The sequence below is a fragment of the Pleurodeles waltl genome, chromosome 4_2 (assembly GCF_031143425.1).
Source record: "Pleurodeles waltl isolate 20211129_DDA chromosome 4_2, aPleWal1.hap1.20221129, whole genome shotgun sequence".
Lineage (NCBI taxonomy): Eukaryota > Metazoa > Chordata > Amphibia > Caudata > Salamandridae > Pleurodeles > Pleurodeles waltl.
The window spans coordinates 149,693,188-149,765,276 of NC_090443.1; positions in this window are offsets into that span (position 1 = coordinate 149,693,188).

Consider the following 72,089-nt stretch of genomic DNA (forward strand, 5'->3'; position numbering starts at 1 on the left):
AGATTTAGAATGACTGAGTAAGAGCCATTGTAAGTGTCATTTAGTAAGAGTGGGTGTGAATGAGTGAGAGTAAGCGTGCCTGCATGAGAGTCAGAATGCATGAGTTAGTGTGAGAATGCATGTGAGTGAGTGAATGTAACTGAGAGTGATTGAAAATGCAGTGTTATGCTTGTGTGTCTGCAATTGGTCCTGGTATTCTGAAGGTATTTCTTGGATTTTAGAAGCACAGTAGACAAAATGCTAGCTAGCACTGGCACCCAGGAGACAATCATTAGCATGACAGTCACCTGTGAGAAACTACAGATGCTGGCACATTAGAGCCAATTCTTGGCATAAGAGAAGACCGCTGTGCTACATGTGAGGTGGGCAACCATGACAAAACTTACTGACAAGTGTTACTCATGATGCAAGATACCACTAATAGCAAAATTCGGACATTGGTATGTTTGCATTTTTTGGCCGAAGGGGTCACCCACGGCATATTGAGGGACCTATGACAAAAAGCTTGCTTGGCACAGAGGAGGGCATTTTTTGAACATGTGGGAGCACCCACTGCACATTTTGAAACAAACTGAAGTCAACTTCTGTTGACCATCGGGTTTCATGTGCTTGGCATGCCATCAAAGGACTTGAATATTTAATCAGTGCCCTTTCAGAGCCTAAGGCTTGTTTTGAAAATCTATGTGCAAATGCACTATTTCATCTAATTTTTTCCAGACATTTTTCAGAGGGAGAAATCTCTCCCTAGAAGAGATTGGGCTTATGTGCTTCACTCACTACAATTCAGGGCAAGTATTATGTCCCACCATTTTCAAATATTATCAAAGGGCACAATGTTTCTCACTTATATCATTCATAAGTAAATTCAAATTGTGAAGTCACTGTATGGAATCAATAATAAGAAAAATGAATGCAACATACCACCAACACGTTTGCTTAGAAAATATCTTTTATATTGCCATGTTTCATTATATGGATGCATAAAAAATGATGTGTTTAAATAAACCCTTCACATCTGTACTTCAGGAATGGTAGTGCCCTGCAGATGATTATAAGTCAAAAAGTAGTAATAGTAGGAAAAATGTAAGCCAATAACATACTTCATTTTCAGATATAGTGTATATCAATTAATAGTGGGGACATTACTACTATGTTTTAAAAAAATCTCCTTTTCCACCCTCTCCCTATGTTTTAATAGTACATTTATCTGTACTTCACACACTATGGGAACTATTAAATCATAACAGTTTCCAGTACAAGTCATTTTGATTCCTAGTGCTGATTTCTGGCACTGTATCCCCTTCCAATGTATAGATATTTTTAATGGTCTCCTGGCATATCAAGTCAACATCTTAATGTAGGTATTGTATAAAATAGACATTTGTCTGTGTAGTGTTGCTATATTACCAAACCTATGAACAATCGGCACTGTGAGAAACCAGAGACTTAGGCCTAAGGGGCGAGCCAGCCTCCAATACAATAATATCCACAAAAAGGCTACCCGAGATTAGCTAGGTTGTACAATGTTTCTGTTACTCCCTTTCTGTCTGTCTAGTCCCTCTTTAACACACAACGTTTGACTGGATGTTTTCACACACATACAAGGTGTCATGCTTCATCATTGGACAACAACAGGTTCTCAAAAACCAGGGTTTGATGGAGATGGGCCTACTCCCTAATATCAGGAAGGCACTTCACTAACCGAGCATCCATAAAACACATTGAAAACTAAAAGCGATGACCCAGGATGGCTTTTACTAAGCAGGGTACCACTTGATATTAAAAACTGGGCATGCAGTATGGGGGAACAAGTACCCCAGCGCCACTAAAGTGTCAACATGTTTCTTCCAAGACAGCAATGGTGGAAGGCCCCAGGAACCCGTGCAGTCACACTTACACCAAGGTGCGCTGCTCTCCGTCCACTTGTTGATCACAGCTCTCCCTCCCAATGATCAGGAAACTAAGGGGCATCTGAAGCATTCAGTTCAGATGACCCTTAGCTTGGGTGAACAGAGAACCTGAGAGCAATGCTAGCAAGTATTTGTTTAGCTTCATTAGTGTATGCATGTGTGGTATACTTATATACAATCCCATACATGTCCTGATGAATGCTGTGAACTCTTAGGCACCATGTTGGTAGAAACATGTCAACACTTTAGTGTGTGTGTTAGGAGGGTCTAGACGGCCAGGAAGGAAGTAATAGAAAAGTTGGTGAACCTAGCTAATCTCGGGTGATCCTGTTGTGGATAGGTGTTTCTATATTAAACAGGCAGTTAATATGAAATGTCAGCAATGTCAACTATTGTGATGTTATCAAAGTAATGTCATGTGACATCACTTCCTGGAAAGATTCAGTCTCAAGGGTCAAATTAAGTCACTTTCTGTGATCAGGGCTGGCTTTAGTGCTGTTGGTGCCCAGTGCACCAGTTCTTTTGGTGACCCCCCATGACCTCTTTCTCCAGGGATTCCCTCACTACCATTCTCCAACAGTTCCCCCTCACCTCTCCATAGTCCCACTATGACATACATTTTATTTTTTTAAAGCGCTTCTCATAGTTTACTCACTCTTAGTTTTGTGATCTTCATGGTACACATTATTTGCAGCAGGCACATCAACCGCCAACACTTCTTTATTATGAGTCAAAGCTGCCAATAGACAAATTTCCATCTCTCACCAGCGGTAACATTAATCACCAGAGTTATCTTGATATGTTCATTTTTGCCTGAAACTACTGGATGCACAAAGATGGTATAGTTTTAAACCAATATTATTTTTAAACACAGCACCCCCCAACCAAAGTCAGCACCAGATGCAACTGCACTGGCCGCAGTGCCCTAAAGTCGGCCCTGTCTGTGATCTCTGCAAGTTTAAAAGGTGTGTGATGTAATTGTGCTACCCCCAGCATTCTGGTGAATAGACACCCCTGTCTAAAACTCAGTAAATGGCAATTGCCGATATTCTCAATGGCAAAGTCACTGCTAGCTTTACCTACAGCAACACCCTTTCAGTAAACCTGATATTGGTCGAAATTAAGAACGGCACATCCAATGTTAATTCAGCCAGCAGCCCTTCTGCCTAGGAATATCATTGAAATGTTGGTTGTCAAGGCGGGAAAAATTTGAACAGCCCCATGTGCCTCAAGAAATCTCCCAGGCATCAGGAACATTTGTTATAGGGGAGGCTCCTCCGCTATGGCGGAAGAGCGTTCCCCCACCCCGCCAGCATCAGCAGCTGCAAAACCTTTACAAGAAAACCATAACAAACTGTTTATTATTGTTTTCTTGTAAAAGGTGCAGGGGCCAGGGGCTGTGACAAGCACGGTGGGGCGCATGTATGTTAGGCTAGCCGTCTTGGGCTGGCCAAACACACATGCGCACTAGGCACTGCGTTGCCGGGTTGGAGACAGCAAGCAGAGACTTTCACTCTACCTTGAGGCGCCCTGGCTGGGTGCGCCATCCAATCCTAAAGCTGCTTTCATGCTGCCAGCAGCATGAAAGCAGCTTTAGGTTTGGACGTAGGCAGGCTGGGAGCCTGTTCCTGCAGTCGAGGACGGCAATAAAAGTAAGTTAAAAAAAAAATAGTATATTTCCCCCCCGCCATGAGCCGCCCCTTTTCCCTCCTGTGAGCCGCCACTGATTTGTAATGCAGGTTCTGGATATAGACACCACTTTGAGGTCCACCACTTTGAGGTCCACCTCAAGGGTTTTTTAAGGGGATGACAGTCCTGCCACAACTTCTTTGCATAGTATGCCTGCTACCACAGATTTGTTCTTCCCTTGATCAGCTCCCACCATAAATTGGACAAGCATTCCTGCTGCAGTGGCAGCCACCGTTAAATTGGACAGGCTGGCTCATGTCAGTATGGCGGAGGGATGCCTTGGCCACTATGGGAGGCTGCCAAATGTACAATTAAGACTTTTGCATAGCACAGGTTACACACTGGTCACAATCACGTATGGTGAGGCAGCAGCACCAAACCTCTGGGTGCACAGTCCCAGACCTCAATAGCAAAATCATGCCTTTGGGTACACAATCCTACAGTTTTTGGCAACAGGTAGATAACTGTGTGCTTATACAACAGACCTGTATCTCTGGTTATACCATCCCTTAGATTTAGATGGCAGAGCTATACATTTGATATACAATCATACCGGTTTACACAGCAGAGCTATATCTCTGGTTACACCATCTCTTAGAATCTGATAGCAGAGCTGTACATTTTATACATAATCATAAAGGGTTAGACAGCAGAGCTACTTCTCAGGGTACACAATCCCATGGGCTTAGCAGCAAAACACCCCTCCCGGTACACAAGCCTATGTATAGACATCTGAGCTACATCCTAAGTCACACATTCACATATATTTAGACAGTACCGCCACATTTTCTGTACCTAAAACAGCATCTCTTCAACTATATGGTTAACATTTGATATGTTCTAATAGTTCTCCTGATTTCTTTGATTCGTACGTTTGACAGTAATGCATTCTAGTAAATATTTCTGTATCTGAACAGGCGCGCCTGATTTTTCTTAAATTAGACTACACATCCCAGGATGCAGCCTGTGCGAGACAGGAAAGCAATGACTGGCATGCCTCCGGCTTATAAATCGGAGTTTCTGAGCTAACAGCAACCTTGTCTGCACGGCATGAGGGGGCCACCTTGTGACCATAAGCAGCACTGCAGCACTGGTTAAAACAAAGTGGAAGGCAGCAGTTACCACACACCGTTCGAGTGAGGGAAGAAAGAAAAAGGAGGTCAGAGAAGCAGAGTTTGTGTTGAATGCGGATTGAGGATACAGAATTCTAAAGCAGAGCCTTCAAGCTGTGTGTGGCAATCATAGAATACAACCGATCTAACTGCATCGACGTCACTTAGGGCTTGCCCCTTGCGAGCCCAGGCACTGCCTTTCTGATCCCTGGCCTCAGAGATGGCAAAATCAATGCCTGGAACACAGGGGCAGCTCCTCCTAATAGACATAGGGTTCGGCTCCTCTTCCCTGGTTTTCTGCCAGTTTTGTCTTATAGAAGTAGTGAATAATATTATTCACTATTAGTGTAATAAAAAGGAGCGCAGTTAGCTGGAATATAACACTATATGGCAGCCAAGGTAAGTAAGAAAGCTTCAAATGTATGTTGTATGTGTGCTTGCAAATGAGTGTTTATGTGAAAAAGAGAGTGTGAATATGTGTGTATGTGTGTGGGGAGGTGTGTGTGTGTGAGAGAGAGAGAGCCAAAGTAAAAGTCAAATGCCATGTGATGTCACTTATGTTACCCCTGGCATTTTGGTGAATTGATGCTTTTGAAAGCGAAAGAGCTTTATTTAACCAAAACTATCACAGAAGCAGCAAATAGATCAAAAAAATATTTAGTATGGTGGAAGATTTAGCAAATCTGGATTGTCTAAAACAAGCTGTGAAACCTTCACAAGAGCTATCTGATAATATCTCAGACTTTTTAAATAATAAAATTGAGCTTAATATAAAGGATATGAAGACTGATTCTATGAGTAGGCATCCCTAGGCGGATAAGATGGGGGTCAAGGAAACTCCATAAGCACAGACGATTAGTACTGGACTAGAAAATCTCAAATTGATGGAAGAAGATGAGTTTAGAACGTTGGCTCCAACAATCTCACCCTCATTTGATCCAATTCCACCCAGGTTATGGAACGAAAGAGTGGATTAATTATATCCAGGGTTATCAAAAATTTGGAGTCAATCATTGTCTACAGGTAAAATCCCACATGCTTGTAAAAAAAGCCTTACTTACCCCCGTTGAAAAAAACACAGATATAAATGACCCCCAGTAAATACCGCTCTGTTTCATAACTTTCTTTTCCAGTGAAAATTGTGGAAAAGTATGTCAGTAGAACGTGACATTTGGAAACCTGTGGTATCTTGGAGAACAAGCAAATGGGCTTTAGACCAGCCCAAGATACAAAAACAGCACTTATTCTGGCCATGGATGAATTGAGGATGCAATGCTGGTATTGTCAGATCTATCACCAGCATTTGACACTGTCAACAATCAAATATTAATCCCTAGATTTCAAGAGATGGGAATAGAAGAGACTATTTTAGAGTGGATCAATCTAATCTAGTAGACAGATACCAAGAAATCTCACTTCCACCTTTCTTTCAAAGTTTAAGGCAGTCAAACATGGAATACCCCAGGGATCAGTGCTGAGTCCCATTTTTTAATGCATACTTATGTCCACTACTGACCTTGATCAAATCACATGGAATATCATTCATTAACTAAGCAGACGGTACGCCCCAGTTAATCCTGTCTTTGCATTACAACAACCAGAGTCAGATAGGACTGCATGTATGCTGAAAAGAGATGGCCAGCTGGTTTAGGAGAAAAATGTTGAAGTTTAATGAAAGTAAAACTGTACCCAGTACACTCAAAGCAGCACTGCTGTCACAATATGTCATGTACCCAGCACACACAAAGCAGCGTTGTTGTAATAATGTCATATACCCAGTACATGCAAAGGAGCATGCTGTCACAATATATCAGTACACTCAAAACACACTACTGTAACCATATACACAGTCCACTGAAAACAGCACTGCTGTAACAATATGCCATACTCCCAGTATACTCAAAGATGCACCACTGTACAATATGTTGTATACCCAGTACACCAGAGGCGGCTCCTTCACTGTGGCACAGGGGCATCGCCCGACTGCCTGTGCCAGAAGCAGAAAAATAAAACGATAATTTGCTATTGTTTTGTGTTTCTGCTTCTGGCTCAGCCATCAGTGCAGAGAGGGGAGGCTGGACCACTGGAAGTGGGGGGTGAGGGGTGCACCTTAGTGTGCATGTGTGTGTTTGTCCAGCTGTCTGAGGCCGGCCAAACACACATGCGCACTTAGGTTTCTCCAGTCCAGCTGTGTGCAACAGCAGGGCTGGAGAAACTGCACAGACTCCAGGGCAGTGTCTGAGTGGCAGTCACTGCTGCTCAGACCAATCCTGGTGCTGCTTTCATTCAAGGTTTTTCATGAAATCAGTGCCAGGGTTGCTGAGGAGCCTGTGCAGGTGTCCCAGCAGTAAATGCTGGGACACCGGAAGAAGAGGAGTGAGAGGCAGCAGGAGGCGGCAGGGGTGGAAGCAAGGTAAGTGTGATTTTTAAAAATATTTTTACCTCGTCTCCATCCACTCACTCCGCCCCCCCCCCCCCCCACCCCCCAGAGTTATGCGGTGTCTGCCACTGCAGTACATTTAAAGAACCACACGTCACAATAAGTCCATACAAACAGTACACTGAAAACAACAGTGCTGTAACAATATGCCATATGCCCAGTACACTCAAAGATGCACTGCTTTGTAATGTCATATTACCAGTACACTCAAAGCAGCACCGTTTTAACCATATGCTCATATACACAGTACTGGCAAAACAGCACTGCTGTGATAATATGTCATATATATTTGTTACACTCAAAACAGCACTGAAATGTCATACACCCAGGACACTCAAAGGAACTCTGCAGTCACAATATGCCATGTACCCAAGATACTCAAAAAAGCAGTTTTACCGAATGCAAGCCTCATAACAGCATTCCTAGACCAGAAAACACTGGATTGCTGCACATGAATGTCCTGAAAGGAGTATTTTACACGCACACAGAGCACTGTTGCACGATATGTCACATACACAGACTGTGAAGACCCACAAGTTACACTTATATTGTTAGATATGATTCTTCTGGTACACTGGGTGGTTAGAACAGCATTGCTACACACGATATACCATATGAATGATTAGAAGTGGGTGAGCCACTGAAAGCTTGAGCCAGGCGTGAGTCTGACGCCTGACTCTGGCCCAGCTCGTGGTCCCATTGGAACTTCAAGCCCATAATGAGCCGAGCTTTCACATGGCCTTTGTCTGCCTTTCTCGCTCTACCTTTGTGCACACAGTGGTGAAAAAAAACCAGGTGTTAAAGTTTGAGGTAGAAAGGAGAGACAAATAGATAACCATTTAGTGGATAATTTGTACAAAGTGAAACCAGATAACCGGGATTAATTGTGGCTTCCTCCCTAACGAAATTGTGTGATTTTAGGCAAATATTTTATTTTACTGATCCCCCTTTTTTCACTACACAGGTGAAGACACCTTCAAATATGTGAGTTTAGCTGAACAAAAACCTGTTGTGTTTGATTTAATAGACTATTATGTTGTCCTATCCATAACAATCTGTCTCACATACAGGGTTCACATGAGAAGTGTGGCATCTCTGGTATCTCTTAGTTCACTAGTGACACTTTCGACAAAGTGAGCGTGTGGGGGGGGGGTGTTTGGGGTTGCAGGAATGGTTCTAATTTCATGTTTAAAAACATTTTAAAAATCACTTTTAATCAGTACTTCTCGGTGCAGTTCTATAATATGACCTACTAACGTCAATTTGCCACGTGTTTAAGAAATACAAATTCATTTTGAGCTGTAGACAGACTGTATCTTAGTTTACGTGATGTTTGTTGTTTGATTGTGATAGGAAACACTTTCAGGGCTCGATTTTTACACTGGCTCTAAGAGCTCAGACGGACAATTGCCGCCTCTGGCTCGGCTCGCCGTGTTGATTCGTTCTGGGCTCTATGCTCCTACCACAGTACACTGAAAGCAGCATTGGTACTCTCTCTTCCAAATTATAGAAGTGCAAGTACTCAGTACCTGCCCATTTAAAGCACTGTCCCTACCTGTATCCTCAAAGGAGTACGTTACCGACCAGCATTATTACCTATGCATGTTCCGTACACAGAAAGGTGACAACAGAAATTCTACCCCGACAGCTTCAAACCCAGCCACCAGAGGGCAAGTGCTTAAATGCTAAAAAGAGGCCTTGCCTTGTTTTGGGCACTGAATCTTCTAGGTTATTCAGAATTTCAACAATTCACTTTTACAAGGTAAGTTTGCATACAGTAAATTTGAAGGCGGTTCAATTGCAGGTCGATTTGGTATGGAGGCCGGAAGTGGCGCGGCCCTACAGGTCACATTATTATTCAACGCAGATGGCCTAACCTCGGCTCGCTGTCGTGTTACTCAGTAAAAGGCGGAGAACATTCGCGCGATTTTGCAGTGTCTGCGGGATGCTTGTGCTTACTATTGTGCACATTCATAGCAGCGTCTGCAAAAGTTTCACTCCTTGTAGAGAGCCACGGCTTCTCCTTTAGAATAATATAGATTCCTGGTAAAATGCGGGGTCAATGTGTACTAAAAACACCGTGAACGTAAGCGTAATGATTGAACAGAAGCCTTTGTAAACAGTTTGCAATAAGTGAGTCCCGAATTTTATAAAGATTGCAAACATTTCTGTAAAATACGGGAAATTTCTGTCAAAAATCGCGCAAAGTGTCATTAGAATTTTTCCAAAAAAGTATGTAGTATTTAACAAAAACATAAAAAACTTTAGAAAAAAGGTATAAAGCTTAAAATGGCAGTGCACTCATGTTTAAGAGAGGTCAACAAGTCTGAAAAAATGCGCACACAATTACGAAAAATATGTTTATAACTCAGTAAAATATTTTCAAACGCATTCGCTAAAAATAACATAAAGCTTTAAAGATATGTACACATTAAAACAAGCAAGGATAAAAGGACGCAGTTATTTCATTTTCCAGGACTGGGCAAAAAATGCATCCACTTGCGATAAATATTACTCCTCAAAAATGTAACTGAGTCCTGATAAAAGATGTACGTGTGCAATCAGTGCAGGTTGCAGAGTTCGGTGAAAAAGATGCTTGTTGAATTCTGTAATTAAGAGCCGAGTACTTACTAAAAAGCTTCACAAAAAAGGCTTGCACAATTCTATAAAAGGCACATAATTCTTGGTTGCGGAAGGCTATAGTAAAAAGTGTGCATTTATGCATAAGCTGCCGAAGAAAAGACGTGTGAACGAAGGCATGCAATAGGAGATTGCCGCTCTCATGTTAGTGGAGGCCATTAAACACCCGAAGGCTCCTGGCACGTTTCCATCTGGAAAGAGCAGCTGTGCACGCGCGAGACAGGCAGGCAATGCACACATCGTAAACACCTAGAGGTAGAACTAGGACAGACGATTAGTACAGATGTGTTGCGTGTTTGAAACTAGGTAAAAGAGATTTAAAGGACGCGAGCCTCAAAGAACGGAGGGGTTCCTTTATTGACACCCAACAGCGGATGAGGCTAAATAATGACGCTCCTAGAAGTGAGCCGAGCCCATTGGCTGAGGGGCAGGCGTTCGCATCTCCTGCTGCGTGGTTGGTTAACGAGCGTCTCCCACAAACAGTCCAGAAATCACTAAGTAGAGAATTGGGGGTGGTGAGGTAACTAAAGTCTTCACGTGAAAAATAATAAAAACGGGTATGTTTTAGCTAATTTGCGAAGCAGCTGTCGCTGTGCAGTAGCTGGTTTGTGATTAGCTGTTTTAACTATAAACAACAGCCACTTCCTGAGGCTTGAACAAGGCAGCACCTGCAGGCTTCTGGCGCTACCAACCCATTTTGATTGTTTTTTGTTTTTCATTAGTCCATATTTTGTGTCCTAATTTGGAGGAGATGGGTCAGCTGCATTGTTCACGCAAAGTGCGTATTTAACAATATTGGTGGCGTTCTCGTAAATTGCATGTCTCGGTTTAATGCAAGGTCAAGCCTGACGTATGACGTACGGAAGCCCGGTTCACTTATGCGCTTCAGAGACATATACCTCAGTTGTGACGTCCTTTCATCCGCCTTTTGTATGCCTCCATCTTTGCTATGCCTTTTAGAGGCAGCATGAGACATATGAGTGATTGTCATGTGCTATCAGGCCTTTGAGAGGCACCTCTGTGACATTCAACTGACTCCACCCTCCTCTGTCATGCCTTTATTTTCTTACTCCACCAACTTTAGCAGGCCTTTCAGGACATCTGCCTGACACGTACCTAACTCCACCCTAGTTCTACCGGGAGTTTCAGCGAAATCAGTCTGAAACGTGACTTGCTGTACCTGGCTCTTCCAAGCCTTTCCAGAACACTAGCTCGGAATGTAATTTACTCCACCGCCGGCCAAGGTCACGGCTCGGACACGGATTTACTACTGCAGAAGAACCAGGCTTTTCAGTGACAGTCCTGACAGGCTGCCACTACCAGGGCTCTCTGAGGGATTGGTCAGGGACGTGACTGAAGGCGCTCTGACTTCACCACGCCTTTGAGAGATACTCCTGACATGTAAATGACTGCTATAGGCGGCCCTATCAGGCAGGCCAGAGCCGAACCTGTCACGTGACTGACTCCACACCAGCCCTACCAGACCACTCAGAGGCAACCATCCGCCATGTGACTCTCTCTAGGCACTTCCAGGGGCGAAGACTGACAGGCACTACATTCATGTCAAAGACTCCAGGCTGACAAGTGACTGACTATGCCCCAGTCACGGCAAGCCATTGAAAAGCAAGCGGCTGGCAGGAGACTGACACTTTCCCAAACTTACTAGCCTTTCACAGACCTTAGAAACTCCTGATATCTTATGACGCCAGTTTACCTTTGCCTATTGGGCTTCAGAATGCAAAAAAGAACAAGTGCAATTTCAATGTTTTGCCTTCCTCTCAGTTCTGTTCCTTTGTATTCAATAAATGTGTTTTATGAGGTGATGGTTCGTTCATTGATTAATGCAGAGTGCAGAGGATTCGATGCAAAGACAGCAGGCTGCAGGGTAGAGAGTCTTGCTTTAGAGATGCTGCTGAGGCTTCTCTGTACAAGCCTGTTGGTTGGCACAGAGCTTTGGGTGACGTCAGAGGGAGATGCAACAGGTGGCAGCCTTCACCACCCTGCCCAAAGCTGACTCCAGTTTCCCCAGAAACCCCTGCGGCCCCTGACCTGTTTGACATGGAGTGTCCCGTTACCACATGAAGAGGTGAGGTATGGCGCTGGGTGTGTGGTGATGAGGGCGAGTGAGCTTTAAGTGTGGGGAGAGGATTTCATCCAGCTGCCTTCCTGGATTAAACATTACCAAAGCAAGTCTTGTGTTACCACAACGCTCTAGCAGACCCCAAGAGTGGTGTGTTCCGGGAAAGCGGTGGATATATGATCCGGGAGACTGCCAGGTGGAATCAGAGCTGGGGTGCCGGCTATCAGGGATTAGGGAACTGTGTAAATCGAAGCCAAAACCACTGTCGCCGCAGCTGCAACCTTCATCCCCCTTTTTCTCCCCTGGCCTATGTGAGAGGTGGAGTCTAGGGTAGGTCTTGGATATCCCTGTCCACTAGTGAACCGACCAAAATGGGGGGTTCAACGTGAGCCACCAGATCATCCAGAGAGAACAGTTGTCCACAGAAGCCTTGCTTTGCCTGTTGTCAAATTTAGCACCACCAGCCCTAAAAAAATATCTGTTCGTGCAAGAGAGGTACGATACTCCACCACCCACAGACACAATAAAAAAAAAACAAGCAGCTGGGGTGTGGTATATTTATATCACTTTTGGTGGTACCTGTATTTGTCCATATGTGGCACATGCCAGCTGAGGTGGGACCTGCTAATCCTTTATCCATGTTCCAACATTTTCAGGCACATGGCCATCCTCAGGTACATGCTTGACTTACAATTCATGCCAATTTTGTGCCACAGCTAATTCGAAACGTTTTTGAAAAAAAAATTCTAAACTCTCTTTCAAATATTTTTGCAAACGTTTATAAGCCCATTAATTTGCTTTTGTCCATTTTTGTCTTTTTTTTCCAACATAATTTTACCCTATCATTTCTGATGTGTCAAGGCCAGACGACATATGATTCACAGATAACGGAACACTTCCAGTACCTCAATGCAACGATCCACACATAACATAACACTTCCACCACCACACTGCAATGATTCACACACCATCACTTCCACCACCACACTGCAAAGATTCACACAACATAACACTTCCACCACCACACTGCAATGATTCACACACCATCACATCCACCACCACACTGCAATGATTCACACAACATAACACTTCCACCACCACACTGCAATGATTCACACACCATCACTTCCACCACCACACTGCAAAGATTCACACAACATAACACTTCCACCACCACACTGCAATGATTCACACACCATCACTTCCACCACCACACTGCAATGATTCACACAACAAAACACTTCCAGCACCTCACTGCAAAGATTCACACATAACATAACACTTCCAGCACCTCACTGCAATGATTCACACACCATCACTTCCACCACCACACTGCAATGATTCACACAACATAACACTTCCAGCACCTCACTGCAAAGATTCACACATAACATAACACTTCCAGCACCTCACTGCAATGAAACAGACATAACACTTACATAGTCTTTCTGCAATGATTCACAGATAACACTTCCAGTACCTCAATGCAACGATCCACACATAACACTTTCACCACCGCACTGCAATGATTCGCGCATAACACTTCCAGCACCTCCCTGCAATGTGTCACACACAGTATAATACTTCCAGAGCCTCACTGCAATGATTTACATGTAACACTCAGTGACTCAATGTAATGGTGCACACATAACATAACACTTCCAGCACCACACTGCAATGATTTGCACATAACACTCCCAGGACCCATCTGCAGTGACTCACACAATACACTTCAAGCACCTCACTGTAATGATGCACACATAACATAACACTTCCAGCACGTCACTTTAATGACACACACATAACATAACACTATTAGCACCCCACTGCAATGATTCACACATAACTAACACTTCTAGTGCATCGCTGGAATGATTCACACATAACATAAAACTAGCCAGAGTAACTGTAGTATCCCACAAGGGAGCAGATGATGATGGGTCCTAGAGCCCCTTCCGTGGACCACTGAGAACACCCAACTGTTTCCCGAAAGGCAATCGAAGGCAGTTTTTCTGAATTCTCAGAGCTTTCGCTCCTTTGAGTGGAAAAGAGGCTTGGAGCTGTTTGGCTTGTGGAGGTTTGCTGTACTGCAAGCGAGTAAATTCTTTCTTTCCTAACCTGCCTTCTTTAGTCCATTCAAAGTGATTTAACATATAACTCGCAGAACAGAACTTTATTGAGGGACACCTCTTCTTATCCAATCACAGATTTTTCTGCAATATCCACTGTTTCGTTTTCTCTAACTTTTCATTCAAGCTTCAATCTCAGTAGACTTGGAATGGAAGGGTGAACATCTGGCAGTCTCTGGGCTGAGGCCTGCTAAAATATCCACCTGTTCAGCATAGCACGGAGTAGTGCAAGCTTCCCTAACACAAACGATGCAAATGAAGGTTAACAGCAGTGCCACCAACATAGGTGGGACTAGTGCACGCAATGCCTTATTAGAGCTGGTGTTTGAAGGTGGACTCACCGGCACTCATTTTTGGGGACAGGCAGTTATTTTTCCTCACCAGAGTTTGATCCAGAGCAAGATAGAAAAAAACATAAAGGCGGAAAGAAGGAAGAGAAAAATGAAAAATATGACAAAAGGAAATGCAGGCATGAAAAGAACCTGAAATAGGGCCATAAAGAGGCAGGGAGTGCCTGGTCGTTGGTTAAAGAGGCATGAGTTGGAATCAAGGCTATTAAAACTTGGTATTCGGTAACCCATCCTTTCATAGCTCCTTCATCAGGCTTCTGAGCATCACTTTTGGCCCCAGGTGCATATTCAAAGGAAGCAGCAGAGCCATGCACTACTGGTGCAAGCTATATATATATAAATATATATATATATATATATATATATATATATATATATATATACATATACATATATACATAGTAGGTATAGTTAGGACCATGTTTCCATAGAAAAAGCATTTTTTGACTTGCCTACATCTTTGGCACCATTTGATGAAACTTCACAAAACTTTTTTTAAAAAAAGTGTACCAGTGATTCTTGTTGCGCCCACAAAGTTTAGGGGACATCCGTTAAGCAGGGAAGAAGAAAAAGGGGAAGTCAAAAAAGTTGTGTTTCCCATGTTAATTTCCATAGGACCTTTGAAAATAACTATAACCCGAACAGCTGGACAGAATTACACCAAATTTAGCAGAAAGGTAGCTTTCGGTACGCAGATTAAGTTTTTGCTTATTTGGTGTAAATCCGTTCAGTAGTTTTAAAGAAATTTAAGGAAATCCAAATTTGTATATCTCTGGCCGTGACGACTCCGTGAATAATGACGCGCTCAAGTACAGGGAAATGCACAGTTCTGATTGGCTGCTAACACTTCAACCAAAAAGTGTTGGCAGCCATCTTAGGAGTGGGCTTCAGCCAAGTCCCTCATAAAAAATGTGAAGAAAAGAAAAGTGGCTAGGGTAGAGACACCCTGACCCCTTATCTTTGCTGCCGGCATCCCAGGAGGACCCCGCCAGGGCCAAAAAAGCATTTAAAACATTTTTTTTGCTGTGAATTCATGAAATTTGCAAATTCATAGCAAACAATAAAAAAGAAAAAAGCAAGCACAGGCTCCTGCGCTTGTTTTTTTTAAAGCCCCCAGGTGGGCCTGGTCCCAGGGCCAAAGTAAAAAATAAGTAGGAGCGTACAGGGACCTCTTCTGGGCTTTTCAGTGCCCCGGGGACCGCCACATCCCCTGAGCTAATTTTTCATGTAATGTGGGGGACTGCACCACCCCGCCTAAGCTCTGGGGACCACCACCTCCCCGGGGCTTGATTGTAGTTGAATGCAGTGGGCAGCCTGAGGACTGCCACATCCCTGGGGATTCCTTCTATTTTAATGCAGGGGGGCCATGCAGCCACCCGCAGCCCTGGGGATCACCACCTCTCCGGGGCTTGATTGTATTTGAATGCAGGGGGGTGTGCACCCCCCGCAGCCCCTGAGACCGCCACCTCCCTGGGGCTTCCTTCCATTTCAATGCGGGATGCTGCACGGCCCCCTCCCAGTCCCGGGGACCACCACCAGCCCGGGGCAAACATGAAAAAAAAGAAAGGGGGTCTGTTTTGGACCCTGCAGCCCTAGGAACCACCACCTCCCCAGGACTAAATTCACAGTTGGAGGGGGGCCACATGGCCCCCCTTGAGCAGCCACAGATGACCTTGGGTACCACCACCCCTCAGGGCCGGCTCCTGCTATGTCCTGGGATGTCCACCCCTGGGATATAGCTGAATGCTTTTGCTTGGTTGGAGCTGACATCTCCGACCAAGCAAAAGCAAACAAAGTCCGCTTCCTGCACGTGAGAGCTGTCAAACAGCTCTCACTTGCAGAAAGTGGAGTTTTCATCGGTCTTCCCTGCATGCAAATATGCATGTGGGGAAGACAGATAAAAACCTTGCTCCCACAAGCAGGGAGTTGCTATTAAAAGCAGCTTCCTGCTTAGGGGAGCAATGCCGGCTCCCACAAGATGTGGGGAACTGGCTAGGACTGTGCAGGCCTTGAGGTTCCCCCAATGGTGCTGCCACAATCTCTCTCTCTCTTAAATCCCATAGTGGGATGGAAGAGAGAGAGAGATTATCATTGCAATGATCTCTCTATGCAATGACTTGAAAGCATCAAACTAGTAAGATGATTGGGACGAATGTTATAGTTACGTTTGGATTCAGAGCAGGAGGAGTCACTTCTGGCCTAATGGTCAAGGGCATTGCACTCTCACTCAGTAGGCTGAAGGTTCAAATCATAGTTGCGCTTGGCAGTGTGTTAATTTATTTAGTAGTGTTTGAAATAACGTATAATTATTAAAGTTACTTTATGTTAAAAATACATGAAAATTCACTGAAAAACCAAAATTTACAGAGACGTTATAGTTAGGCTCACATTTTAAACACACAAAACCATAGAAATTCACCTGTTCTAGTTAGAGTTCCGGCAAATAACTATAACTCGTGTCCTAACGTAACTATACCTTGCGTCCTTGCCATGCACTGCTAATTACCTCACAAATTACAGCACACGTGACATCTTTGATTACATCATTGATAATATCAATGTAATATTTGCACTAACATTTTTCACGAAAAACTGTGCATGGCAGGGGCACGAGTTATAGTTACCTTAGGGCATGAGTTATACTTACTTGAAATAAATGGATGTGAAGATCGGGTCGAGTGTTTCTTGCTTTGTGTGTGGGGTCGGTGACCAGTTGGGTCAGGCTGTTTTGTTCGTTTTCTCCAGGAGGGTGGCGATGTTGGAGTTGTTGGGGTCGTTGAGGTGGAAATTGAGGTCGTCGAGTAGGATGTAGAGTTTGGAGTCGATGGCTAGGGGGCAATGAAGTTGGAGTAGGTCTTGGGAACGGAGGGCCACAGGAGGCAGTTGACGGGGCCAGTGAGAACTGGCAGGAAGAAGGTGGGGCAGGAGAAGCAGCGGTACAGGTAGCACAGATAAACAAACACTCAAGCAGTAAACAAGCAGCAAACAGCAGACAGTAGATGCAGTGAATGATAGAGGAGCAGAGGCACAGAAACAGAATGACAGAGCACAGCACAGAGAACACAAAACTGAATAACAGTGCTCAACACAACGGGCACAAAACTGAATGACAGAGCACAGCAAAGAGGATGGCAAAACAGAATGGCAAAGGGGATGCAAGTCGAGGAGCACTTGGGGCGGGAGCGGTGCATCAGGGTGGCCCACGAGTCAGGAAAGGAAGTGTGCTAGCCACTGGGCCAGAGACAGAGTGAGTGAGAGCTGGCACAAGGACCACCTCCTTGAGCCTTGGCCTTTTGTTTTTTTACCCCCCCCCATACAATCTTGTGAGACTCTCGCAGGATCGTAAAACATCTTGTGGCAGGCCCAGTAATTTTCCATGCGAGTCTAGCGAGAGGCTTCCAGGACTGTAAAACACCTTGTGGCAAACTCAGTAATTTCCCCTCAGGACTTTCAAGCTTCTAACAATAATGCACCTTTCCATGCAGCAAGCTTCACTTCCTGAAGCTTGTGAGCTACTCTTGTGAGCTAGCATTGCAGAATCACAACAAAATTGAAGGGAAATAGTAATATGTGGATGGACTATCCTCTCCACTAGGACCTATCTCTTAGATGACAGGTGTGTGTAGTAGGGAGTGGGAAGAGAATGGCCCCTCCACACAGACCTCCATCTCAGATGACAGGTGTGTGTAGTAGTGTGTTTGGAGGGACTGGCCTCTCCAGTGAGACCCCTGTCTTGGATGATGGGTGTGCCTAGTAGGGTTTGAAGAGAGACTGAGCTCTTCCGTCAGACCTCCCTCTTACATAAAGGTATGCATAGTAGGGTGTCTGCATAGACAGCACTCTCCTTCCACACCTCTTTCTCAGATAATAGGAGTGCGTAGTAAGGTGTGTACACAGACTGCCTTCTCCTTCCAGGCCTCTCTCATGAATGACGGGTTTGCTTAGCAGGGTGAAAGGATAGACCACCTCTCCACTAAGTCCTCTCTCTCAGCTGATGGGTGTATGTATTAGGGTGTGTACATCGACTGGCTTCTTCTGTCAGGCCTCTGTTTCAGATGATGGCTGTGCATAGTAGGGTGTGTACATGCATTATCCTCTCCTTCCAGACCTCTCTCAGATGGCAGGTGTGCACCGTAGGGTGTGTAGAGAAAGCCTGGCCACTCCAGTGAGACCTCTATCTCAGCTGACAGGTAGGCATATTAGGGTGTATACATGGACTAGCCTCTGCTGTCAGACCTCTGTCTCAGATGAAGGCTGTACATAGTAGGGCATGTACATGGACTAGCCTCTCCTGTCAGACCTGCCTCTCATGTGAGGTATTTCACATGCCTCTCAGGTATGTGTATTAGGCTGTGTACATGAACTGGCCTCTTCTGTCACAACTCTGTCTCAGAAGATGGCTATGCATAGTAGGGTGTGTGGCGAGAGAATGGCCTCTCTGCTGAGACCTTTCTCTTGGAAGACAGGTGTGCATAGTATGCTTTGTTCAGGGTCTGTCCTCCCTGCTAAGACTCCTCCCTCTGATAATGGATGCGCATAATAGCTGGTGGGAAGAGACTATACACAGCTCACAGTAGATTCAAAGATCACCTACTCCTTTATGCTATTCATGATTCTGCGAGAGTCTCGCAAGATTGTAACTTTTTTGGAAAATAGGAATTACCTATCTACCCTTCACAATACAATCTCTTACACACTTCCTCTCAAACACAATGACCACACTATGCATTTCTACTGAGTGAATTCAGAATGCATCTACTCTATTTTACTATGCACAATCCCTCGAGAGTCCTGCAAGATCATAAAAATTAGTTAAAAACAACATACATTTGTTTTTATCCCATTAGCCATCCCTTAGACACCTCCTTTCTAAATCTAGAGGAACAGGATGCCTTTCCGCTGCCCCCTTATATAGGTTTTTTACTTCATTTCCATAACACCTTGGATTTTTCACAGTAAACGATAATGGCCACCATTTAATTTCTAGCGTACCAACAGCCAGCCAGTCAGAGTGCTAGCTCCTGCAAGACCTGCGGAAGCCTCTTGCTCCCACGAGAATGTTAAGGCTCACAGAACCAATCACAGAGGTCCATTTTAAATTCACATTTGAGATGTCATCAGTGATGTCATCAGTAATGTTACTGACCATGTCATGAGTTATGTAATCTGTGCGGTCATAAGCAGTGCATTAAGGGGCGCAAGTTTTAGTTAGCTAAGGTGACCATAACTGTTGAATTTCTATGGTTTTGTATGCTTGAAATGTGACCCTAACTATAACGTCCCTCTAACCTTTATTTTGTTTAGTGAATTTCTATGTTTTTTTAAGTCTATTTCCTAGCTATGACGTCCCTATAACCTTTGGTTATTTTTCAGTGAATTTCTATTTAAAAAAAAAAATCTATTTCCTAACTATAACGTCCCTGTAACCTTTGTTTTTTTCAGTGAGTTTCTATGTTTTTTTTTAATGTATAGTAATTGTCATTATTATACTTTAATCCAAGCACTGCCGGCACTGGATGGTTGGGGTCACTTGGATCCAGCTCCTGTGTTCCAGGGACCACGCTCGTCACAATGAGAGGGGACCCAGAGGACCGGTGAAGCAGAAGTTCGCTGCCTGTGTTAGCAGGGGGAAGATTCCGTCAACCCACAGGAGATTTCTTTTTGGCTTCCAGTGCAGGGTGAAGGCAGACAGCCCCCAGAGCATGCAACACCAGGAAACAGTCGAGAAAGCCGACAGGATTGGGCGCTACAATGTCACTGGTAGTCTTCTTGCTACTTTGTTGCAGTTTTGCAGGTGTCCTGGAGCAGTCAGCGTCGATCCTTGGCAGAAGTCGAAGAGGGAGATGCAAAGGAACTCTGGCGAGCGCTTGCATTCGTTATCTGAAGAGAAGCCCACAGGAGAGACCCTAAATAGCCCTCAGAGGAGGATTGGCCACCTAGTCAGGTAAGCACCTATCAGGAGGGCATGGGACAAGAAGGCCACAGCACACAGAATGTAATGTCCAACAGTAAAGCAAGAATAGATATTCCTGATGTCGTTCTGTAGGTTGGAAGAAGTATGAAGTTGAAACGAGTCTCAGATCCTGTTTGCAGATGGTGTCTTTATTTATAGTTGTTAGAAATCATTGAGTCATCATGGAGATACAGCCAACACGTGTTTCGTCACACAGGTGACTTCATCAAGGCTGGGGCAGCTGGCCGATGTGGGTAAGTGGTGATGCTAAGTAGCAAAGTAGCTCAGTGATCAGTTGAGTGGGCTTAGTATAATGGTAAACCTGTAAGTAGTATTGCTGCGCCAAGCAGCTGCAGGTGCGTAAGGTAGAGAGCTTGTGTGATAATGCAGATATAAGAGGCCCTGATACGCCTGTGATCATAACCAGGAAAAAGAGTAGCGGTGAGCTTCCCGTAGTCGCGAGATAGTGTAATGACAGAAGTCGAAGAGGGAGATGCGGAGGAACTCTGGTGAGCTCTTGCATTCATTATCTGAAGAGAAGCCCACAGGAGAGAACCTAAATAACCCTCAGAGGTGGATTGGCCACTTAGTCGGGTAAACACCTATCAGGAGGGGTCTCTGATGTCACCTGCTGGCACTGGCCACTCAGAGGCCTCCATTGTGCCCTCACACCTCTGCATTCAATATGGCAGAGGTCTGGGACACACTGGATGAGCTCTGGGCACCACTCTCCTGGGGTGGTGATGGACAGGGGAGTGGTCACTCCCCTTTCCTTTGTCCAGTTTCGCACCAGAGCAGGGGCTGGGGAATCCCTGAACCGGTATAGACTGGTTTGTGCAAGGAGGGCACCATCTGTGCCCTTCAAAGCATTCCCAGAGGCCAGGAGAGGCTACTCCTCTCAGGCCCTTAGCACCTATTTCCAAAGGGAGAAGGGTGTAACACCCTCTCTCAGAGGAAATCCTTTGTTCTGCCTTCCTGGGACTGGGGTGACCAGACCCCAGGAGGGCAGAAGCCTGTCTGTGGCTTGGCAGCAGCGGTAGTTGCAGTGAAAACCCCAGAGAGCTAGTTTGGCAGGACCCAGGGTCCATGCTGGAGTCCCGGGGATGCATGGGATTGGTACCCCAATACCAGATTTGGCATGGGGGGACAATTCCATGATCTTAGACATGTTACATGGCCATATTTGGAGTTACCATTGTGAAGCTACATATAGGTATTGACCTATATGAGTGCACGCGTTTAATGGTGTCCCCGCACTCACAAAGTCCGGGGAAATTGCCCTGAACTATGTGAGGGCACCTTGGCTAGTGCCAGGGTGCCCTCACACTTAGTAACTTTGCACCTAACCTTCACTAAGTGAGGGTTAGACATACAGTATAGGTGACTTATAAGTTACTTAAGTGCAGTGTAAATTGGCTACGAAATAACTTGGATGTTATTTCATTCAGGCTGCAGTGGTAGTCCTGTGTAAGAATTGTCCGAGCTCTCTACGGGTGGCAAAATAAATGCTGCAGCCCATAGGGATCTCCTGGAACCCCAATACCCTGGGTATCTAGGTACCATATACTAGGGAATTACAAGGGTGTTACAGTGTGCCAATTAGAATTGGTAAAAATGGTCACTAGCCTGCAGTGACAATTTTAAAGGCAGAGAGAGCATAAGCACTGAGGTTCTGATTAGCAGAGCCTCAGTGACACAGTTAGGTACTACACAGGGAACACGCATTCAGGCCACAAACTATGAGCACTAGGGTCCTGGCTAGCAGGGTCCCAGTGAGACATATAAAACACACTGACAAATACTCACAAACAGGCCAAAAGTGGGGGTAACAATTCTAGAAAGAGGCTACCTTCGTACAGGGTGTATCTAGGGTGAGAGTGGCTGTCAGAATGTCTGTCTGGGTGAGAGAGTGCGTACATCAGTGTTTTAGTGGGTTTGTCAGTGTGTGCGCGTGCCTGTGAGTGAGTGCATGAGTGTCTGAGTGGGTCTGTGAGTGGATGTGTGAGTGAGTGGGTTTGTGTCTGACTGGGTCTGTGAGTGGGTGCAAGAGAGTCTCAGTTGGTCTGTGAGTGGGTGCGTGAGTGTCCAAGTGGGTGTGTGAGTGGGTGCGTAAGTGTCTCAGTGGATGTATGAGTGACAGAAAGAGAATGAAAGAGAGAGTTTCAAATTTCCTTTAACAGCATTTTCCACATTTGTGACTTTGAAGTTGTATAACTTGGTCAAACAAATGTTTCTTTTTTCTTTTTTTGGGATTTTACAAAAAACATATTCAATAAACCGAAGAACGGAATCATCAGAGTTGTATTCACATTTTGGTGCATTTTTTAGCCATAATTGATAATGAGTCTGAGGTGCACCTCTCGCTTGGTACAGAAGAAATCAACCAAACCTCCTTTTTATTTGAAACAAACTTAAGCATAGTTTGGAATTTGTGATTAAAAAAATGTACGTACATTTGCTGGATCTAAAAAACATAATTCCACTGGTGTTTCCACAAACACATCTGGCAAATTATTGTTAGCCTCTATTGGGAAAGTGTATAAATTATCCTATACATATTCAGAACAGCTTCAAGTGAGAAACCAAGTAGGTGGTTCCAAATTCCTCAACATACATTTCAGTTGTCAATGTCTTATGAACCAGTATTCATTTGTGCCTCTTTGACATGCCATAATATTATTAAAGTTACATTCTAGGTTTGCTTTCAACTTTATTTACATCAAATGGACAACACCATAGGAAGTAACAGATAATTCACTTTCATATAGTAAAGTGAAATTACAAGGTATGTTTTTCACAAAACGTGGGTCTTCAGAATTTTGGCCCTCATTCTGACCTTGGCGGTCTTTTCGCAAGACCGCCGAGTTACCGCCGCGGTGAAGACCGCCGACCGCGGCGGTATGCCGCTGTGCGCATTCTGACCGCTGGGAGCGTTCCGCCGGAAAACCGCCAGCAGCCACACTGGCGGTCGGCGGGAAAGTGGAGACTGGTCAACCTCCACCGCCACGCCAGCAGAACACCGCCCACAGAATTACGACCCACATTTCTGTGTGGCGGTCTTCTGTTGGCGGTCTTCTGTTGGCGGTCACCTCCCCATGGCTCCCGTCGCCTCCCGGAGGACCAACGCACAAGGTAAGCTGACCGTCCGTGAGGGGAGGGGGTGGGGGGGTGTTGTGTGATGTGGGCGTGCATGGGGGTGTGCGTGTGAGTGTGTAGAGGGGGTGTGTGAGTGCGTGTATGCGGGCGGGGGGTGCTGCTGTGTCTATGGGTAATGTGTGCTGTTCGGCAGGTGCGCATGTCTGCATGTATGTGTGCGGGTATGTGTCCCCGTTGTGTATGTGTGTGTAGGGGGTGTGTATATGTGCATGTTGGGGGTGTGTGCATGTCGGGGTGCATGTATGTGCATGTCGGGGTGGGGGTGGGGGTGGGGAGGGGGTTCGTACCACCTCTGGGGGGTGGCAGGGGGGTGGAGGGTGTGGGGGGAGGACTCGGGTGGGTAGTGGGGGGTGGGGGAGACCCCTATCAGTGCCAGGGAAGGAATTCCCTGGCCCCGATAGTGCTTACCGCCATGGTTCGCACGGCGGTTCCCGCCCGCAAGAAACCGCGGCGGTAGGCAGGGTTATAATACCCTTGGCGGTCTTGGGACGACCGCCGGGCCGGAGTGCGCAAACTCCAGCCCCGCGTTCATGACCGCCGTGGCGGTCGGAGTGGAGAAGTGGCGGTCGGTCGCGGCGGGGACCGCCGCGGTCAGAATGCCATTTTTAATACCGCCGGTCTGTTCGCGGTCCGACCGCCGTCTCTCCGCCGACCGCCAGGGTCAGAATGAGGGCCATAGTCTTGTAAATTTGGATAGAACGATCATTAGATTGCCCTCCTTTCCCTGTTGGAAATAAAACTGGATAACATTGAGCCTCTAGAGTTTTTTCTCAAACACTAACAGGATTTCCTGTAGCCTCTCTCATTTGATAGAGCTCCAAGGCATCACCCATTAAATCTTTAAAATGCAATGGGTGTATACCTTAGTGCTCATATATTTCTTCTGACTGTTCTTTATCAATTTTTTAAAACTGCCCCCAACATGTTTCCTCTGGAAATAGTAGGTCATCATTGTCCATGAAGTCTTGACTTGAAACTTTTCGTAGTGTATGGTATTTTGTGACAAGTCTGAATTAGCATCCTTCATTTTTGTAAATGCTTATCAAATCTTGCCAAATGTCTTTATCTTTTGTAGGAACTCCATTAACTAACATAACTAAAGAGTCTTCTAATCTTCTCTGTGCTCCCACAATATCAATATTTTTCTTAAAATCTTATGGTAGGAAAAAATCCTTTCCTTTAAGTGCATGAATTAACTCTTGGGCTTGAAATTTTGCCATTTTTTGTTGCATTCTAATAATGATTTGAAAATGATGTAAGGTTTGAATTAAGATACTTTTGAATAAATTCAAATGTTTTAATTCAGGAGGTATAAGGTAATGGTCACATTTCCAAAAGCAATTATAACATACCATTTGATCAAAACAGACATTATGGCGCTCATTATGAATTTGGCGGGTGCCGTATTATGAGTACAAAAAGCCAAACAGCCAAATATTTGCCATACCTCACACACTGCCAGGGCTAACAATGGCAGAAAGTTGGGACTCAGCAACCTGTCACTGCCACGCCAACAACAATCTGCCCACCAAATTATGATCCACAAATCAGCCCCACAGTCATTCAATGGCGGTACACCATTGGCGGTACAGACTGCCGTGAATGGTGATGGCATCCACCAACAACAACCTCATGCATTGGGTCATTCAAAAGCCACTTACCTGAGACACATATACACACACCACACCCACCCACGCACAGCACTATAAAACACACACACAAACATCCCATAATCCTTTGCAATGCCAATTGCACCATAGCTATTGCCACAATACCACGCACACACTCTACAAACCTATTACACAAGTCACACACACACCAGACAACACAAACTACACAACCACCACATACCTCCAACCAGGACCCACACTTTCACACACATTCTACACCACCCTCACCGACTCACCCTCACAACACCACGCACATCACACACCAGGGCACCTCCTAAGTGCCCCTGCTTCACTGATAGGGAGCTAAGGACCATGGTGGACGAAATACTCAGGGGCGAGTAGCAGCTGTTTGGGTCACGGGTACAGCAGACGTCCATCACCAGGAAGGTGGAGCTATGGCAGAGGATTGTCAACAAGGTCAACGCAGTGGGAAACCATCCACGCACAAGGGACAACATCAGGAAGAGGTGGAACGACCTGCGGGGGAAGGTACCTCCCCTGGCATCACAACATCAAATTGCAGTACAGAAGAGTGGTGGTGTCCCCCTCCACCTCCCAAATACACTGACTGGGAGGAGAAGGTCTTGGTTATCATGCACCCGGAGGGTCTCACTGGACTCACTGGAGGACCGGACTCGGGTAAGTCAGATAATCTACCCTACCATGTATCCCACCTGTAAGGCATGTCTCCCCCTATCCCTCTCACTACCAAAAAGCACCCTATCCCAGGCACATCCAAAATCCCACATTCAACAGTACCCAGAATCCCTGCATGCCCACAACACCCCATCCAACTCACAACACCTCCCTGTGAGCACAATCACCAACCCCTGCATGTAATGTATGCTGCACTACATCACCCACAATGCACCACCTATGCCATAACTAAAAATGCATCACACCTATCCCGGAGTTCCCCTGGATGCAAGTGACTCGCAACTGAAGCACAACAAACAGGTGGCCAGTGCTGCAAGGAAAATGGCAATGACTGCATAGGGGGAAGAAAACAGAAGAGAAATACAACAATGGTAAAAACTACAAAAAAGAAACAAATAGAAAACAACAAAAATACTCAGGGAAACTACTGTCAATGCCAAATCCCTTCCAGCACTGCCACTGCACCATCACCCACTAGCCACAATTCATAACACACAGGTACCACAGCCAATGCCATCCAGCCTGAGATGGCAAGAAGTGCAAGTCCCCAACCAGAAGAAGAAGGCCCCAGTGAGGAGAGTGCAACTGCATGCCTGGACCAAGAGGAATTCCCTGGCCCATCCCACAGCCCTGGGCAGTCATCCTCCAGAAGACCCATCCACGACTCCACTGACAACCCTACCACCATCACCAGTGGCCCAATGTCCTCACACCAGTGTCTCCAGGCAACGGATTGTCTGCCCACCTGTACAGGGATTGGAGTCACCAACCACCACCAGGCAGGACGATGAAGGCCCCAGTGCAAGTGGGACTTTCCCACCTGTTGCGGTGACACAGGGACAGGGGGCTAGGCCTAGTTGGAGGGTGTCAGTGGCCCAGAGGGGTGGGTCAAGGAGGGATGCGGCTGCCGTTGAGGCCATATCAGAGGTCCTGGGGAATACCACCATTCCCAGGACAGGATGGGCCAGATCCTGGCCACGTTGCAGGACAACCAGAGGCTGCATGTGTCACACCATCAGGAGGCCATGAAGCAATGGAAACAACTAAATACTGCCATGGCCTCCATTGCAGGGGTGCTGTAGAGGTTGCCTTACATTTTGCAGGAGTGCACCACCCACCAGCAGGTTCCTTCTACTACCCAGTACACAGCCCAGCCATCAACATCTGCAGCAGCCAGTGGACTTCAACATCCATAATGCAGCCAAATGTCAGGGGTAGGACACCATAGCAGCAACTGTCAGCAAGAGAAATGTAACACAATTTTAACTGCACTGTACCTATACAACTGTATCCACATTTGCTGCCAGTCATACACCCCCCCATTACAGCACAGGGAACTTGGTTAAAGGTCGCACATATAACTAATGTGGGCCATGCACTACTCATACATGTATGAAAACACATTTTTAGATGGATATTTATGTAGAGTGGCGGATGAAAACAGAACAATCCATCACCCACCATAGTGTCTAGGAATGCCAACCTGCCAGGGCAACTGTCAGCCCTTCCACCAACACAAGTGTCACATCCATGAAAAATATCCAGATGACCTCCAGACAAAAGCCCTTTTAGAGGTATGTGGAGAAAAAAGCCACCACAGTATAATGCAGGTAATGATGAAATGTAAAACTACTTTGACCACTCTGTTCAACACCCTGCAGATGGCTAAAAGTGGACCCCCAAACATCCACAGATACACCTACTCCTATCCACGTAGCACTGTGGAGGCACAGTCACCATCTGTTGCTGACATCCAGCCCAGTCTAGCTAACATCACAGTGCAACATGTACCTGAGAGTCATTGGAAGTAGAGCTGTATTAGCTGGGTCCTGGAGTCAACTTTATCCCCCTCATCTTCTCCATCAGTCATCCATCCCCTGAGATCCCACGGGTGGCAGTGCAGCATCCCCCTCTTCCAGTAGTGGAACATGTTTCCTCAGAGTCAAAGTATGGAGCATGCAGAAGGCCACTACAATCTGACACACCTTGTCAGGGGCATAGCACAGTGATCCACCGGACACGTGCAGGCAGCGGAATCTAGCCTTCAGGAGCCCAATGGTCCGCTCAATCACCCTTCTTGTGCGACCATGGGTATCATTGTACCTGTTTTCTGCATCTGTCTGGGATTTCTCACAGGTGTCAGAAGCCACTGCATGTTTGGATATCCTGAATCACCTGGGAAAGAGGGTTAAAAGTTACTTCAAAACACACTTTGCTGCAATGCAAACAAGCTGACAGTCATGTATGACTGCAGATCTATGTTATACACACCCACCTATTTGCCAGGCTCTCGCCCCCTGTAGTAGTGTCATCATGTAGGGCACACTGCTGTTCCTCAGTACGTAGGCATCATGGACAGATCCAGGGAATCGTGCAGCCACCTGTGAGATATACTGGTCTGCAAGACAGACCAAATGCACAGTGAGTGGTAGTTTTTGCGATTCCTGTACACCTGTTCATAGGGTTGGGGGGGAATTAGGGGTATGTGGGTGCCATCTATGGCACCAATCACATGTGGTATGTTGGCAATGGCATGATTTGACAGTAGTGAGATCAGGGTTTTGGGGAAACTGGATGTAGCTCTGCATGTGTCGTATTAAGCTATGCAGGAATTCAGTAAGAATGTTGCTAAACATTCGCTGTGACACACCGGATGCCATGCCCACTGTCATCTGAAATTACCCAGTTGCTAAGAAATGTAGGAAAGATAGTACCTGCAATGTTGGAGGGATGGCAAGTGGGTTTCGTTTTGCAGGCATGAGTTCATGCTCCAATTGGGCACACAGCTCACGGATTGTGTTACGGCTCAGGCGATAAGTGATGATGATGTGGCGCTCCTCCATGGTAGCCAGATCAACCAGGGGTCTATAGACAGATGGATCCCTCCCTCTCAACATGGGTCGGAAGCAATAGGGAAAAAAAGGTAAATAGATGTTGTGTAGGATTAATTACTCGCCATTCACCTCTCACATCCATTGCATGTGTATTCCACACACACTACACAGTAACTGTTCCTAAGTAGGGTCTAACCCTGAATGGGCAATGTGTCGTGATTGCTGAGGAAGGGACATTCAACAGTGTAGGCATACTTGCAACCATTATATGGGGATAGGCATTTGTCATGTCACCGCTCCCTGATGGTAGATGAAATGTAGCCGTATACACTGCCCCTGTCAAGTTTGGTACACGTTTTGATCATAAAATGGCAGCCTCCAGTCATACAGGTTGTGGACAGTAGCAGTGACGGCCGGTAATTTTAGGAGGGATGGGGGCGGGAAGCGCACTCACACTCTTTCATTCACAACACTCATCAAATATTCAAACATACACACACGCACCAAACATTCATAAGAAAAAAACACACACACTTACCTTCAGCTCTGCCTCGGAGGTCCCAGGAGGGTTGGGACTGATGCCTTCCCTCACTGGCTGACCTGGTTAGCCAATGAGGGAAAGCAGCAGTCCCAACTTCGTCACAGAGTGGGATGGGGTCAGTGAGACTGCTGACCATCCCCCCTCCCCCCACTCTGTGACGAGGTGTCACTGCTTGACACTCAGCCTGGACACTTCAGGGCTTAAACCTGAAGCACCCAGGTCGGAGTCAATGGGTGACACTTCTCCTCATCACCAAGGGGAAGGGCCTCGAGGCACTTTTGCTGAGCTGAGGAGGTCACGCCTAAAGGAGCTGTGACCTATTCAGCCCAGCAAAGTTCAGCTCAGGCAGCCAGGAGTCTGCGCAAATCGTGCATGCCTCGCTCCTGGCTGCCTGATTAGAAAACAAACAGTGTCTGTCAGGATGACTTTTGCTCTGCCTGATAGGCACTCTTCATCAGGGGCAAAAGGTGGGGGGGCGTGGCCCTTTCGCCCTAAAGGACGGGCCGCGGCTGGAGAGTAGGAAGTGACATCATACCGCTAGAGTATGTCATCATAGCGGTAGGTGTGTTCACCGCCGTGCAAATGCTAATTGGTTAACATTGTTGTCTATGGGAAACAGGGGCCAATCAAGATCACTGTCGACGGTGATGGTGCACACCACAGCGGTCTAAACTGCCATTTTGTTTTGTCAATGCCACTTGACTCCTGCACCTCAAGACGGCCACTACTCCACTGTGTCTTGACTGGTCCTGGCAATGCGCGGGCTACTGGGGAACGGACCCCGGCCTTCACATCGTTGGAGTTGGAGAAGTTGGTGGACGGGGTCCTACCCCTGTACGCAAAGCTGTATGGGTGACCAGAGGACCAGGTGAGTGGTATTCGTGCATTCTAGGAATGTGTGCCAATGCATTGGAGGGTTGTGTGCGTGACTGGAGAATGTGGGCAGGAATAGGTGCAGTGTGCCAGGGTGTATGTGTGTTGGCTCATGGATGACAGTAAGTATGAATGCTAAATTTGCTTGTGTTGTTGTATCCCATGTGTTAATGGTGCACCTTTACTCACAGCTACATTTCCCTCTGTGTGTTACATGCAGGTTAGCGCCCATCAGAAAACAGGATACTGGTAAGCCATTCATTGCCAAAGAAATGCGGACCCTGGGGGTATACAGCCAGTGGAGCATCCACTGCAGGAAGCGGTGGAAGGACCTGAGACACTGGGCACGGAAGACCGCAGAGGCCCAGCTCGGAACGGCCTCCCAATGAGGAAGGGGTGCCTGTCAGACCATTACCCCCCTAATGGCCCGCATTCTGGCGGTGGCTAATCCTCTGTTGGATCGGCGCTTGAAGGCAACACAGCAGCCACAAGGGGGTGAGTACCACCACTGTTCACATTGCTTATTGTGAAGTATAGTTGGGTGCAAACGGGTGGTTGGCAAGTAGTGGCTGGGTGGTACGCAGCTGTGTCCATGCAGGCGTCTCCCTTTCCTTCAGTGGGATTGTGATTTATGCTTAGAAGGGGTGGGTATTTTGCCATGTAACAGGTCCCATGGGTGGCTAGTGGGTCTGATGTATACCCTCTGAGACTGGACACATTGTGGTCGGACAGCATCCATCTCCCTTGTTCAAACTCAAAATATTTGGGATGGATGGTGATGTCGTTGGCCAGTGAAGTGTAGGTAGGTCTGTGTATTGTGGGAGCAAGAGCACCAATCAGAGGTACCTACCTTGATGTAGTGGGTGATGTTGAGGGATAGTGTCTGGGATGGGTGGGAGTGCATTTGTGTCGACATGCCATTCAATTACGTATTGACAGCCTACATCCTTCTTTTTTCCAACCCCCGCTCTGTGTTCTTGTGTTCATGTGTGCATTAGCATCATCTGGCAAAGGAGCAGAGGCACTGGCGAGTAGGGATGCTGCTGCCCACGGGACCCAGGAGGCTGAGACTACCAACGCAGAGGGGACCAGTGTGATGGAGGGTGAGGGGAGCACCATGGGGGAGACAACTACCACTGCAGGTAGTGACTCTGACAGCTCCTCTGATGGCAACTCCCTGGTGGTGGCAGACACTTCTGGGACCACTGGATCTACAACATCTTCCACCACCCCTGTACCAGCACCGCTTTCCCAGTAGCTACCACCCGAGTAGCGCATGCCTGCTCACGCAGGAGGGTGGGCATCTCCTTTGCCGCAGGCACCTCTTCCCCTGCCCCAGTCTGTCCTGCTGCCCTCAATGAGGAGGCTATTGAACCTCCTGAGAACCATCTCTGTAGGGCAGACAGCCACTGTGAATGCCATCCAGGAGCTGGCATCCAAGATGCAGCAATCCAGTGACTACCTGGAAGGCATTCACAGTGCCATGTCTGGCCTACAGAGATATTTTCAGGCTCTGGCCTCCTCTTTGACTGCAGCCAGTGTCCCTGGTTCTTCCGTCCCCCCACCCACCTCCCATGCCCCTTCCAGCACCCCTCTCCCTTCACCCATCCCAAACACACATACAGACAAGCATGCACCAAAGACAATACACAAGAAACTCAAAGAGGAACACAGGCACTACATGTCCCACTACAAGCAGACACTCACCCAACATCCAAGTGCACACACCACAACAGCCATTTCCCCCACTGTTTCGCCCACCCCCTCCTCCCTGTCTGTCACCTCACAATGCACACCCACATTCTCTGCACCCTCAGTCACGGTTCCTGCCACCATTCTCACAGTCACTACAACTGCTGACATCTACTCATGCACCCCAGACACCACACCCGCACTCACCACAACACCTTTCAAAGACACTTAGGGGGTCATTCCTAGATTGGTGGGCGGCGGTCGCCGCCCGCCAAGCGGGAACCGCCAGAAGACCGTACCGCGGTCAAAAGACCGCGGCGGTCATTCTGAGTTTCCCGCCCGCCCGCCCAGCGGGAAACCCCCTTCCACGAGGATGCCGGCTCTGAATGGAGCCGGCGGAGTGGAAGGGGTGCGATGGGTGCAGTTGCACCCGTCGCGATTTTCAGTGTCTGCCACGCAGACACTGAAAATCTATGTGGGGCCCTGTTAGGGGGCCCCTGCAGTGCCCATGCCAGTGGCATGGGCACTGCAGGGGCCCCCAGGGGCCCCACAACACCCGTTCCCGCCAGCCAGGTTCTGGCAGTGAAAACCACCAGAACCAGGCTGGCGGGAAGGGGGTCGGAATCCCCATGGCGGCGCTGCTTGCAGCGCCGTCGTGGAGGATTCCCTGGGGCAGCGGGAAGCCGGCGGGAAACCGCCGGCTTCCCTTTTCTGACCGCGGCTTTACCGCCTCGGTCAGAATGCCCCCGGAAGCACCGCCAGCCTGTTGGCGGTGCTTCCTCCGTCACCTACCCTGGCGGCGAATGACCCCCTTAATGCACACTCACCAGCCCTGCAGATACCCACACAACATCCATCTACACTAGCTGCCTGTCTACTACCACTATTTCCGCCCCTTCTCCCAGTACACGCAAACATACCCACATATCCACGCAACAGCCATCCACCAAACATGAGCAACGCATCTGCATCCACTGACAGCACGCCTACACCACGTACTTACACCCCCTCAACTTCCACTCCCAAAGCTGTCTCCAAAACCCCTCCATCTGCATTTAAGAAGCTTTTCCTTTCCCGTGTTGACCTTTTTGAACCCATTGGTCCACCCTGTCCTGTCCTTAAACGCTCCCTTGGCCTCACCAAATCCACTCCTTCCATGTCAGAATTCTCCCCAGTCCTCCCTTCACAGTCCTGTGCCCCTTCCCAGGGAGGAAAAGAACATTATGAGGCCTGATTCCACTCCCAGCCCCCTGGTCCAAGCCCACTCCCACTCCTTCCCAGGACAAGCCCAAAAACCCACCCACCCCGCAACCCTCTACCCCTGCTCCCTGGGGTGTCTCCCTGACCCATTGATGTCCCATCCCTGTGGAGGCCATGGTCATGGTAGGAGTCAAGTGGGGGCCTTGTGGGCCCAACTGGACTATTTGAGTGGACTGACCGATGGCCTTGTCTGTACTTATTTTTCTGCCTCCAGTATCTGGATCAATATATCTGGCCAACAGACATGTTGGTGCAATGTTCTTCCGTAGTCTTGCGTTTTAATGTGGGAGGGTTGTGTGCACAGGTATGTGCTCTGTATTTTCTTTCTGTGCATGTGTCAGGTAAGTGTCTACCTGTACAAATTGTGGCCCTCATTATGACCCTGGTGGATGGCGTAATTTTGGAGAAAGGTACTGCCAACAGGCTGGCAGTACTTTCCCCAAAATGACATTGACGCTTTGGCTCAAGCCAAACCGCCAATGTACCACTCCGTCCGCCAGGGTGGTAACAGCCGCAGGGCTGGAGCCTTCGGTCTCCAGCCAGGCGGCCGTCATAGTCCCACCCTTGGGATTATGATCCCGCCTACCGCCATGATTTTCGTAGCAATCTTACCACAGCGAAAACCATGGCAGTAGGCACTATCAGTGCCAGGGAATTCCGTCCCTGACACTTATAGGGGTCTCCCCCACCCCGTCCCCAGAATCCCTCCCCACCCTCCCCCTCCCGTCCCTCCCAACATACACACACTTACACGCACAGACATACACACGTATACACACATGCATACCCACATTCACCCATGGATGCATACATTCATACACACACACATCAACACACACTGACATACATCCTAGCACATAGGCATTCACACAACACAACATACATGCAGACTCACACACATTCATGCACACACGCTTTACACATGCTTCACACCCGCATGCACGCACACAAAAACAGACACACACACACCCCCACACACACAACACCCCCCACCCCTCTCCCCTGTTGGAGCACCCGAATTACCTGCTTGCAGGGGATCCTCCGGCAGGAGCTGGGAAGCGGCGCTGCTGCCAGCAGCAGCATCCGCCAGCCGAACACCGCCAGGCCGTATCATGTGTCATGATATGGTCGGCGCTGTTCTACTGGTATGGTGCTGCTCCTGGCAGCAGCGCCACCTTACCGCCGTCCGCCGCCATGACCGTAGCCGGAATTCCGCCAGCCTTTTGGTGGAATTACAGTCCTAATATGGCAGATGGTAGATAGCCACGGCGATGGTCTTTTGGAGGCCGTCGCTGTGGCGGTAGGTGGCATTTACCGCCTAGGTCATAATGAGGGCCTGTGTACCTAGTTTGGGTGTGTGTGTGCGTTGGGGTGTTGGTGGTGAGGGTGTGTGTGTGTGTGTAAGGGTGTTGGTGTGCATGTGTGTGGGTGTGGTGGTGTGTGTGTGGGATTCATGTGGTGTGTGGGTGTTTAATGTCCCCTTCCCTCCCTTGTGAGGTAGGTGGCTGTACTAACTGTTGTCATGTTCGTCGGCGGTCACAGTCCTGGAGAAATGTCGCAAAGATCAGCATTGGGAAGATTTCCACTTCACGCTCCTTGTCGGCCTCAGCGTCGTCTGTGTCCCTACCGTGAGTGTTTCCTTTTGTATGGCTCACTTCTGCCAGGCTTTGTGTGGTGGTGGTTCCTTCCCAGAAATCTTGGCGGTGTGGTGTTTTTTAATACAGTGGGCGGGAAAGGCCTTTCCGCCGGCCTGAAGATGGCCCCCGCCGTCGGCAGCAGCTCTCCCACTCTGGCGGTAGCAGCAGTGAAGTGGCTGGTCTGCTCACATTTTTCCATCTGACTCATAATACGGTGGTCTAGACCACCACCCTGTCGGCTGTCGCACCTCCACCGCCTGCGAGGCTGTCTAACACCGCCAAACTCATAATGGCCACCTTTATCATAGATAGTGTTCTCCAGGCTACTATATCTTCTTTTTCCGTTTTCTCTAGTAAATCAATATATGTTATTTGTTTTCCATAATCTGTGTGCATACAGCAAATGCAGACTTTATTTGGAATTTCTGTTATAGTTTAATGAAATAGCAAAATATCCAATATAAATTGTTTAAGTCCAAAATTGTATTATCCAGTGTAGTTTCTGTGTGTAACATATCTGTGGAGACGTCATCCTGACACTCATCACCAAACTATTTTGATTCTATATAGTTTGTAATTATTAGGGCCTTCTCTGGCTTAGAGTCTAATAGCCAATCATTAATTACCTCCAATTGTATTGCAGGGCCTTTCACAAAACATAAAGGGGGTTATTACAACTTTGGAGGAGGTGTTAATCCGTCCCAAATGTGACGGATATACCACCAGCCGTATTACGAGTTCCATAGGTTATAATGGACTCGTAATTCGGCTGGTGGTATATCCATCACTTTACCGTCACTTTTGGGATGGATTAACACCTCCTCCAAAGTTGTAATAACCCCCAAAGTTTGTACAAGTTTTCAGATAGTGGATTGATGTATTGAAAGCATTTTAATGTAAATAAAAGTGGAATTACATAATACAATTTTTAAGGCATCCTAAACTATGCACTTGCAGCTGTGTAAGACTGCGAAATGGGCAGTAGTCCAATGCTTGCAAAATTTAAATTTGCCTTGGAAATTTATTTCTTAAAAGTTGTAATAAAGCTTAGTAGTATTTCCATACAATTTGTTGTAATGCTGCAAATAGAGGTGCAATTTCGTCGGTAAACAGGATGCTTACTTCTCTTTTTCTGAACATCCTGTTCTGAATGATCCATACATTGGACCCTTTTTTCTCTAAGCCAACAACAGATCCATTACAGCTAGAAGCCAATTATTTATGTGTGGTAATCTTCTTCATGACAGTATGGATCAGTACTGAACTTGTGTCTTCACTAGCCTCAAATATGTTTGAAAAATTAAAGGGATTCACATTTTTTTACGAACTAGGAATTTTTAAGACTTAAATTTAACTGTGTTAGTGTTTGATGTGATTCATTGCTAAAATAAATTATTTTATTTTCTCTGAAAAGGCTTTCTCTACAATTAACTGAACATATAGGGAGTCATTCTGACCCCTGGCGGGAGCACCGCCAACAGGCTGGCGGTGCTCCCACGAGCATTCTGACCGCGGCGGTTCAGCCGCGGTCAGAAGCGGAAAGTCGGCGGTCTCCCGCCGACTTTCCGCTGCTCGGGGGAATCCTCCATGGCTGCGGGGATTCTGACACCCCCTACCGCCATCCTGTTCCTGGTGGGTCTTCCGCCAGGAACAGGATGGCGGTAGGGGGTGCCGCGGGGCCCCTGGGGGCCCCTGCAGTGCCCATGGCATGGGCACTGCAGGGGCCCCCGTAAGAGGGCCCGCAAAGTATTTCAGTGTCTGCCATGCAGACACTGAAATACGCGACGGGTGCAACTGCACCCGTCGCACCCCTGCAACTACGCCGGCTCAATTCTGAGCCGGCGTCCTCGTTGCAGGGGCATTTCCTCTGGGCCGGCAGGCGCTCTTTTGGAGAGCGCCCGCCGGCCCAGAGGAAATGTTAGAATGGCCGCCGCGGTCTTGTGACCGCGGTGCGGTCATTTGGCGGCGGAACCTTGGCGGACGGCCTCCACCGTCCGCCAAGGTTAGAATCAGGCCAATAGTTTATGTTTCACCTTCACAGTATGGTTTTTGAAAGAAGGAGTACTTCATAGCGAATTTCCAAGTACTCTTTCTTTAAACTATTTAAGATAATATTTCCATGTCTCCCTCCTTGTATGACTATACAATAAAGAAGAACTGAGCTGTTTCTTTATGGGTGTATGTTTTTTATACATAGTAGCACATTTGGGATCATTCTGTACATCCACAAGCATATTCTGAGAGGAAACTCATGTTTTACTTTGCAAACAAATAATATTACTCTTGCCATTCTCCTTTTTACATAGTCCAGTTTCTCTTTTTGACGGTGTGGCTGGCTACCTTTTCGCTCATATCATTGAAGTACATTTAAATTTCAAATTTTTTCAGGTAATGTTTTGAAGCCATCATGGTAACTTTGGGTGTAATAAAGGAATAAAAGAAGCAGTACTATTACTAATAATTACAATAAAGAAAAACATAAAGATTAAGATTAAGGCCCTCATTCCTACTTTGGCGGGCGGCGGTCAACGCCCACCAAGCGGGAACCGCCAGAAGACTGTACCGCAGTCAAAAGACCGCAGCGGTCATTCTGACTTTCCCGCTGGGCTGGCGGGCGACCGGCAAAAGGCCACCTGCCTGCCCGCCCAACGGGAAAGCACCAGCAATGAGGAAGCCGGCTCCGAAAGGAGCCGGCGGAGTTGCTGGTGTGCGACGGGTGCAGTTGCACCCGTCGCGATTTTCATTGTCTGCCAAGCAGACACTGAAAATCAATGTGGGGCCCTATTAGGGGGCCCCTGCAGTGCCCATGCCAGTGGCATGGGCACTGCAGGGGCCCCCAGGGGCCCCCTGCAGTGCCCATGCCAGTGGCATGGGCACTGCAGGGGCCCCCAGGGGCCCTACGACACCCGTTCCCACCAGCCTGGTTCTGGCGGTGAAAACCGCCAGAACCAGGCTGGCGGGAAGGGGGTCGGAATCCCCATGGCGGCGCTGCTTGCAGCGCCGCCGTGGAGGATTCACAGGGGCAGCAGGAAACCGGCGGGAAACCGCCGGCTTTCCTTTTCTGACCGCAGCTTTACCGCCGCGGTCAGAATAGCCCCAGAAGAACCGCCAGCCAGTTGGCGGTGCTTCCTCCGTCCCCTACCCTGGCGGTCTCAGACCACCAGGGTAGGAATGACCCCCCAAGTGTACATGCAACATTGTATAAGGTCAGTTTCTTCTAATGTACCTTAGATTCAAATATACAGTGATGTTATTCCCCTAACAAAGGAACACATAGAAACAAATAAGTGTATATCTAAGCTTCTGTTCAAGTATAGTTGTAATACTGCAAAACAGCACCCAGTTCTATTGGACTGTGTTCATAGTCTACTGGTAAATATAATACAATAGGTACTAGTGTTATATCCAAACCTTATATATAAGAAACCATATAATTGGATACTTTCCTCATGTGACTAAAGTTTGTTAGAGCTGTAGGCTAATCTTAAACAAAACCACCAAACACATATCAAAACATTAGAGTGGTACATTTCTAATACTATATTCTATTGGTTAATATTGTCATATGAATTTCAATTCTTCTAAAATAGTGATTATTCCCCTCTAGTATGTTAAAAGTTAACAGTCTAACCTTTTAGGAAAGAATAGGATTCTGTTGTACTGTTTGGGCTATTTTAGCACCCTAATCTCATACTGAACCAATTTGCTTGCCTCTTTCAGAAATATAATATGTGGCAAACAATATCATAAGGCTTTGTTGTAAGCTACTACATAGAACTTTCACTTTCCAACATTAACTAACTGCTTAGTGAAGATATTTGGTTTTGCTAAAAGAAAATGGTCTGTGTGTGGATAAATGGACACAATTATATTTTTGGTGCTAGAGAGTATGCAAAATGAAGAGGAATAGAGCATAATTTAGGTAGAGCAAATGTTAAAATCACATGGATGGTTAAAAAAATTCAAAATAATCAGTTACAATAAAAGGCTCTTTTACGAGCCAACCTAACAGGAGCATCTCTCACTCTCTCTCTCCATAAATATATATATATATATATATATATATATATATATATATATAGACACACACTCATTAATTACCGAGTGGCATATATATATGTTACTTACCTTAAACATACTTATAATGTCTGGTAATGACATCAACATTGTTAAGGCATGTGTAGTCATTTTGGTTATCTCATACATGCACCACTGGAGCCCATCTGCACTCTGTTGCAGCATTTATGCAGAACCACTTGTAGGCCTTAATTCTTTACTGGGTAAAGAAGTCCTTCTCTGTGCCATACTGTAATATTCTAATTTGTATCATGTCATCACTGTTTTGTTCGTAGATGTGAAAAGAAAAAGGCAGAACTTTTAAGCTAGAAACATTTTTCAGACTTTTTAAGGATTCAACAAGTGTCAGGAGCGCTTCTGCAAGTCTACAACATTGGTGCATTTTTAGTGAGTATTCCAATGTACACAAATGATACTTTCCCAATTTATACCAGGTGGAAAACTCAATAAATATTCTTTTACACACATACATTTCTTCTCCATTAAGAAAACTGTGGAAAATCCTCTTCCCCTATCACCGTAAAGGAAAAAGATGGTTCTCCTACAGTGTACCACCTTGAAAACATTTTTGAGAGCAGCAAATTTGCATGCCTGTCCAGGATGGGAAACGTTAGAAATGGGGTTTCTAGTTGGCAGTCGGGCTGCAGTGCGAAGCGGGACGATGTGACATGTGGTGCCCACAGGTCATGGTGCAGACAGCAGCTCAGTGACGGCGTCCGTGGCATCAGTGAGACCAGGGCTACGGGGTGAAGCGGGGTGGTGCAACGTGCGGTGTCATCAGGTCACGGTGCAGGCAGCTGTGTTGTGGTTGCTGAAGCGCTGTTGTCGGTAGGCCCAAGCTGGGGGTGCGGGCGGAACAGGACAGTGCTTCATGACCCTCAGGAGCGGTGTCCACAGGTCACAGTGTAGGCAGGGATGTCTGGTGATGATACTGGAGTCAATGATTCTAGCATCGGGCGACCGGGGCTGCAGTGCGGGACGGGATGGTGCTTCGTGTATCTCATGAGTGGTGTCCACAGGCCACGGTGCAGGCAGCGGCGCCGGTGTCAGCAGGAGCGTCATCATCAGGGATGCCCAGGCTGCGGTGTGAGCAAGGCGATGCCGGAGTGCAGGGCCCACAGGTCGTGGTGCGAGAAGCGGCTCGCTGAAGTCGTCCGATGACGGCCTCAGTGAGACCAGGGTCGCGGTGTGAAGCGGAGCAGTGTGGTTCCGTGCTGTGTGGGTAGGTCATGGTGCAGGCCAGCGGCATCATTGGTGGCATCGCAGTGATATCTCTTCTTAAACAGCACAAAACACACAGTTCCCAGTGCTGCAGGACACACGGCAAAGTTCACCCTTTGCACTCTTGTCAGGCAGAAGCAGCAACTGCAGGCCAGTCCAGCAAAGCAACACAACAAAGGGACAGTACTCCTCCTCCATCTCTGCAGCTCTTCTCCTGGGCAGAGGTTCTTCTTGATTCCAGAAAGATTCTAAAACTCTGGGGTTTTGGGTCCAATACTTATACAACTTTCTGCCTTCCAAGTTGGCAAACTTCAAAGCAAAGTCTTAAGTGTTTGCAAGATCCTTCCTTGTCCAGGCCAGGCACCAGACACACACCAGGTGGTTGGAGACCGCATTGTGTGAGGGCAGGCACAGTCATTTCAGGTGTAAGTGACCACTCCTACCTCCACTCTAGCTCAGGTGGCTCATCAGGATATACAGGCTACACCCCAGCTCCCTTTGTGACACTGTTTAGAGGAGAAGTATGAACAGCCCAACTGTCAAACTGACCCGTACGGGGAATCCAAAAATAGGCAGAGTCACAGAATGGTTTAAGCAAAGAAAATGCCTAATTTCTAAAAGTGGCATTTTCAAATACACAATTTAAAAACAACCCTTACCAAAAGATGTAATTTTAAATTGAGTTCAGAGAGCCTAAACTCCCTATTTCCATCTGCTCTCAAAGGGAATCTGCACTTTAATAATATTTAAAGACAGCCCCCATGTTAACCTGTGAGAGAGATAGGCCTTGCACAGTGAAACCTGAATTTGGCAGTATTTCACTGTTAGGATATGTAAAACACACCAGTACATGTCCTACCTTTTAAAGACACTGCACCCTGCCCATGGGCCTACCTAGGCCTACCTTAGCGGTGCCTTACATGTACTAAAAGGGAAGGTTTGGGCCTGGCAAGTGGGTATATTTGCCAAGTCGAATTGGCAGTTTTACAACTGCACACACAGACACTGCAGTGGCAGGTCTGAGCCATGTTTACAGGGCTACCAATGTGGGTGGCACAACCAGTGCTGCAGGCCCACTTGTATTGTATTGTATTGTAATCGTATTTATATAGCGCTTACTACCCCTGACGAGGCGTCGAAGCGCTTTTCGATGAGTAGCACGCTACTCCGGAACCCAACAAGAATTAGTGATGGATTAGTATCATTTAATAATGAGTACAGTTTTAGTATTATTATGAGTTAATTTGAGCTGCGGATATGAGAGTTTGTTAGTTAGATTGACTGGAGTAATGGAGGGGTGGAGGAGGAAAGAAATCTAAAAGTGTTAATTGGGAGTATATCCTTCATTTACTCAATCCAAAGGCTTGGGATGAATAAAGGGGGGCGGAGGGGGGAAGAGTATGTGGAAGGGTTAGGGAGAGCATAGTAGCAGGGTGAGATGAATGCAGGAGAATTTAGTAGGGTTGTGTGGGTCACAGAGGTAGAGTGAGGTTTGGTGAGTTAGATGTGGAGGTGGAGGGAAGAGCTTAGGCAGAGATATTTAGGAGATGAAAGTGGTCGAAGGGATTTGGGATGAGTCAGAGTGAGAATGGAGGATAGTTTGATAGAGACATGACATAAGAGTGATGAAAAATGAGAGCAGAAATTCATAGATATCTAGTATAACAACCCAAAAAACCCAGGAGCCATGCAATGATCCACAACATGCCAAGCACAGAAACAACATATACACACATACACATATATATATATATATTTATACACACACACACGAATACACACATATGCACATACAATACATAATTAGAATCATGGGTAAAAAATACTTAGTCAGACAGGTTTAAAAGAGTGTGTGTGTATTTTATTGTTATGACAGTAGCAATACATATTTTCCAAAGAAACTATAAATAAATAGAAATATGCATATAATCTGAAAAAATATTTATCCACATAGGCATAGGCAGTTCATAGTTGTTTGAAAAAGGTGGTTATGAAGGAAAGAGCCAACTCTTGAGTAATTTTCTGAAAACAAGAAAGTTATCTGTGGCTCTTATAGTTGGGGGTAATGAATTCCATAGTTTGGCTGCTTGGACGGAGAAGGATGTACCACCTACAGTCTTTTTCTTGTATGGTGGTGTTCTAAGGCGGGGTGCCAGTCTTGAGCGGAGGGTTCTTTGTTGGATGTATTTGGTAATTTTCTTTCTGATAAAAAGCGGTCCTGTTCCATGTATAGCTTTGTGGGTGATACAAAGCAGTTTGAAAGTGCATCTTCTGGCAACGGGTAACCAGTGTAGTGCTCTCAAGGCAGGGGAGATGTGGTCTTGCGGCTTTATATGTAGTAGTAGCCTGGCTGCGGAATTCTGGATACGTTGTAGTTTTTTCATAACAGATAGAGATGATCCATGGTAGAGGCTATTGGCATAATCCAGTTTGGAAAATACAAGTGAGATAGTAGCTTGCACCTTGTGTGGAAATCCGAGGTGGGGGAAGATGCATCGTAAAGTCTTTAAGGTGATGAAGCTTGTGCGTGCTAACTTGTCTACTTGGGTATTCATAGTTAGCTTGGAATCCATGGTGATTCCTAGGTTTTTCACTTCCTTGGATAATTGAGGAGGTGGTCCGAGATCTTCAGGCCAGACGCACAGAGGGTCATAATTTTTCCAGTCACCACATATGAGTATTTCTGTTTTGGAGGTATTTAGTTTGAGATGGCTCCAGGTCATCCACTGATCAACGGCTCTGAGGCAACTGAAGATTTGTGACTTTTCAATGTTTTTGGGGTCTTCTAATTGAAGTAGTATTTGTGTGTCATCTGCATAGTTGTAGCATGTGAGATGGAACTCATTGATCAGTTCTGGTAAAGATATCATGTAGATGTTAAAAAGCAAAGGTGAGATGATTGACCCTTGGGGGACCCCTGTTTTTGTGAGGTAGGGTTCGGACGAGAAGGGGGGCGAGTGGATGATATTCGCTCTTTTTTGGAGATAGGATGTAATCCAGTCGAGAGCAATCCCTTGTATGCCGGCTTCATGGAGTCTTTGAGTTAGGGTGTCATGGTCAACCGTATCAAAGGCAGCTGAGAGGTCCAAGAGAAGTAGTGCAGCAACTCCATTTCGGTCGACAGTGTTTTTAAGATCGTCCCAGATTGCCATGAGTGCCGATTCAGTGCTTCTTCCTGGGCGGAATCCAGTTTGGAAGTCTGAAAGTATAGAATTGTCTTCAATGAATTGATACATCTGGGCGAATGCTGCTCTTTCTATCAATTTGCCCAGGAAAGGTCCATTTGTGATAGGTCTGTAGTTGTTGGGGTCTTGCGGGTCTAGGTTTGTTTTCTTTAATAATGGTCGTATGTATGCCTTTTTCAGGTCTGTAGGAAAAGTTCCTGAAGTTAAAGAGTTGTTGATGATTCTTCTTACAGGTGTGGCAGCAGAAGTAGATAGCAGGATGTTCTTGAAGATTTGTGGTGGGCAAGGGTCAGAAGGGCAACCAGAAGGTCTGCTTGCTTTGACCAAATCCATAAATTCATCCTGGGATATTTGTTTGAAGGACTGTAGAGGTTGGGATGGTTTATTCTTAAAGGGTATTTTAGTAAAGGGGTTGGTGCTGATGCTTTTCTTCTGTTTTAAATAGGAGTCCAATGTGTCTGCCTTGGTTGTGTAGTGAGTTGCCAATTTGTTTGTGAAATCTTGAGTGGTGGGATGACTTCCTTCCATGCATGTGGGTTTTCGAAATTCATTGAGAATTTTATAAAATTCCTTGGTTGTAGATTGAGCATTTTGAATTCGGTCTGAGTAGTATCTTTTTTAGCTTTTTTGATTGATGATTTGTATATCCTGTTAAGTTTGTGTAGCTGCAGTTTGTCTTGACTGTTGTTTGTTTTGAGCCAGGTCTGCTGCAACTTTCTGATTTGTTGCTTTATCTTTTTAAGTTCTGTGTTTCTCCAAGGTGTTGGTTTTCTTTTGTCATGTTTAGTTTTTCTGAGTGGTATTAGGACATCAAAAGCTTCCTGTAGCCACTCATAAAGTTTTGGTACAGAATTGATTGTATCTAGATCTGTGTTTGCTGTTAGTTGTGTTTCTAAGTGATCCAAATTGAGTTTGCTCCATGGTCGGTAGGTGTATGTATGTAAGTGGTTGTGGGGTGTGTTGATTTGTGGAGTTGTCTGTCGGAAAGTTATCAGATGGTGGTCTGACCAGGTGGTTGGTGTGATGCTATGAATAGTAACGAGTTCAGGCTTAGCAAAAATGACATCTAGGATGTGACCAGCGATGTGTGTGGGATTGTGTACAATCTGATGTAGGTTCAATGCGAGTAGGCCAGTGGTGATAGCTTTTGGATGGGGCATATTGGGTTTGTCAAACCAAATGTTTAGATCCCCAAGAATGCATAGATTGGAGTATAGTGTAATAAGGTTTGAGACTGTGTCAAGAAAAGCATCAGGGAAAGTGGAGTTGTTAGGTGGAGGTCTGTAAAGGAGGAGAAAGTTACAGGATGAAGTTGGAGTAGGGTGGCATCTGGTAAGGAGGGCTTCACAACCTTGTATGGAGATGTTGTCTGTTTTACTGAGGTTTATTGCCTGTTTGAATATAATAGCTAGTCCACCTCCTCTCTTGACTATACGGTTTTGTGTGATGGTTTGATAGCCCGGAGGAAGGGCTTCGTGCAATACTGGTGCCATGTCATCTCCCAACCAGGATTCCGTAATGAATAGTAAGTCAGGTTGTGTGTCTGTGAGCAGGTCGTAGATGTGGTGCTTGTTTTTTGAGAGTGATCGAGCATTTATGAGCTGGCAGTTTAGAGAGGGTGTGTTAGTGGTAGTGTTGTTTTGTTTAGTAGAAGGGTAAGTAGTATAATGTGAGCTTGAAGCAGGAGTGTTGCTAGTTGTGATAACTGTTTGAGGCTCACAATAGTCTTGCTTTTCAAGATAGTGTTCCTCTTCCAGCAGGTTAAGGAAGCATTTTGTTGGGTCTGTGTGTGTGGGTGGTGAACTTGGTGGCTGAGAGAGCCATGAGGAGTGTAGTGTTTTTTGTAGGGTAGTTTTATTATGTAACAAACAAGGGGATGCGAGGTTGCTATGAGTGGCATGTTTTTTATTTTGTTTGCGTTTGTTTAGTGTGGATGGAGTATGGGTTAGGGGTGGTGGAGGAGCATGTGGATCATGATGTAAGGCCCTAAATTGTGCAATGGAGGAGAGGCGAGTGAATGAAGGTTGCTGGGATGGGGTGCTTGTGGTAGGTGTTTGTGAAGAGTGGGGGGGTAGGGGTGGAGATAGGATGGAATTTGTATCCTTTGTGTAGTCCTGGGGGTGGGAGTGGGTATGATGATGAGTGTAATGTAAGTTTGTGTTGCTTTGATGTGCTGATGTTTGTGGTCGGTATTGTTTTTGTGGAAGAATGAGAGGGGCTATTGGTGTAGTTGTTTTTGGTGAGGGATTTGTATGTGAGTTAGTGCTGCTAAGTGGAATTTGAGTGTTAGATGGGGTGTTGATGTGTTTTGGAGATGAATGTGTGAGGTGTGTAAGAGGTGATGGGTGTGTGTCAGGGAAAGAAGTATTAGTTGAGATGACCGGAAGGGGTAATATGTGTGGTGGAGTGAAATGTGGGGATTGTATGGTTGTGTGTAATTGGTGAGGAGAGGGGAAGAGTGTTTGTAGATGATGTGTTTGAAGGCAGGGTTTGGGCATTGTTATGAAGACAGTCGGTCTGTGTGGAGCGAACAGCGGATTGTGTTTTTGGTTAGTATGAGCAGAGAGTGTGTATCTGGGAGACTGAAACTGAGAGAACTGTATGTTGTAGTTTTGTATTGTGTGGGTGGTGGCAGGTAGTGTTAGTGGGAGGGGACAGAGTAGTGTTTGCTGTGATAATGAAGGTGTTTGACTGTAGTAGTATGTGTATATGTGTTGTATGTAGGGTATTGTGTTGGGTGGTGGGGCAATGCAATCTGTCTGTGGTCAGTTTGTGATGCATGATTTGGATATCTTTGCAGATAATGTGTTTGCATGTTGAGGGATGTTTTGGGGTGGAAACCATTCCTGGGGAAATATGAATTGGGCAGCATTTCTGGCCCTAGTCCCTAGTCCCTACCTGTCCCAAACAGGCAGCTGCCCTTGTCCTCTCCGCCCTTTGCCTCGACGCTCGGGCTGAGACGCCCTGAATCCTGGCCTTTTATAGCCCTACCGGCCTATAAGTAGCTCGTCCTAACCCTAGCCAATCCTGTTTTAAACCCTGATTTAGCCAACTAATGGAAGACCCAGCCCTATTTCCTGACCCCCAACCACAGCCCCAGCCCTAAAACCTACAGCCAATCAGAATCCTAGCCCTATCCACCAGTCACAGCCCTAGAACCAACAGCCAATCAGAATCCCAGCCCTATCCACCAATCACAGCCCTAGAACCCACAGCCAATCAAAATCCCAGCCCTATCCACCAATCACAGCCCTAGAACCAACAGCCAATCAGAATCCCAGCCCTATCCACCAATCACAGCCCTAGAACCAACAGCCAATCAGAATCCCAGCCCTATCCACCAATCACAGCCCTAGAACCAACAGCCAATCAAAATCCCAGCCCTATCCACCAATCACAGCCCTAGAACCCACAGCCAATCAAAATCCCAGCCCTATCCACCAATCACAGCCCTAGAACCCACAGCCAATCAAAATCCCAGCCCTATCCACCAATCACAGCCCTAGAACCCACAGCCAATCAGAATCCCAGCCCTATCCACCAATCACAGCCCTAGAACCAACAGTCAATCAGAATCCCAGCCCTATCCACCAATCATAACTGCATCCCTGGAGCTAGCAACCAATGAAACACCATCTCCCAAAAACCATTCACAACAGCATATGCAACAACCACGAGGAACCTATATAAGGAGCAAGTTAACTAAACTCCAGTCCCTGTGGCCTGGGGGGAGGCTACTGCTGCTCTATTCAGTATCTCCTTGGATACAGACAGGCTGAATGCACACTTCCAAGCTAGCAGAGTCTACTTTCCAGGTAATGGGGGAGATTGTTTAAGAGACAAACACTGCAATAGTTCTGGGCGCACACTCTAAAATCGGGCTTTTTTAAGGCAAAAATACAGGGGGGCAGATAGCTTTTAAGCACAATTTAAATCACACAAACAGATTAAAAACAGTCTCCTAAAGCCACACTCTGAAAGATGTATGTAGTCTTTTTTACTAAGAATAGGGGTGAAAAAAAGGGGGGCAGAGGGGGGGAAAAGGGGGGGAGCCACAAACTAGCAAGGGAATTCACACAGTCACGGCAAAAACGATTTTTAAACAAACACCACTTTAAAAGAGGCCAGGCTGCCTGAAAACACAGAGAGTCCACAGTAAAACAAACACTTTTTGAACAATTAATACCATTTAACTGGAAAATATCTTTGGGCTCCTTACCTAGGTCTTTTTGCAATCCTTGAACACTGGGCTGTATCAGGACACAGGGGAGATGCACACAGGAACACAAAATGGAGGTGCCTGTCTTTGGCCTTCCCTTTACAAACTTAAGGAGCCAGAGCAGGTGGGGGGGGGGGGGGGGGTCTCAGGTGCAGCAGAGACTCAGGGAGCCAATCAGCTAAGTCCAGTCCCTGTGGCCTGGGGGAAGGCTACTGCTGCTCTATTCAGTATCTCCTTGGATACAGACAGGCTGAATCCACACTTCCAAGCTAGCAGAGTCTACTTTCCAGGTAAGGGGGGAGATTGTTTAAGAGACAAACACTGCAATAGTTCTGGGCGCACACTCTAAAATCGGGCTTTTTTAAGGCAAAAATACAGGGGGGCAGATAGCTTTTGAGCACAATTTAAATCACACAAACAGATTAAAAACAGTCTCCTAAAACCACACTCTGAAAGATGTATGTAGTCTTTTTTACTAAGAATAGGGGTGAAAAAAAGGGGGGCAGAGGGGGGGAGCCACAAACTAGCAAGGCAATTCACACAGTCACGGCAAAAACGATTTTTAAACAAACACCACTTTAAAAGAGGCCAGGCTGCCTGAAAACACAGAGAGTCCACAGTAAAACAAACACTTTTTGAACAATTAATACTATTTAACTGGAAAATATCTTTGGGCTCCTTACCTAGGTCTTTTTGCAATCCTTGAACACTGGGCTGTATCAGGACACAGGGGAGATGCACACAGGAACACAAAATGGAGGTGCCTGTCTTTGGCCTTCCCTCCACAAACTTAAGGAGCCAGAGCAGGTGGGGGCGGGTCTCAGGTGCAGCAGAGACTCAGGGAGCCAATCTGCTAAGTCCAGTCCCTGTGGCCTGGGGGGAGGCTACTGCTGCTCTATTCAGTATCTCCTTGGATACAGACAGGCTGAATCCACACTTCCAAGCTAGCAGAGTCTACTTTCCAGGTAAGGGGGGAGATTGTTTAAGAGACAAACACTGCAATAGTTCTGGGCGCACACTCTAAAATCGGGCTTTTTTAAGGCAAAAATACAGGGGGGCAGACAGCTTTTAAGCACAATTTAAATCACACAAACAGATTAAAATCAGTCTCCTAAAACCACACTCTGAAAGATGTATGTAGTCTTTTTACTAAGAATAGGGGTGAAAAAAAGGGGGGCAGAGGGGGGAAAAGGGGGGGGGGGAGCCACAAACTAGCAAGGGAATTCACACAGTCACGGCAAAAACGATTTTTAAACAAACACCACTTTAAAAGAGGCCAGGCTGCCTGAAAACACAGAGAGTCCACAGTAAAACAAACACTTTTTGAACAATTAATACTATTTAACTGGAAAATATCTTTGGGCTCCTTACCTAGGTCTTTCTGCAATCCTTGAACACTGGGCTGTATCAGGACACAGGGGAGATGCACACAGGAACACAAAATGGAGGTGCCTGTCTTTGGCCTTCCCTCCACAAACTTAAGGAGCCAGAGCAGGTGGGGGGGGGGGGGGGGCGGGTCTCAGGTGCAGCAGAGACTCAGGGAGCCAATCAGCTAAGTCCAGTCCCTGTGGCCTGGGGGGAGGCTACTGCTGCTCTATTCAGTATCTCCTTGGATACAGAGAGGCTGAATCCACACTTCCAAGCTAGCAGAGTCTACTTTCCAGGTAAGGGGGGCCCACTTGTAGCATTTGATTTATAGGCCCTGGGCACCTCTAGTGAACTTTACGAGGGACTTACCAGTAAATCAAATATGCCAATCATGGATAAACCAATCAACAGTGCAATTGACATAGGGAGCACTTGCACTTTAGCACTGATCAGCAGGGGGAAAGTGTGCAGAGGCAATAAACCAGCAAAAACAGATTCCAATAAATCATAAAAACAGGAGGTCAGAAGGCAAAAAAACAAACAAAGGAGATACGCCAAAAAGCTGCCAGGTCTGACACATGTCCCCTCCAGTTGAGAGTAGGGGAACTACCCAACCCCTGGGGAGTCCTCCTCACTAAGGCGTAAGAACCTGGACGGACTATCAGTGTTGGCGTGTTCTGTGCCAGGACAGTGTTCCACTGTAAAGTCCAACCCCTGTAGGGAAATGGCCCACCACAACAGTTTTGGCTTCCCATTCCTCATCTGCATTAACCATCTGAGGGGCCTGTGGCCGTCTGAACCCGGAAGTGAGGCCCAAACAAGTAGGGTCTTAGCTACTTCAGCACCCAGACCACAGCAAAAGCTTCCCTTTCAACTGCACTCCACCTCTGTTCCCTGGGGAGTAGTCTCCTGCTAAAGAAGAGTACAGGCTGGTCTAGACCCTCTTCGATCAGCTGTGAAAGTATTGCTCCCATTCCATGCTCTGAAGCATCTGTCTGCAGCACAAACTCCTTGGAGAGGTCAGGAGCCAGTAGCACAGGCACCATGCACAGGGTGTCAAACGCAGTCTGGCATGCCTCAGTCCAGATTACCTGTCTAGGCTTCTTCTTAGAAGTCAGCTCTGTCAAGGGGGCAACAATGGTGCCATACCCCTTAAAAAATCTCCTGTAGTACCCGGAGAGGCCTAATAAGGCTCTCACCTCTGTCTGGGTCTTGGGGGTGCCCAAGCCCAAATGGCATCAATTTTGGGTTGTAGGGGCACCACTGGGCCACTGCCTACCTGTCCCAAGTACACCATTGACCCCTGCCGTTTCTGGCACTTACTGGCCTTGACAGTGAGGCCTGCGGCTTGCAGTGCCTTCAACACTTCCCAGAGGTGATGCAAGTGGTCTTTCCAACTGGAGATGAATACAGCAATGTCGTCAAGGTAGGCGGCACTGAAGTTTTCCAGCCCAGCCAGGACCTGATTGATCAACCTCTGAAAGGCGGAAGGGGCATTCTTCAACCTAAAGGGCATGACCTGGAACTGGAAGTGCCCCTCTGGTGTTGAGAACGCTGACCTCTCCTTGGCCTCCTTGGTCAAGGCAATCTGCCAGTACCCAGACGTTAAATAAATGTGCTGAGGAACTTGGCTGCCCCCAAACGATCTATGAGCTCATCAGCTCTGGGGATGGGGTGGGCATCCGTTTTGGTGACGGAATTGAGCCCCCGGTACTCCACACAAAACGAAGCTCTGGTGTGGCACCAGGTGCAGCAGCCTTGGGGTCCAAAACCGCTGGGCTGAACCAAGGGCTGCTGGAGCGCTCAATCACCCTAAAGCCAACATCTTGGAGACCTCTTTCTTGATGCTGGCCTTCACTCTGTCAGCCAACCTTTAAACCTTGTTTTTCACAGGCAGGCTGTTCCCAGTGTCCATATCATGCATGCATAGATAGGTGACACCTGGAGTAAGTGAGAACAGAGTGGCAAAGTGTCCCAGTAACTGGTGACACTCACTCTGCTGTTCTAGAGTCAGAGAAGGGGAGAGGACCACACCTTCTACTGAGCCATCCTGCTTCTTGGCAAACAGGAAGTCAGGGAGAGGTTCACTTTCCTCTTCTGCCCCATCATCTGTAGCTAGAAGCATGGTCAACTCAGGTCTCTCAAACTGGGGTTTGAGTCGGTCACATGTAGGTGACCAAGTAGGTGACGTCACTCTTGCACTCCTTTACCTCAAATGGCCCTGACCACTTGTCCTGCAGAGCACAAGGCTCTACGGGGGCAATGACCCACACTTTCTGACCAGGCTGAAAGTCAACCAGAGTGGTATTCTGGTTGTACCGGCATTTCAAGTCCTCCTGGCTTGCCTCTAGGTTCTCTTGTGCAAGCTTCCTGAAGTTTGGGGTCTGGTCTCTGAAGGCCAGCATGTAGCTAAATACATCCTGGGTTGGCCCCCTAGGAGCTTGCTCCCAGCCCTCTTTCACCAGACTCAGAGGTCCTCTGACCTGGTGCCCATACAACAGCTCAAAGGGGCTAAAGCCAACCCCCGACTGTGGTACTTCCCAGTAGGAAAAGAGAAGGCATGGTAAGAGGACCTCCCACTTACGCCTCATGGAGTCTAACAGACTCCCAATCATGCATCTCAGGGTTCGGTTGAATCTCTCAACAACCCATTACTTTGGGGGTGGTAAGGAGTGGTGAATTTGTACTTCACTTCACATTCCTTCCACATGGCCATTATGTACATAGACATAAAGTTTGTACCCCGGTCAGATACCACCTCCTTGGGAAACCCCACTCGCGTAAAGATCCCAATCAGTGCCCGGGCCACAACGGGCGCCGTCACTGTCCTCAGAGGGATAGCTTCCAGGTACCAGGTGGCATGGTCCACCAAGACAAGGATGAACCTGTTGCCTAGGACTTTCTTGGGGTCCAGAGGCCCCACTATGCCCGCTCACTCAAAAGGGGTGCTCACGACAGGAAAGGGTTGGAGGGGGGCCTTACATTATCCTACACTTTTGCCACTTGCTTGGCAAGTCTGACAGGATCTACAGAATGCATCAGAATGTTTTCTCATTTGGGGCCAATAGAAGTGGGTGACAAGCCTGTCAAAGGTCTTGCCCTGCCCCAAATGCCCTGCCAGAGCCACATCATGAGCCAAACCCAGTAGGAAGGCTCTGAAGTGCTGGGGTAACTCCAGAACATGGGCTGCCCCAGTCTCAGCAGCCTTAGGCTTGCTATACAGGAGATCATTCTCCCAGTAAATCAGGTGATCCTTGGGCTCAACGCCAGCTGCCTGGTCCTCGGCCTGCTGCCTAAGACCTACAAGAGTAGGGCACACCTTCTGCTCTGTGCAAAGCTCCTCCCTGTTAAGACCCACTTCTTGCTGCCAATGGGTCAGCTCAGGTAGGTCTCCCAGTTCGGCCACTTGTTCCCCGGTAGGTGCCGGGGTGTCCCCCTCGAGGTCAGCCTCCTCCCGAACCATTGGAACTTCTGGGGCAGGTTTCCCGCGCCCCTTGTCCTTTCTCCTGGCAGTCACCTGGGCCACTGTTTCAGGCTCCAGATCTGTCTGATCACCCTGTCTGACTGCCATGGACCCCACTCTGGCAACCCCAACATCCGCAAGTGCGACCTGAGCTCCACCTCCTTCCAGATCGTTGCCCAGCAGACAGCCAACTGGCATGGTGGGACTCACAGCTACCCTCAAGGAACCTGAGACCCCTCCGCACTCAAAGGGAACCTGAACCACCTTACACTGGCGCTCCGAGTTGTCCACTACAAATACTTGGTGGAATAGACCAGGTACTATTTGCTCTTCAGACACCAGTGGACACTGGACCATGGTCACACTGGCTCCAGTATCTCTGACAGCCTCTACTCTCTGCCCATTGATGGTCACCCACTGCTTGTATTTCTTAGTGTTATCAGGCATTAGTTTCTCTGGACCATCTCACAGTCCCTTAGTGAGACAAGGATCATCTCTGTGGGATACCCACACCTACCTGGGACCACCTGCTCCCCAAGCACTACACCTGCCAGCCCCTTGGTTTGCCCACCTCTGGCTGGCGGTGACCACTTGGGATCTCCCTTCATGTGTTCCTCCTGGTCACATGCAAAGCACTTACGGTGCCCTGCCTCTGCAGGCTTTCCTGAAGAGGCCCATGGTTTCTCTTCTCCTGGGGCAGGGACTTCTTACCCAGGTTACTAGACTGGGCCCTTTGGAATACTCCCCATACACCTTTTTTTGTGGACTTTGTGTAGGAGGCTGGCCTGGCTTGTAGTGGGTACCAGAGGTACTTACACCTTGTGCAGGTCTAGTTATCCCTTATTAGTGTAGAAGAGGTGTTTCTAGCAGCTTAGGCTGATAGAAGGTTGTTATAGCAGAGCAGCTTAGGCTGAACTAGGAGACATGCAAAGCTCCTACTATACCACTGGTGTCATATGCACAATTTCATAAGAAAACACAATACACATATATACTAAAAATAAAGGTACTTTATTTTTATGACAATATGCCAAAAGTATCTCAGTGAGTACCCTCAGTATGAGGATGCCAAATATACCCAAGATATATGTACACAATACGAAAAATATGCAGTAATAGCAAAAGGAAGTAATGCAAGCAGTGTAAAGTTACAATAGATTGCAATAGGAGCACATAGGTATAGGGGCAACACAAACCATATACTCCAAAAGTGGAATGCGAACCACGAATGGACCCCAAACCTATGTGAGCTTGTAGGGGGTCGCTGGGGCTGTAAGAAAACAGTGAGGGTTAGAAAAATAGCCCACCCCAAGACCCTGTAAGGTAGGTGTAAAGTGCACCTACAACCCCCAGAGAGCACAGAAGTCGTGATAGGGGGATTCTGCAAGGAAAAACAACACCAGCAAAGCAACAACAGTGGATTTCCATACCTGAGTACCTGTAAGACAAGGGGACCAAGTCCAAGAGTCGCGACAGTGTCGAGAGTGGGCAGATGCCCAGGAAATGCCAGCTGAGGGCGCAAAGGAGCTGCCACCAGATGGAAGAAGCTTGGTGTTTTGCAAGAACGAAGGTGACTAGGAACTTCCCCTTAGGAGGATGGATGTCCCACGTCGTGAAGAAGCTTGCAGAGGTGTTCCCACACAGAAAGACTGCAAACAAGCCTTGCTAGCTGCAAGGGTCGCGGTTAGGGTTTTTGGATGCTGCTGTGGCCCAGGAGGGACCAGGATGTCGCCACTTGGATGAGGTACAGAGGGGGCGCCCAGCAAGTCAGGGAGCCCTCACAGAAGCAGGCAGCACCCACAGAAGTACCAGAACAGGCACTTAGAAGAGGAGTGAACTGGAGTCCACCCGAAGTCAGAAAAGGGAGTCCCACGACGCCGGAGGACAACTCAGAAGGTTGTGCACTGCAGGTTAGAGTGTCGGGGACCCAGGCTTGGCTGTGCATGAAGGAAATCCTGGAAGAGTGCACAGGAGCCGGAGCAGCTGCAAATCACGTGGTACCCAGCAATGCAGTCTAGCGTGGGGAGGCAAGGACTTACCTCCACCAAACTTGGACTGAAGAGTCACTGGACTGTGGGAGTCACTTGGACAGAGTTGCTGAGTTCCAGGGACCACGCTCGTCATGCTGAGAGGGGACCCAGAGGACCGGTGATGCAGTCTTTTGTTGCCTGCGGTTGCAGGGGAAAGATTCCGTCGACCCACGGGAGATTTCTTCAGAGCTCCTGGTGCAAGAAGGAGGCAGGCTACCCCCAGAGCATGCACAATCAGGAAACAGGCGAGAAAGCCAGCAGGATGAAGCGATACAAGGTTGCAGTAGTCGTCTTTGCTACTTTGTTGCGTTTTTGCAGGTGTCCTGAGCAGTCAGCGGTCTATGCTTTGGCAGAAGGTGAAGAGGGAGATGCAGAGGAACTCTGGTGAGCTCTTGCATTCGGTATCTGAAGAATTCCCCAAAGCAGAGACCCTAAATAGCCAGAAAAGGAGGTTTGGCTACCTAGGAAGGAGGATAGGCTAGTAAGAAAGGTAAGAGCCTATCAGAAGGAGTCTCTGACGGCACCTGCTGGCCCTGGCCACTCAGAGCAGTCCAGTGTGCCAGCACACCTCTGAATCCAAGATGGCAGAGGTCTGGGGCACGCTGAGGGAGCTCTGGGCACCTCCCCTGGGAGGTGCAGGTCAGGGGAGTGGTCACTCCCCTTTCCTTTGTCCAGTTTCACTCCAGAGCAGGGCTGGGGGATCCCTGAACCGGTGTAGAGTGGCTTATGAAGAGATGGGCACCATCTGTGCCCATCAAAGCATTTCCAGAGGCTGGGGGAGGCTACTCCTCCCCAGCCCTGACACCTATTTCCAAAGGGAGAGGGTGTAACACCCTCTCTCCGAGGAAGTCCTTTGTTCTGCCTTCCTGGGCCAGGCCTGGCTGGACCCCAGGAGGGCAGAAACCTGTCTGAGGGGTTGGCAGCAGCAGCAGCTGCAGTGTAACCCCGGGAAAGGCAGTTTGGCAGTGCCCGGGTCTGTGCTAGAGACTCGGGGGATCATGAATTCCATGATCTCAGACATGTTACATGGCCATGTTCGGAGTTACCATTGTGACGCTATACATAGGTAGTGACCTATGTATAGTGCACGCGTGAATTGGTGTCCCCGCACTCACAAAGTCCGGGAAATTTGCCCTGAACAATGTGGGGGCACCTTGTCTAGTGCCAGTGTGTCCACACACTAAGTAACTTTGCACTCAACCTTCACCAGGTGAAGGTTAGACATATAGGTGACTTATAAGTTACTTAAGTGCAGTGGTAAATGGCTGTGAAATTACGTGGACGTTATTTCACTCAGGCTGCACTGGCAGGCCTGTGTAAGAATTGTCAGATCTCCCTATGGGTGGCAAAAGAAATGCTGCAGCCCATAGGGATCTCCTGGAACCCCAATACCCTGGGTACCTCAGTACCATATACTAGGAAATTATATGGGTGTACCAGTATGCCAATGTGAATTGGTGAAATTGGTCACTAGCCTGTTAGTGACAATTTGGAAAGCAGAGAGAGCATAACCACTGAGGTTCTGGTTAGCAGAGCCTCAGTGAAACAGTTAGGCATCACACAGGGAACACATACATATAGGCCACAAACTTATGAGCACTGGGGCCCTGGCCAGCAGGGTCCCAGTGACACATAACAAACATACTGACAACATAGGGTTTTCACTATGAGCACTGGGCCCTGGCTAGCAGGATCCCAGTGAGACAGTGAAAACACCCCTGACATATACTCACAAACAGGCCAAAAGTGGGGGTAACAAGGCTAGAAAGAGGCTACTTTTCTCACCCCCCCCCCCAAACGAAGGACAATAAGGCTAACCTTGGCCAGTTGAGACTTTATTGTCTAAGTGGTGATAAGTGGAGAGTAGCTCTGCAATAGACTGGTTACTCCCTTTATCATCCACTATATGGTTACTTCCCTGTTTGAAGTTTTTTAGCTAACCAACAATGTGAAGATATATTTTCAGAGTTTCTATCAGTAAGTTTTAGTTTAGAACAGTGGGAATTGTCCACTGGACCTATTTCTAGTGATGAGAATGCCAGGCAGGGATGCTGTCTCAGTAAAGCCATAGCTGGGCAAACACATTGTCCATATGGCTGTAAGAGAGAACAGGGATGCTGTTTCTCTTGAGTTGGAGCAGGGCAGGGATGCTGTCCTATGAGCTCCACACTAGGGCAGGGCTGCTGTCCTAAGTGTTGTGAGGCAGTGCAGGGTTTCTGCACTAAAGTTTCTCTGGGAGGGTTGGAGGGATGCTCCATGTTAACTAAACTAGTGCTCTTTTTCTCACCAATAGTAGTTATCCCAGAGAGAGGTACTTCTACCTCAGGGAGTACAGCTGTGTTAGCTGATGATTCCCTTGGCACAGGTGCCACCTCATGAGAGGTTTCTCCTACCACAGGAATGGTATCCTGAATGGTAGGGTGGGTAGGGGATACTGTGATACCCTTTTTACCTGTTGTTGGAGAGGGAACCTGCGTTTTCAGGCCTTTTTCTCTCCTTTGCTTTTTCATTTCAGTAGAAATGAGAGGGAACAATTCCTCAGGGATACCCAGCATGGCTGCATGGGTATAAAACTCTACCTCAGCCCAACCTGAGATCTCTAGGTCATTACCTAAGAAACAGTATACAGGTAAGCTAGGTGATACTATCACCCGCTTAGTGCCAGTAACTCCACCCCAACTAAGCTGAAATATAGCTAAGGGAAGAGACTTGGTGGAGTTATGGACATCAATAATCTTGTACTGTTGTCCAATGATGTGTTGTTCAGGAGCCACTAGGTTTTCAGTCACCAAAGTGATACTGGCACCTGTGTCCCTGTAGGCCTGGGCCTCAACACGATTTATTGAAAATGTCTGCCTGCACTTATCCATTGTAAGGGGACAAGCAGCCAATGTGGTAAGGCCAATGCCACTAGGCGTGACAGAAACTGTCTTGGGACTGACTACCCCAGTTTCTATGATGGACCCATAAGTGAACCCAACTACACCCTTAGTTTGACTGTTGCCAGCAGTCCCACCACTATTACCACTACTGCTAGGGGCACTAGAGTTTGATGTATTAGTGGTGGTAGGCTCAGGGGGTTTACCTGGACAGGACTTATCCCCTGGCCTATGGCCTTTATTTTTACACACAAAGCACCAAGGCTTTTTAATGTGTGTATGTTGTGAAGAAGAGGAAGAATTTGATTTATCCCCACCCCCTGAAGAGTGTTTAGGATTTGAAGAAGGATCTTTGGTTTTACCCTTATCCCCATGCTTATTCTGGGATTTCTCACCATCTTTCTTCTTGCCATCCTTGTCACCCCCTGTATGAACTTTTCTGTTCACTCTTGTTCTGACCCATTTGTCTGCCTTCTTTCCCAATTCTTGGGGAGAGGTCAGATCTGAGTCCACTAGATATTGGTGTAACAAATCAGACACAGAGTTATTCAGAATATGCTCTCTCAGGATTAGATGGTACAGGCTTTCATAGTCAGAAACTTTACTGCCATGTAACCACCCCTCCAAGGCCTTCACTGAATAGTCAACAAAATCTACCCAGTCTTGTGAGGACTCTTTTCTGGTTTCTCTGAACTTAATCCTGTATTGTTCAGTGGTTAAGCCAAATCCATCTAAGAGTGCATCCGTCAAAACTGCAAAATTATTGGCATCACTTTCTCTAACAGTAAGGAGCCTATCCCTACCCTTTCCATTGAAAGATAGCCATAGGATAGCAGCCCCCTGCCTTTGAGGGACCCCATGTACCATATAGGCCCTCTCAAGTGCAGCAAACCAATTGTTAATGTCATCCCCCTCCTTGTAAGGGGGAACTATCTTGTGCAGATTCCTGGAATCATGCTCTCTCACAGGATTGCTATCAGGAATACTGCTGCTGCGTCCATGGGGTCCAAACCCCAACCTCTGTCTCTCCTGCTCCAGATCTAGGGATTCCCTGTCTAGAGCCAGCTGTTGCTGTTTAAGCTTCAGTCTGGTCTCTTCCACTCTCAACTTATTGAGTTCCCTTTCTAACAATTTGTCTTGAAGGTCTGTGGGTTGGGAATGCTTGGACACAGAAGAAATATTGGATTCAACAGAGGGAGACCTGCCTCTAACAGATTGCACTCTAACAACCTGGCCTTCAGGAACAAAACCATCCCTACTATGATGGGAGCATCTATTACTACCAGTATTGCTAGGTGGTCTGCTAAGGGGCAGATTAGGAAGACAACCCTGTACACCTCCCTCAAGGGGCTCACCTGAGTCAGAGTGTGAGCTATCTCCTAACATCTCAATTGAAGTGCCACCCTGGGACTTATCATTCTCAATGAGCATGTTAGACAGAAATTCTCTAGAAGGGTTCTTTCCTACCACTAAACCTCTATCAATGCAGAGACTCCTTAGGCTCTTAAAGTTAAGATTGTCATATGTTGTATTGACCATTTTAAGAGAAGTTCCTACATCAGACATGATAGAAGAAGGTTTAGAGACAGTGATAAGGGAGAAAAAGTTTCAGGACTTTTTAAAGAACAGAAAAAAAACTTTTTCAAACTTTTGAAACTTTTTGAAAGTTTAAGAGTACTTTTCAGCACTTAGCAGATAGTGTAAGAGAAGAAAAGAAAAACTTTTTGGTTAGGTGTACATACACTGAACTTGTTTTGTATATTATTCTCTTATGAAAAGTACACAATGACAAAGTGGTAAGTAGTTGCAAGTACTTATCCCACCGCTGCACAACCAATGTAGGAGGCTGGCCTGGCTTGTAGTGGGTACCAGAGGTACTTACACCTTGTGCCAGGTCCAGTTATCCCTTATTAGTGTAGAAGAGGTGTTTCTATCAGCTTAGGCTGGTAGAAGGTAGCTATAGCAGAGCAGCTTAGGCTGAACTAGGAGACATGCAAAGCTCCTACTATACCACTGGTGTCATATGCACAATATCATAAGAAAACACAATACACAGATATACTAAAAATAAAGGTACTTTATTTTTATGACACTATGCCAAAAGTATCTCAGTGAGTACCCTCAGTATGAGGATGCCAAATATACCCAAGATATATTTACACAATACCAAAAATATGCAGTAATAGCGAAAGGAAGTAATGCAAGCAGTGTAAAGTTACAATAGATTGCAATAGGAGCACATAGGTATAGGGGCAACACTAACCATATACTCCAAAAGTGGAATGCGAACCACAAATGGACCCTAAACCTATGTGAGCTTGTAGGGGGTCGCTGGGGCTGTAAGAAAACAGTGAGGGTTAGAAAAATAGCCCACCCCAAGACCCTGTAAGGTAGGTGTAAAGTGCACCTACAACCCCCAGAGAGCACAGAAGTCGTGATAGGGGGATTCTGCAAGGAAAACCAACACCAGCAAAGCAACAACAGTGGATTTCCGGACCTGAGTACCTGTAAGACAAGGGTACCAAGTCCAAGAGTCACGACAGTGTCGAGAGTGGGCAGATGCCCAGGAAATGCCAGCTGAGGGTGCAAAGGAGCTGCCACCGGATGGAAGAAGCTTGGTGTTTTGCAAGAACCAAGAGGACTAGGAACTTCCCCTTTGGAGGATGGATGTCCCATGTCGTGAAGAAGCTTGCAGAGGCATTCCCACGCAGAAAGACCGCAGCAAGCCATGCTAGCTGCAAAGGTCGCGGTTAGGGTTTTTGGATGCTGCTGTGGCCCAGGAGGGACCAGGATGTCGCCACTTGGATGAGGAGACAGAGGGGGCGCCCAGCAAGTCAGGGAGCCCTCACAGAAGCAGGCAGCACCCGCAGAAGTACCGGAACAGGCACTAAGAAGAGGAGTGAACCGGAGTCCACCCAAAGTCAGAAAAGGGAGTCCCATGACGCCAGAGGACAACTCAGAAGGTTGTGCACTGCAGGTTAGAGTGTCGGGACCCATGCTTGGCTGTGCACGAAGGAAATCCTGGAAGAGTGCACAGGAGCCGGAGCAGCTGGAAATCACGCGGTAAACCCAGTAATGCAGTCTAGCGTGGGGAGGCAAGGACTTACCTCCACCAAACTTGGACTGAAGAGTCACTGGACTGTGGGAGTCACTTGGACAGAGTTGCTGAGTTCCAGGGACCACGCTCGTCTTGCTGATAGGGGACCCAGAGAACCGGTGATGCAGTCTTTTGTTGCCTGCGGTTGCAGAGGGAAGATTCCGTCGACCCACAGGAGATTTCTTCAGAGCTCCTGGTGCAAGAAGGAGGCAGGCTACCACTAGAGCATGTACCACCAGGAAACAGGCGAGAAAGCCGGCAGGATGAAGCGATACAAGGTTGCAGTAGTCATCTTTGCTACTTTGTTGCGGTTTTGCAGGCGTCCTGAGCAGTCAGCGGTCGATCCTTTGGCAGAAGGTGAAGAGGGAGATGCAGAGGAACTCTGGTGAGCTCTTGCATTCGGTATCTGAAGAATTCCCCAATGCAGAGACCCTAAATAGCCAGAAAAGGAGGTTTGGCTACCTAGGAAGGAGGATAGGCTAGTAAGAAAGGTAAGAGCCTATCAGAAGGAGTCTCTGATGTCACCTGCTGGCCCTGGCCACTCAGAGCAGTCCAGTGTGCCAGCAAACCTCTGAATCCAAGATGGCAGAGGTCTGGGGCACGCTGGAGGAGCTTTGGGCACCTCCCCTGGGTGGTGCAGGTCAGGGGAGTGGTCACTCCCCTTTCCTTTGTCCAGTTTTGCGCCAGAGCAGGGCTGGGGGATCCCTGAACCAGTGTAGACTGGCTTATGCAGAGATGGGCACCATCTGTGCCCATCAAAGCATTTCCAGAGGCTGGGGGAGGCTACTCCTCCCCATCCCTGACACCTATTTCCAAAGGGAGAGGGTGTAACACCCTCTCTCTGAGGAAGTCCTTTCTTCTGCCTTCCTGGGCCAGGCCTGGCTGGACCCCAGGAGGGCAGAAACCTGTCTGAGGGGTTGGCAGCAGCAGCAGCTACAGTGAAACCCCGGGAAAGGCAGTTTGGCAGTACCCGGGTCTGTGCTAGAGACTCGGGGGATCATGGAATTGTCTCCCCAATGCCAGAATGGCACAATTCCATGATCTTAGACATGTTACATGGCCATGTTCGGAGTTACCATTGTGACGCTATACATAGGTAGTGACCTATGTAGAGTGCACGCGTGAAATGGGGTCCCCGCACTCACAAAGTCCGGGGAATTTGCCCTGAACAATGTGGGGGCACCTTGTCTAGTGCCAGGGTGCCCACACACTAAGTAACTTTGCACCCAACCTTCACCAGGTGAAGGTTAGACATATAGGTGACTTATAAGTTACTTAAGTGCAGTGATAAATGACTGTGAAATAACGTGGACGTTATTTCACTCAGGCTGCAGTGGCAGGCCTGTGTAAGAATTGTCAGATCTCCCTATGGGTGGCAAAAGAAATGCTGCAGCCTATTGGGATCTCCTGGAACCCCAATACCCTGGGTACCTCAGTACCATATACTAGGGAATTATATGGGTGTACCAGTATGCCAATGTGAATTGGTGAAATTGGTCACTAGCCTGTTAGTGACAATTTGGAAAGCAGAGAGAGCATAACCACTGAGGTTCTGGTTAGCAGAGCCTCAGTGAGACAGTTAGGCCACACACAGGGAACACATACATATTGGCCACAAACTTATGAGCACTGGGGTCCTGGCTAGCAGGGTCCCAGTGACACATAACAAACATACTGACAACATAGGGTTTTCACTATGAGCACTGGGCCCTGGCTAGCAGGATCCCAGTGAGACAGTGAAAACACCCTGACAATTACTCACAAACAGGCCAAAAGTGGGGGTAACAAGGCTAGAAAGAGGCTACTTTCTCACACTCTGGTACTCACCCAATGGTCCCCCTCCATAGCAAGCTTCCTGGAGTCAATCAGCTTACTATCAGTCAAGTGCTGGCGCAGCTCTGCAAAACACAGACTAGACAAGTGCTCCCACAAAATTAAGTTGTACAGCCCCTGAAAATCTGTCACATTACGTTCCTTCACCCAACCATCCAGTGCTCTGCAAAAAGAATCTACCCATTCTAACTAGGTCTGGGAACCAGTTTTCTCACTCTGCCTAAACTAATCCCTGTACTTGTCAGGAGTGAGACCACACCTAGTGAGAAGGGCCTCCTTCATGTAAGCATAGGTGAGGTTGTACCTCTTACCCAAAGCTAGAAAAGTGTCCCTCCCCTCCTCTGTGAAGTGGTTCCAATCCTGCCCCCCAATCCTTCTCAGGGACCCCATTCATGTGGATGGATGCCTCATATCCCTGAAATCACCTCTGTATGTCGTCTCCCTTCTTGTACTCTTGTACTCTCTCTACGTTCTTAGGAATGTGCACAATTCTAACTGACGGCACTGAGGTATTGCTGCCACCATCATTGCCAGATCTGCTCCTCACATCCTGCTCCTTTACTTTAAGCTCATGCTCCAAGAGCATTTTCTTCTACTCCATTTTCAATCCCTCGAACTCTATCTGGTGCCTCCTGGCTTCTCTCCTGCCCTCCAGCTCCTCTGGAGTCAGGTTCTTAGAACCACCACTGCTGCCTGACCCAGGGTGGTAAGTCCCCCCCCCCCCAGCAGCTCCTGCACACTCAGCACATCTTCTCCTGGATTTGGGTCCACAGACTTCCCCCATTGGATCCACAGACTGCCCACTGGCAGTACTGGCTGCTACCCAGGCCCTCAGCACCTTTTGTAGCTCCTCCTTTTTGGACTTACCTGGACTTTGAGGTTTTTACAAACTGCCTTCATTTCCTTCACGGTATAGGTTTCCCACCTATCCTTCTCAAAAAACAAATCCTGGGATGCAACTGATGATGCTCTTGACTGAGACACGATTCCGTTGGAATTTCACTTGAACTCAAGATCAAAAATAGGTTAAAGAGAAAAATAGGAAAATCAAAAAAAAATCTGTATGTGGCACGTAGTGGCCGGCGATATGGTAGTAGTGTACACCAATCACTGCAGGTCAAGTGCAAATGCAAGTCCTATCCTCCTCACAGAGTCCAGTAAACCAGAAAAACTGGAGGTCAGAAGGCAAAAAGACAGGAGAAGACACGCCAAAAATCTGCCAGGTCTAACAGGAAACTATCAGCAAAATGTATGTGAATGCACATATTAGGGTCACATTATTGGCAGGACATTAAGACAAGGTATCCCACCCATAATGGTCCATAATGCTAGCGCATGTGTTTCTATGAACACTGGAGACAAAGCGTACCACATTTGCAGTCTTGTTTTATTTTCTTTATCTAGCTGTTTTTCGCCTATGTCAGCACTTCGTTCTTAAACAAGACACTTCTTTCACTCTGCTTTTCTCAAGGATGCAGTAAGATAGGTTGCCGGCAAAAGTGTTACGCTTTGTCTCCAATGTTCATAGAAGCATACACACTCTTATGTGGGGATCCTTTCTTGGAACATCAGCTGTTTTATTATAAAAACACTACTTTGATCCATGTATGTTAGGGGGAGATTCCAGCCAGATGACCACTACTGTATGCTGATTGCCGATTGAATCACTACATCTGCTTATGTAGACTACAGGCCTCTTGCTCAGGCATGAGGGATGATGTCTTCCCAGGGGAAACGTGAAGGGCAGAATTAGAGCTTAACATGCTGTGCTCTAACATAGACTAGGTAGGAACTATCATTACAACATTAAAATTCTGAAATCGTAATTTCCTAATGGACATTATATTCTACTAATCCTACATTCATAAACTGATCTTCTGGGCACGCATGTTCAAATTAGGTGAGCACAACTTTAGTAAATTGAGCTAACTGGCTACTTTCGTTCACCTTCTTTCATACTTTCTTCTCTAATTCTTTTGGTCAATATCTTCCTTTGCACTTCTAATTACGTCACCTGTTTGTCTCTCTCTTTACTTTTGCCTCTGTCCATTTTTGCATCTTACGCTGTCTGTTGTTCTAACTCCCTGTGCTTCCTTTTATCTGTATCACTTATTTGTTTGGGTTTTGTATTCTCCCATATACAACTTCACTCCATCCCCTATTTGTCGCGCTTCTTGACTTTCTCAGTCCATGTTTCTTTTGCTTGTCCTTTAAAGACCATCTTAACGTTGTTGTCTTTCTCATTAATTTGTTTATGTAGTTAGAAATTTTGTAGATTGCACTACATTAACATATAGCAGAAGTCTTCAAAGTGTTGGGCACGCCCCCCTGGGGGTCCTTGACTTGATACTCACAGTGGTGCCACTGTCTGGCTCAGACACATTAGAGGACCATCACACTAACGAGCAAAAGTAGGGAAGGGCAATCAATTAAAAAAGCTCCAGAGCGCAAAGATTTTGTACACATTTCAAAGACATGGGAGAGGATTAAGGGTCTGTGGGAAAGCCTCCAATCAGAGAGGGAATGGAGCTTGTAGACCGAGCCAGCCAGTACCCTGACTCCAAGTGGATCTTTGGCCTGAGCAGAATCTGGTGTTGCCGCTAGAGCTGCCTAATTTGGTGCTGGTTAACCAGATGCGTCGGCCCAGCATCTTGTGATTTCGGGCAAATCACTTAACAGCCTTATGCCTAAAAAGTGAATATGGAATTGTGTTATCTAACTGATCCTCATAAAAAGTGCTTCAGTACCTTTGGGCCCAGTTCACAATATATAAAACTGAAAAAAAGGAGTGAGGTGCAGTGCTAATTATTTTACTTGAAGACTCACAGGGGACAAATAGCTCGCTGCAAGCCCATAGGCGTGAGGTGAGATTCAACGTTCACTTCTTCACTGGAAGCCCAGAAGGGGCGGGCAGTTGGACCATCACTCATATTTTCCCAGGTCCATGTTTGAGTAACTAATCCAGTCCATGTCTTTTCTTTGCATTCAGACAGGTTTAGTGTCGTTTATTACATTAAAAGGAAGGGCCCAGGTTTATTACATTATTAAGTCAGGAATACAAGTCCCAAAATGTACTGAAAAAATGCCTGTACTTGATGAGCTGCTCAAGTATGTCCCTGGGAAACTTGAGAGCTTTCTAGGGGTGTCAGAGCCATAGCAAGGGGAGAGAATCAAGGTGTGGGGCTAAATGTTTTCTTTCCCTAGTAAGTCCCTGAGGGAACTGTTGGTGGCTGCTGCGCCATGGCCCAGGGGTGGTGGTAAAGGAGCATAGGTATGTTTTTTCTTCTTAAAGTCCGAGAAGGGGAAACTCCTGGGAAAGCACCTTATCCAAGGTCAGTGCGTGTATATCTTATCCAGTCCAGATTTGTTTTCTTTGCATTCTGGAACTTCAAGTCCTATTTAGAATACATTAGCATTCAGGACTACAAGTCCCAGAGAGCAAACAAAAAAACTGGATTTGGATGTATGTAACTGAGAACCTGAATGCTTGTACCTAAGAAACTGGAGCACTCTTAGGTGGCCCAAGAACTGTCCTTACCCCGGGGAGGACATCATAGTAGACTGTGGGGCATCACTTTCAATTTTCCTAGGTCCCTGTAGAAGTCCATTTTTGTTCTTTGCATTCTGGAATTTGTGATTCTGTTTATTTCATTACCAAATCAGGGCCGCAAGTACCAGAATGAAAGGAAAGCAAAGAGTAGAACAGCAGCTCATGAAGTTTTCTGGAAAACTTGAGCGTTCTTGGCCATAGCCCAGGGGAGTAAAAAAAAAATGCTGATTTAATAAATCCTGCCATTCACGCACTCCCTCTTCTAGACCCTAAACTTTTGGTGGATTGCCTGATTTGAAATCATGTTGCTCAGGGGGCACAGTTCAAAAAAAGTTTGAAGACTTCCGCCATACACTTACCTTGGAACACTGTAAAATAGCTTACAGACTCGCTCTTTCTGAACAAAGGTCTCTGACTCCTGGCCTTTCCAACTATCTCCTTCCTCCATCTCTGTTTTTTTTCTTTATCTGTTAACTATTTCTTTCTTATTTCTCTTGCTTTCTTTTCATTTTTTCTTCCTTTCTTTCCTTCCTTGCATTCCGTTCTTTCTTTCTTTCTCAACAGACCTTCCTGATGTTTCAATTTTTCCGAATTTTGCTTTCCCATTCAGGCCTCCTCTCGCCATTTCTTCGTCCCGCTGCTCCCTTTTCTTGTTTCTCCCCTCCACATGTAAGTACCTCTCTCGCTGCCTTTCTATTTCTGTCTGTCTCTCCTTGTCCAACATCCAATTTAGTAATGTATCATTGGCAGAAGCGAGCGAACAGGTTGTGCCAGGCCTTTTAACTAATAAACATTTTTGTTCTATAAATGAAAAACAGGACATATATTTTCTGTCCAAGCGACAAGTAACGGTCAGATGTTCTGTGAATGACGGTTGTTCCGGGCAAAGAGTATCGGCTACTCCTCCCTCCCTCGCTTTATCCCTCTGTTCGCGTCTCAATTGCCGTCCCTTTCCCCCTCTGACTTTTCCGCCACTCTCCGTCGCAAAAGATTCTACCCTGTAGTTTCCTTTGGTCTCCATCCTACCTTTCACCCCAAGGGACACCTCTTATCTAACATCATATCATTTCCATCTCACCCATTCTCAAGGTCCCATCCCCTCTCACATATTTTTCTTCCCTTCAAGATGGGGGCCCCATTCTCTCAAACTGCCTACTTCTCCGGGCTCAAGGATGCCTTCTCTTACACATCCAGCTCTCCCCAGCTCTCCACCCTTAATGGCTATCACCTTCTGTTTTGCTAGGGTGACCACATTTTCCACAGCGAAAAATCAGGGCGTGCTCACAAATAGAAATAGCACTAAGGGGGTCATACCGACCCCATCGGTCAAGGACCACCGGGGCCGGGGTCGGCGGGAGCACCGCCAACAGGCTGGCGGTGCTCCGCAGGGCATTCTGACCGCGGCGGTATGGCCGCGGTCAGAACAGGAAAACCGGCGGTGTCCCGCCATGGGGGATTCCGACCCCTCACCGCCATCCTGTTCCTGGCGGTTCCGACTGCCAGGGACAGGATGGCGGTGAGGGGTGTCGAGGGGCCCCTGGGGGCCCCTGCAGTGCCCATGCCAATGGCATGGGCACTGCAGGGGCCCCCATAAGAGGGCCCCACTTTGAATTTCAGTGTCTGCTTTGCAGACACTGAAATTCACGACGGGTGCTACTGCACCCGTCGCACCCTTCCCACTCCGCCGGCTCCATTCGGAGCCGGCTTCCTCGTGGGAAGGGGTTTCCCGCTGGGCTGGCGGGAAAGCCAGAATGGCCTCCGCGGTCTTTTGACCGCGGAGCGGCCATATGGCGGTTCCCGCCAGGCGGGCGGCGACCGCCGCCCGCCGGCCTCAGAATGAGGCCCTAAATGTCCTATTAGGAGATATATGTGTATATATATATATATATATACACATTTTTTTTTTTACCTACTGGCGGTCAAAAGCAGGTAGTTATAATTAAGACCTAGGATAGGCATTTTTTGTTTTGTCAATAACTTTGGTGCCGTTTGACAAATCATCACTGATTTTTCTAATCTAATATGACAGTCAGTTCAGCTACTGTCTTGTAAGTGTTGGGGTGGTCTATCAAGCAGCGACCAATACAAAAGGGGAGGGGGGTCCCAAATTGCATTTTCGCTCATGTATTTTCCTATAGGGATTTTGAACACGACTACAGCCCCAAACGCTGGACGGAATTACACCAAATGTGGGAGAAAGGTAGCTTTTGGTCTAGAAAGCGTGCTTTTCCTGATTTGTTATAAATCAATTCGCTGTTTTAGAGATATTAAAGGAAAAATAAATTGGTATATCTGGACAGTTGGTGCTCAGATATGCTCTGACTGGCCAATGTAAAGGAGACTTTTGAAACCTGATTGGTTGGTGACAACCTGAACAATATGTTTTGACAGCTATTACAAGACTTGGACTCTTGGTCCCTGTGTCCTGAAAATGAATTAAAAAAAGATGTAAGTGGGCAGAGTGAGCACATCCAGACCCCAAAAGGCATATATGGGGGTCCTAAATGGACCCTCAGGCATATATGGGGGTCCTAAATGGACCCCCTCACACACTTTTTATTATCTAGTTTTCTGGTTACAACATTGACAACATGCTGTGGCAGCACTTGCAGGACTCTGAGAAATCATCCCCATTTAAATGCATTGCAAGGAATGGCAGGTTTTGAGGGGCGTGAACGCTGAATTTTTACTAATAAATAATGATGTATTCTGAATGTTGAATCTGCATAAAAAAATGAATTAATATAGAAAATAATGCACAACTTGGAAAATGTGCCTGCTTGAGTGTCCGTCAGTAATCACGAAGTGTACTTATTAATTGCCTATTAAAACACATTGATGTGCTCATGTTTAGATTAATGGAGTAGTCTGTTATATTAATGATTACGTATTATGTATGTATTTTATTAATTGTAGGCCTTAAGTTAATGAGGTCTTGGGCATAGTTGCACAGCTTCATGTTAAGTTGCACTGTTTAAATAATTCACATAAAATGGCTGTTTAGTGAAATGAATACTTGTATTGTTTCACCGAGTTGACCAAACGCTAGTAGATGGTTTCTTTTCTCATGAGAACTGCTTGCTAGAATATGCTGTATGAGCTACCACTACAATGTAAAGTTTAGTGTGTGTGAAAGCGATGTTCACAAGAGCTAACAATGGATGAACTGACTGAAGGACAGAGAGATAAAAAATTGATAACTGGAGAATCCGACGATGGGAACAGGAGAAGAGGAGCCAATTATCGACATGTGAAACACAATTTTGTTATAGCTTAGATTTGAAGTTCTACTTTCATTGTACTAAATGTAAAAGTACGATTCTTTGACCAATAGCAATGTGGGAAGCGTTTTAGATGATTTTAACTTAGCCTGACCACACCGAGGAAAGAGAAGCTTATTCCCGATGAGTTGTACTTGCCTTGATTTCTTTTAAATAGAGAATTCTATCTTTAACCCTATTAACTTTTGATGCTGAATGCTGATCCTTAAACTATGCTTTACAAATGGTTTGGATAGTTTAGAGTTCCCTGTTTTGAACCATTTCATTTCATGTTCCAATGCTGATGCTGACAAACAGATGTCCAATTGACGAAGACAGTCGCAGCTTGCTGATTCATACTGATGAGAGGTATTAATCAAATGTTATTGTTTGATGTAATATGTCTTTTGTTCCTAGGTACCAACCGCTAATTTTGATAGAGCCTTAGCAAGATGTTTTCCAAATTTGTGTTGACTAAATTGTTTTGCATGAAGCCCCAGCATGCTGCTCTAATCAGAAGATTAGCTTGGAGATCCACAGAAGATGTTTGCTAATTATTAACAACAGTTGATGTTGTTTCTTTGCTGAATCTAAATGTACGCTATTTCTATTGCACAGTTATTCTTACTATTGATTTGTACTGTAACTCTAGAATACATAGTGATCCATGCTTTGGTTGGATTGAGGTTCTTTAGAAGATTTGGTCAACCAGTGCTGTTTCTGTATGCATATCATCTGATTTTGAGACTAAGGGGGTCATTATGACCCCACGGTCTGTGTTATAGTGGCGGTAGTACCGCCAACAGGCTGGCGGTACATACCGCCATATTATGACATTGGCGGTTTGGCAAAAGCCAAACCGCCAATGTAACACACTGACCTCCACGGTGGTAATGACCGCCGGGCTGAAGACTACAGTCTCCAGCCCGGCGGTCGTCAGTAGGCCGCCCACGGGAGTATGACCCCGCCCACCGCCATGGTTTGCCTGGCTTTCTTACCGCCACGAAAACCAAGGCGGTAGGCACTATCAGTGCCAGGGAATCCCTTCCCTGGCACTGATAGGGGTCTCCCCCCCCTCCAAGTCCTCCGCCACCCCCTTCAGACACCCCGACATACACAAACCTACACACAGACATACACACCCATAACACACACATACCCACATTCACCCACGCATGCGTACATCCATGCATCCACACACACTTACATACATACAAGTACACACGCATTCACACAACACAACTTACATGCTCACTCACATCCATTCATGCACACACGCATTCCACACACCCCACACCTGCATGCACGCACACAGAAACATACACACACACACAGACACAACACCCTCCCACCCCACTCACCTGTTGGAGCACCCGACTTAACTGCTGGCAGGGGGTCCTCCGGCAGGCGACGGGATGGGGCACTGCTGCCAGCAGAACACTGCCAGGCCGTATCATGTGTCATGATATGGTCTGTGGCGGTATACTGGTGTGGCGCTGCTGCTGGCAGCAGCGCCACCTTACCGCTGTCCACCGCCATGGCCGTAGCTGGAATTCCGCCAGCCTTCTGGTCATAATATGGCAGTCAGCTGGTAGCCACGGCGACAGTCTTTTGGCGGCCGTCGCCGTGGTGGTAGGTGGCATTTACCGCCTATTCCATAATGAGAGCCTAAGTTTTGTGATATTCGGTTAGCGTTGTTAATATAGGGAAATAAACATTCTACATTTTACATAAAGGTGTGGTTATTCATGGCCAAAGGGGTCATGGTGCGTAGGAATTACTGACTCCAAAGATTATTGATACTGTTGCTTGATATTTATTATTGATTTGTATTGAAATGGAGTCCTTTGGTGGGATTTACTCTAACTGCAGTCAAAAGGTCCATCGAACCTCTAATGCATCCATCCCCTTATAAATTAAAGATAAGAAACCAAATAAGGTCAGACGCATTATCAGAGACACAAAAAGGAGAACATATAAAGGGTGATAACAGATTTTAGCTACAATTAAAAATCATATTTGATGGTACCATAATAATTTTAGGAATTGTGGTGTGTTCTAATGTGATTTTGAGATTTAATGAATCACGTTTGAGAGAAAGCTGTTTTCTCATGATTTTCCCATGGAGGTAATGGGAGGTGCCCCAGAAGCTAAAATTAGAGCATATTTTCTGTAAATTCACACTGTCTTTCTCAGCCATATGAGAATAAAGTCTGACATTCTCAGCAAAACATGTACTTCCAACAGGAGCAACCTGTCATAGTGTTCTATTGCAGCCTCCCAGAGTGTTCTAAAGAACAACTAGTGCGCTAACAGTCTTACTTATGACTAGGGCTCCTGGTTTTATAGTATTTATTTTTTTAAAGATTTCCATCTGAATGTATCCACATTTATTTTTTGGACATCTTATTGGTATTTATCCATATTTATTTGTGTTTTGAGAGTAAATGTGCATATTTCCACATTTATTTAACTGAAAAACATGTAATTATACTTTGATCTATAGAAAAATAAGAATGGAGCACACAAAAAGTAATATCCCTCTATTATCAATAGTCAAATAGTCATTGCACGCTTAATCATGTGAGAAAAACATAATATAAATTTCCACTAAAGAGGTATCAGTGCAAAATGTAATCGTTACAAAGTTCAAAAACACAAAAAATAATTTTAATAGATAAATCATAAACATTGAATTTGATGTGAAAGGAAGTTATTTCCATAGAAAATTAACAACAGAAAGTACAATCTCATAACAATTAACTTACACATATATACAGACATTTAACCGACATTGAACAAAGTTGAGCATTTAGTCAGCAAAAGAGTGGTTTATCCCCTACTATGACCATTCAAAGTCCAATAAAAAGAAAGAAATGTTTAAGGGGATAAAAATGATCCACTCTGAGGATTAAGAAGCGGAAAGAGTTATCTTCATCCAAATAGAAATAGGAATTGTCCAGTTCTTCCAGATTCAGCCGACACGTGTTTCGTCCTGCACAGGACTTTATCAAGGCTGATAAAAACAAATATTGGATAATTTGTTTGTACCTACTTTACCGCTAGTAACAACAATAATAACCTAAACATGAAATGCCGCACAATATATCGGCATAATAGTGGCAATATAAGTGTCGTGAGATTAAAAGAAGGCTCCGTGATAGGATACATCCTGATACCACAAGTAGATGTTGTTAATATTGAAAATGTATTGAAAACCAACAGAAGCCATGCTTCTAGATACCATACATTCAGTGTCAACAAATTAATCTCCATCAAGGAAG